The sequence below is a fragment of the Nicotiana tabacum genome, chromosome 17 (assembly GCF_000715075.1).
Source record: "Nicotiana tabacum cultivar K326 chromosome 17, ASM71507v2, whole genome shotgun sequence".
NCBI lineage: Eukaryota > Viridiplantae > Streptophyta > Magnoliopsida > Solanales > Solanaceae > Nicotiana > Nicotiana tabacum.
In genome coordinates this window covers 14,437,728-14,509,816 of record NC_134096.1, presented here as the reverse complement: position 1 = coordinate 14,509,816, position 72,089 = coordinate 14,437,728, and the positions used below count along the sequence as shown (strand labels likewise).

The 72,089-nt window shown below is 38.9% G+C and overlaps 1 protein-coding gene across 6 annotated transcripts; it reads left to right on the top strand.

Moving 5' to 3' along the window:
* Positions 1–56,673: 56,673 nt before the first annotated feature.
* Positions 56,674–62,261, top strand: LOC107809816 (telomere repeat-binding protein 5-like). Of its 6 annotated transcripts, none has more exons than XM_075234050.1 (10): positions 56,674–56,854; positions 58,324–58,546; positions 58,644–59,406; positions 59,496–59,678; positions 59,769–59,837; positions 59,938–60,017; positions 60,125–60,366; positions 60,935–61,261; positions 61,411–61,474; positions 61,766–62,261. In XM_075234050.1, exons 2-10 carry the CDS (start codon positions 58,466–58,468, stop codon positions 61,934–61,936), a joined length of 1,980 nt encoding a protein of 659 aa, XP_075090151.1. In that variant the 5' UTR covers positions 56,674–56,854; positions 58,324–58,465; the 3' UTR covers positions 61,937–62,261. The 6 variants fall into 6 exon arrangements, with proteins under 6 accessions (XP_075090151.1, XP_075090153.1, XP_075090152.1 ...); XM_075234052.1 differs by having other exon boundaries at positions 56,680–56,854; positions 59,938–60,002; XM_075234051.1 differs by having other exon boundaries at positions 56,754–56,854; positions 58,448–58,546.
* The last annotated feature ends 9,828 nt before the right edge of the window (positions 62,262–72,089 follow it).

The window sequence follows — 72,089 nt, the reverse complement described above, 5'->3', positions numbered from 1 at the left end:
TCTGTCCTTATATATTTATAAGAAGGTCTGGATCTAAATTTGTTATAATCACTGTGTATGTTGATGATCTAAATATCATTGGAACTCCTGAGAAACTTCCAAAAGCAGTAGACTATTTGAAGAAAGAGTTTGAAATGAAAGATCTTGGAAAGACAAAATTTTGTCTTGGTCTACAAATTGAGCATATGAAAGATGAATTTTTTGTCCATCAATGAACTTATACCGAAAAGATCCTAAAGCGTGTTTATATGGATAAATCACATCCATTGAGTACCCCGATGGTTGTGAGATCACTTTATATAAATAAAGATCCATTTCGACCTCATAAAAATGATGGAGAGCTTCTTGGTGATAAAATTCCATATCTTAGTGTAATTGGGGGAACTAATGTATCTTGCAAATAATACTCGACATAGTAAAAACTATCATAGAAATAAGTGCATTAGAATGACAAGAATTATTATCAATTCAGTGCAATACATAATCGTGTACTAATATCGTGTATACAAGCTTGTAAAAATAAAAAAGTAATTACATGAAATGCAATGTTACTATATCATGCTTGAGTAATATTGAAAAATATAAGAATAACAGAAACTACATTTATGAAATTAAATACTGACAACATAAAAAGTTTTATTCAAATATGAACTTCATAAAATTAAATACATTTATTCTTATAAGTTTTTCCAATTATAAGTCTTCAGTTATGATGCTCAAAGAAGTCTCCAGCTTCTAAATGAGTAATATCTGCAAGACCTTCAAAAATATCATATTTATAGGTAAGGTTTGCTTCAACTTTATCATGATTATTCATAGGGACCGCCTCTGTCACGGCCCAAAATCCCACCACAGGAGTCGTGATGGCACCTAGTCTCTAAGACTAGGTAAGCCGATTTTCATTGCATTTTTGAAGCCAATTCTTTTAAAAATTAAATAAGTAACCAAAACTAACAGCGGGAATAATTACAATATACAACCTCCCAAGACTGGTAGTACTGAGTCACGAACTCTAATTGAATACATAGAATGATCACGAGGACCGAATATATAATACTGTTTGATTAAAAATTAACAGTACAATGAAATGGAAGACTCCAAGGGATTGCGACGACCAAGTAGCTCTACCTTGAATCTTTACGATACCGCTTTAATTCTTCTCAAGTCCAATAACTTCAATACCTGGCTCTGCACAAAAATGTACAGAAGTGTAGAGTGAGCACACCACAGCGGTGCCCAGTAAGTATCAAGACTAACCTCAATGGAGTAGAGACGAGGTACAGTCAAGACACTCACTAGTCTAATAACCTGTGCAATATAATATACAAAATAATAGGAAACAAATAATAATAAAGGTAAGATAAAACAACCAGTGATATGCACAACAGCCAACAAGAATACTATTAATATCACTCAACAATTAATAAACACAATTACACCCAATTAAATCAAGCCCTTCAAATAAATGTCTGTCACATAATTTTTCCATATAACTCTATTTCAAATATAATTTTATCAAATAATTATTTTTCAAATATAATTCTTTCAATAAATCTTTTCAAATACAATTTTCCCAAATAATTATCTTTCAAAATACAATTATTTTATATAATACTTTCTAAGTAAAATTTCTTCCAAATAAATATTTTGAATATAATTCTTTCAATTAAAAAGTCACCATGTGACACCTCATTTCAAAATCATCAAAATACGGGTCTGAGCCCATTTTTCATATTTTTCGTAAATACGGGTCTCAACCCATTTTCATATTTCCACGGCACCTCGTGCCCATAATTAAATCATCATATTTTCCCGACACCTCGTGCCCTCATTTCATATCACAACTGCACAGACAATTCACGTGCCAAATATCATTATCATTTCATCACAGTAACTCGTGCCCACATTTTATATCACAACTGCATGGACAATTCATGTGTCAATATCCCCATATCATATCAAAATTCACGGCACCTCGTGCCCATATTTTATTTTATAAACCGCCTGGCAATATCCACATGCTCATAATTTCAATATAAATCATATTATTATCAATTTACTAACAACAAGACAAGTTGCACAAGGTATAAAAATAAACACAAGAAAATCACAACATCACATGAAAATTGTCAACACCACAACCCCACATCATCTCATATTGTCCCTGACAATAGCCACCATTATCGCTCCTATAACCACCCTTATCGCTCCGCCCAGACAATATCAATAGCCACCCATATTGCTCTTATTACCACCCTTATCGCTCCGCCCAGACAATATCAATAGCCAACAAAAATAACAGTAAAATGCCACCCTTATAACCACATAACATCAACGGTGAAATGCCACTCTTATATTTCCAAATTAACAACTCACACAACACAACAATTTATACGGAAAATTATCACAACCTAACAAAAATCAATTAATATCACAATTTGTCCAATGACCACAACCACATTTCAAAGCTACAACCAAGTCAATTAATTTCACAACAAATAGCCAAATGATCCACATAATATGTACAACACCCAAAAAATAATCAATAGAGATAGAAATTACTCAACATAAAGCAAAGTCTTCATAAAAGATCAAATTTTAAATAATTATATAAACATCTCTTCTTAATATCATTTAATTAATTATTTGCAGAGGGAAAAATCCAAAATGAAATTAAATTCCAATAATTATCAAGCCAGCAAATTCACGAAATTTCATAAAGAATCAAATAACAATCACATCACATTGTCCTATAACAACAGAGTCAACAACAAGGGTTTATGCACGACAAGTAGATGATTAAATATATACCAACCATTATTCAATTTACTACACAATATGTTCAAGACTTTAACTCCATAAAATTGGCTTATATAAACCAAGTACGTACTCGTCACCTCGCGTACATGGTTTTCAATTACCCAAGTTGCACATAAGACTCAATGCCTAAGGGGAATTTCCCCCACTCGAGGTTAAGCAAGACACTTACCTTTTTGAAGTTAGGCCGATATTCCAAAATAGCCTTCTTGCTTGAATTGACATTCGAACAACTCAAATCTATCCAAATTAATTGTATAACTCCATTAAAATACGTCGGAAACAATTCCGGATAATAATATGTCGACTTAAAAATTTATTCCAAAAGATCAACAAAAGTTAACGCGGGACCCGCCTCTCGGAACCCGACATAATTTTCATGAAATCCGAACGCCCATTCCGATACGAGTTCAACCATACCAATTTGATCAAATTCCGATACCATTTCGTCCCTCAAATCGTGATTTTTCATTTTGAAAACTTGTCTTCAAACACCACCCTTTTACTCAACTCAAAACACAATTTAAATGATAAACATAAAGATAGAATCATGAAAATAAATAGATTCTAGGTGAATAACACTTACCCAATCGATTTGCTTGAAAAACCCACAAGGAATCGCTCAAAACCGAACTCTATAAGTCAAAATGTGATAAAAATGGCCTAACCCTCGATTTGGAAATCTTATATTCTGCTCAGGTAATTGTGCATTGCGAACGCGGAGAAAGGATCGCGTTCGCGAAGAAGAAAAATGAACTGCCCAGTTGTGCTTCGCGAACGTGAAGGGTTGTTCGCGAACGCGGAGAGAAAAAATCTAATGGCCACGACTGACTTACGCGAACGCGAGCAAAGGTCCGCGAATGCAAAAAATAAAAACAGGAAACCTTCGCGAACGCGAAGAAGAAACATGAGGCTGCCATGAAGAGCTTCGCGAACGCGAGTGTCTAATCGCAAACGCGGTGGAGGAAAAGACAAACCTTCACGAATGCGATGGGCTGAACGCAAATGCGAAGAAGAAGTATAAGGTGGTCAGCAGTAACACTTTGCGAATGCGAGGTGATCTTCGCGAACGCGAAGAAGAACACCAGAAAACAGAAATAACAATTCAAAAATAGAAGGAAATGGTCTGTAGCCCATCCGAAATATACTCGAGCCCCCCGGGACCCCATCTAAACATACCAACAAGTTCCACAACCTAACACGGACTCGCTCGAGGTCTCAAATCACATCAAATAACGCCGAAAATACAAAACGCACCACAAATCGAACTTAAGAACTTCCAAAACTTCAAACTTCTAAAACTCGTGCTGAAACCTATCAAACCAACCCGGAATGACGTCAAATTTTGCAGACAAGTCCCAAATAACATAACAGAGCTTGTTTAACTCTCGGAATTGTATTCCGAACCCGATATCAAAAAGTCAACCCCCCGTCAAACTTCCCAAAAATTTGACTTTCGCCATTTTAAGCCTAAATTGGCTACAGACCTCAGATTCGTAGTTCGGATACGCTCCTAAGTTCAAAATCACCCAACGGAGCTAACGGAACCGTCGAAACTCCATTCCGGAGTCGTCTTAACACAGTTTCGACTATGGTAAAAATCTTAAAACTTAAGCTTCCGTCTTAGGGACTAAGTATCCCAAATCACTCCGAATCATCCGTAAATCAAACTCGACTAAACACGCGGGTCATAATACATATTGCGAGGCTGCTCGAAACCTTAAGCCACTGAATGTGGCGTAAATTCTTAAAACGACAAGTCGGGTCGTTACAACCTCAACATCATTTTGAAAAGTCAAGTGAGTCTCAACTTTATTTTGTTTCCCTTTTATAGATGCTTGATAAAGTTTGAGAAAATATTCAGGTGTACGGCAAATTCGTGCCCAATGATTTTTCATACCACATCGGTGGCAAACATTACCTTTGCCTTTTGAAGGATTATTCTGAGAACCCTTATTGTTCTCTTGTTTATAACAACCACCACCATGGTGATTATTATTTCGCCTCTTGCCACGCCCACGTATATTTATACGGCCACAATAATTATTTTATCTTTTTTCAGACTTTGGATCTATCGTTCCCAGATTCGCTTCTGGAAATGGAGCTGATCCAGTGGGGCGGGCTTCATGATTTTTCATTAAAAGGGCATTATGTTGTTCAGTCACCAAAAGGCATGAACTTAACTCAACTTAAAGCCCTTTTCACGGTATTGATGTTATAAAACTATATTTGAGGCATGAAAAGTGGAAAGAGTCTTTTTCAGCATGTCCTCATCATTCATAGGTTCCCCACATAATTTTAGTTGGGAAATTATTCTATATACAACAGAATTATATTCACTTATGGTCTTCTAATCTTGTAGCCGTAAGTGCATCCACTCACGACGAGCTCTTGGCAATACCGTGGCCTTTAGGTGGTCATATCGTTCCTTAAAACTAGTCCATAATTGAAATGGATCTTTCAAGGTTAAATATTCACTTTTTAACCTTTCATCAAGATGATGGCGAAGGAAAATTATGGCTTTCGCCTTATCCTGACTTGATGCTTTATTTCTTTCTTTATTAGTGTCACCAAGACCTTTAGCGTCAAGGTGAATTTCAGCATCAAATACCCATGGCAAATAGTTATTCCTAGAGATGCCAAGTGCCATAAATTCAAGCTTTGACAAATTCGACATAGTAAAAACTATCATAGAAATAAGTGAATTAGAATGACAAGAATTATTATCAATTCAGTGCAGTACATAATCATGTATTAATATCGTGTATACAAGCTTGTAAAAATAAAAAGTAATTACATGCAATGCAATGTTACTATATCTTGCTTGACTGTAAAGTAGCACACAATCATTACCCTATGTATACATGAGAAGCCAAATACGTTTACTCAATAGACAATAATCAGAGAGTTACAAAATTAAAGTAAGTATATCATGTTCCGACACTTATTATATCTCTCAATAGTGTAGTTAGGCATAAATCTTAATGATATCACTATTTCTAATTTCCAACAAAACACACGTCAATATCTAATTGATAGTTTTCAAAGTTCATATTTCTAACCAAATAATAGCTCTAATATAGACATGAAGTATTCCCTACTCTATATGATTATCTACCATATTAAATGGAACTCGTTCAAAAGCATAATATCACAAGGTTCTTTTAATATCATGGCAAATAATTGATAGCATAATGTTTTATTTCATAAAAGTAAACTTAGAACTAGACATACCGGCATGACAATGTAAAATTAAAGCTTACTCTTTAGGAAGAAGATAAAATTCGGACGAAGCAGATAACTTCAATTGGTTAGAGACTTATGTTGATAACGTATTATAAAATTATAGTAATATAAGCCAAGAAATATAGATAAAACCTTTCTTCTATCAGGTTGTATTCAAGTCTATCTTATTGATGTCTTTTGTAGAATTAAAAATACTGTATATGTAGTGTACAATTTACTTGAGAGTTACAAGATATTAAATGAATGTAATAAACATATTCATGTATATCTAAAATGGTTCATGGATGAGTTGTTGGACATTCACAAATTCAATGTATTCATAACAAAATCCACAATATAAGATGGTGTATCTGTACATCTCTCCGAGTAACAAAATAGAGATATTGCTATCGAGTATCGAACCATACAATAAAAAATAAAAAGACAAAAAGGGAAAGGAAAAAAGAAATAGAAATGAATGATATTATAGTAAATAAATTATTTAGTAAAGTTTTAAAGAACTAAAGAAAGAAATAGAAGAAAAGAAATAGGGTGGACCACAAATAGTTTAAATTTAGACGGGGTGCATGTTCTTGAATTTTTCAAAATTTTCTTATATCATTCGATTTATCCGGATACTATTACACAGAACAATAGCAAGGCAAAATACCTTTAGTTATCTATAGAATTAGAAAAACACTATGGAAAGTGACTAAAAAAGAAATCAAATAACCTGATTATAGTTTGATTTTCCGTATTGCAGATGGTGAGCGATATGCAAAATTTAAAGAATGATATTTTTAATTGTAATGGCTTGATAGAAAGAACAATAGCTTATAAGTTAGTTGTCCGTTTGTTATGTGTGAGTAGGTATTGGAAAAGGTTAGCATAGGTTTTACAGGTAGATATTACTTCACCTTCTCATTTGTAGTTACTGTTAAAAGTTGAAAAGAACTCCAAAATATTAAATAGGCATTCTAAAGGTTGCAATAAATATTGAAATGTGAAAGCAGTTGCAACGTATTGAATAGACTGTAGCAAGTGAGAGTTGCATCTGGACAAGTATTGATCTATTTATTTAATTTTATTTAAATATAATATTATTATTTTTTGAAAGGTAAATTTACTTTTAAGTACCAAAAATTATAAGAATAATATGAGATTGAAGGGCAAAACAGTCGCTTAACTTTTAATGGATCATATGGTAATTTAACTTTTACTTTCCCACTTATAATATAGTATGATTTATGAAATCTTCCTAAGTAGATGTTGATTAATAATATATTAACTCTGTATTGGAGCTTTTTATTCTCTATTACTGTAATTAACTTATCTACATCTCAATAAATTTGTAACACTAGAAATTCTTGTTCTTTATTCGTATTCAGGACACGTGTGACCCTTAAGAGAGATGGTGTTGTCTTGGATTTGGTTCCCCCTCCCACAAAGGTTAATAATTTACTATTTGGACGAACCTGGGTTTGATTCGCCTGGGGAGTTCATGTATGATGGCATCTTAAAGTGTGATATATATGTTCTTATTTTTTTTCCAGGGATGAAATTCCAAAATTTTGTTTCATAAATAGCTGGTAACAAAAAGCTATTCTATAATTTGATGCACTCTTAACTCGATTATACATTATATCTTTGGGAGATAAGACGTGAGAAGGACCTCTAGTTTAGTCAAAGTCGCCATCTGTCAGTATAAAGAGTTCATTTATGTCCAAAAAAAAAAAAAACGAATAAACTACAACAGATAAATCAGAAAGAGAAAATTTGCAGGCTTTATTCATTTTTTGCTTAGAACCTCACTTTAAGTTATTTGTGGATTCATTTGATGGTATTGAAGCTCCATGTAAAGTGGATCTGACTTTTGTTTAATAACCAAGAATTTTCCTAGGGCCAGTGGCACATGGTTCGAAACTCGGTAGATAATAGGCTCACTGCTCTGTCCTTCTCCGCTTAAATATCAGGCTTTTGTTTGCGTCAGAATTTGAATTCGTGACGTGCACCTAACCCACACCGCTAGACCAAAGTCTGGGGCAAAAGGTGGATCTGGCTTTTAAGTCTCCTTCTTAAGTTTGTGATTATATTTCATGCTTGCATATGCATGAGTTAACTGCTAAGGTCATGTTGTTCGAGTACTTAAACCCTATTGATTATTATTTTGTGAGTTAGTTGCTAAGGTCAATATCTTTCAAGTACTTAAATCCTATCGTTTATTATTTTGCACTTAGTATTATTTGTGTGTTTTCTGGAGTCAAGTCCTACTAAAACTTGTCTAATCGTGAGTAAGAATTTGCAACTATTACCTGCGCCCTCCAAGTCCTACTTAATTAGTTTCCTGTAAAGGCATGTGCATATCGCTACGCATCAGAAAATCCTCTTGCTTTGTTGCAGTTATGTGACAATTAAATATTGCTCGTCAGACCCCACACCGGTGAGATTTCACCGGTTAACTATTAACCTATCAGCAGGTTTGGTGAGTTGCTGCTGCTCCTGAAAATGACAAATTTCAGTACACCTATTTTGCGCATAAAATAAACAGGTTCGATACTGCTCCCAAGAAGTTGTTAGCATCCGATTCTCGGTTGCGGCCCGATAGAGCTGCACTTGAAAAAGGGGACCTATCCAAAGCTGGTGCTGAAAAGAGCAGGTTTCTCTTTTTCCCTTTCCCTTTGTTATGCTCTTATATTTCTCACATAACATGTATACCGATTTATTCTAGGGCCATAGAGTAGAGAAAAGTGAAGTTAGCGTTCTTGAATGCCCTCAGTTACTCCTTGGATCATGCCTCAAACTACCAAATCTCTCTTAGTATCATCTATGTATACTTTTCGAGTATTGAAAGTTGTGAGATAGAGTTGAGATGATAATTGGTTGATAACCTCAATGGTGAACTTAATCCTTTCATTCATTCTGTTTCCTTCTGATTCTAAGATGCTTGCTTTGCCGTTCTGTATCTCTTTAGTTTGGAGGAGAGTCAGAGAGCTGAAAAGAGAAATAGAGAGGCACAAGGACATGAGTTCAAACCAAGATGGTTTGATATGACCGATGAAATTGCACCAACACCATGGGGTGACTTGGAAATCTACCAGTACAATGGCAAGTACACTAAGCAGGCTGATGCTACATTTTTGCATGGACAATTGGATGTTCTGGTTGTGGGCTGACCTTTCTGTGTAAAAGAGAAGCAATTGTTGTTTGTGTAATATGTACATTGTAACACATTTTATAGTCTTGTTTTAGGATTGTCGCTTTTCTCTTTTTATTTTTCCTCTTCCTGCTCGCTAGATCAGAGTGTTGTTTTAGTTGAAAAGTAGCAACCTCAGTTTATGAGACAAGTTTTTTGGGATTTTTAATTATTATATTAATCTATGCGCCGTTTACATTTTCTAAATGTTCATTTTTGTGATGGGGGAATGGCGAATACCTTAATTTTGGACCCTGCTGCATCTATTTGATTCCTAATGGCTGAGAAAAAAAAATTGTAGGGGAAAGAAATGTTTTCATTCTTATGAATTTATGATTGGATTTTAAAAAAGACAAGGAAAAAAATAGAATTAATGAGTGACTATAAAATGTGGTTTGTTCGAGCAAGTACATTTTATGTTAGATTTCTTAAGTCTACTAGTTGTATTGTTTTTTAGGACTCTGCTGATACCTAACGAATACTTTTTTGGGGGGCTTTATGGTGTAATATGACCACTTCTAGGTTTCACTGGGCTACATTTCATGATTGTGTTAAGTTGGTTCATTTGTTTTACATATCATATTTCACAGTGAATTTATACATGTAAATAATAATTTTTTTGACAAAGCGGATTCGGTTTAACCTGCTTGATTTAGGTCCGCCCCTGATTGGTGGGAGTTAATTTTCAACGTAAAACAAAGTACAACCAAGAACCACATGCATCTCTCAAAGATATATATGGATATAAATACATACTTTAAATGGGGCTGACGTAATTATTGTATTAATTGCAATATGATTTGTTGAACTAAATTAAGAGGAGATTGAGTTTTGTTCAATGCCACATGAAAGCTGTTTCCTGTTTGTTAGCGTTAATTCATTGTTGGTTGCCTATTAGGTTGGTTCATAATCATACTGCACGACCACTATATTAAATTAACCCCAATTTTGGTAACCCTTTCTTATCTCCCTCCAACCCCGAAACAGAAAACAAAAGCGAAAACGAAGTAGACGAATCATAATGATTTTTATGTATTCTTTCTTTTTGGACACATCATTAGCATGAGCAATACATAAGTTCTCTTTATCCAAAAGAAATAATAATACATAAGTTCTATTTTTCAGATAACCACAAGCAACCGTGCTCAAATACTTACATAAACAAAAAACTAGGCGATTTGTTTTTTCATATGCCTAATATTGATGGACAAAATTATCGAGTGCTTATATATACTGATGAAAGGTGGCAGTAATGGTAAAATAATCGACGTGTGCCAAGCTAGTCCTGTTACACAAATATCACCATTTAACAAGAAAAATTAATATGTTTTCTAGAACCTGAAACACACAAAATGTAGGTTTTGACTAACATAGTTTACAAAAAATCATTTTCTCGTAAACTAATGCAAACACACATAAGTTTACTTCTGTTTTTCTTTTAAAAATGTAAATACGCAATTTGTTTCCTTTAAGAAGCATCTAAAAACTAAAAATATACTCATCTCTAGAAGTCATTATCGAACACATTGAAAGAAGAGCGATAACTAATTATCTGCCACTATTCATTATTTGGACATCACATGCAGTGTTGATCTGTTACCTATTTATTATTTTCAAGCTCCTATATTTGGTTGTTTAATAGAATCTGTCTCCATTGCTGGGAAAAGGGTCTGCTCGAGGAAGAGCGAGAATCAAGTGGGGAGCCTTAACTAAGGATAAAATTCAAGAGTTAGAGGGGCGATTGTTGGCTATGGAAGTTTGGAGGAACAGTGGTGACGCGAGCATTATGTGGTCAACAACAACAGATTGTATAAGGGAGACTGCGAGAGAGGTGTTAGGGGTCTCGATGGGCATCGCAGGCGGGCACAAAGGAGACTGGTGGTAGAATGAAATGGTCCAAAGTAAAGTGGAAGCGAAGAAGGCGGCGTACCTGAAGTTAATTAGTGGGGAGCATAGGTGAGGAGGAGAGGCGTGCGTGCATGGGGAGGTATAAGGTAGCTAGGAAGGAAGCTAAGCTGGTGGTCACGGAGGCTAAGACTGCAACTTATGGTCGTATGTACGAGGAATTGGGGGAAAAAGGCGGGGAGAAGAAGCTATTCCGGCTGGCCAAGTTGAGAGAGAGGAAGGTTCGGGATTTGGACCAAGTGAGATGCATCAAGGACGACGATGGTAGAGTATTGATGGAAGATTCCCAAATTAAGAAGAGATGGCACACTTACTTTCATAAACTTCTGAATGAAGAAGGGGATCGGGATATCGTGCTAGGTGAATTGGAGTATTCCGAGAATCACCGTGTCTTTAGGTACTGCAAGCGCATCAAGGTTGAGGAGGTCGTGGGATCTATGAGTAAGATGAGTAGGGGCAGAGCGACAGGGCCTGACGAGATTCCAGTAGAATTTTGGAAGTATGTGGGGAGAGCAGGTTTGGAGTGGTTGATTGGGTTGTTCAATGTTATTTTTAAGGCGAAGAGGATGCCGGATGAGCAGAGGTCGAGTACAGTGGTTTCATTGTATAAGTACAAAGGTGATATCCAGAGTTGTAACAATTATATGGGTATCAAATTACTGAGTCATATCATGAAAGTGTGGGAGAGGGTGGTTGAAGCGAGGGTGAGGATGTCAGTGTCTGTATCCGATAATCAGTTCGGGTTCATGCCGGGTCGTTCTACTACAGAAGCTATACACCTTGTTAGGCGGTTGGTGGAACAGTACAGAGATAGGAAGAAGGACCTGCACATGGTATTTATTGGCCTAGAGAAAGTATATGGCAAGATTCCTAAAGCAGTTCTCTGGAGATACTTGGAGGAAAAATGTGTATCGGTTCCTTACATTATGGCGATTAAGGACAAGTATGATGGGTCTAAAACTCGGGTAAGAATAGTAAGAGGCGACTCTGAGCATTTTCTGATTGTTATGGGGTAACACCAAGGCTCTGCGCTCAGTTCGTTCTTATTCGCCCTGGTGATGGACGGGTTAACATACCATATTCAAGGGGAGGTGCCATGGTGCATGCTATTCGCTGATGACATATTTTTGATTAATGAGTCGCGAGCCGGTGTTAATGAAAGGTTGGGGGTTTGGAGACAGGCTCTTGAGTCTAAAGGTTTCAAGTTGAGCAGGACGAAAACGGAATACCTGGAGTGTAAGTTCAGCGCTAAGCCGGGGGAAGTGGGCGTGGATGTGAGGCTTGACTCACAGGTCATCCCAAGTACAGGCAGCTTCAAGTACTTTGGGTCGGTTATTCAGGGGGGAGGAGAGATCGGCGAGTATGTCACACACTGTATTGGGGTAGGATGGATGAAGTGAAGGTTAGCATCTGGAGTCCTGTGTGACAAGAGAATGCCACTGATACTCAAAGGTAAATTCTATAAAGCGGTGGTTAGACCGGCCATGATGTACGGGGCTGAGTGTTGGCCTGTTAAGAACTCACATATCTAGAAGATGAAAGTAGCAGAAACGAGGATGTTGAGGTGGATATGCAGGAACACTAGGATGGATAAGATTAGGAATGATGATATTCGGGAGAAGGTGCGCGTGGCTCCCATTGATGACAAGATGCGGGAATCGAGACTCAGATGGTTCGGACATGTACAGAGGAGGAGTCCAGATGCCCCAATAAGGAGGTGTGAGCGGCTGGTTGTGGAGGGCACGAGAAGAGGTAGAGGGCGGCCGAAGAAGTATTGGGGAGAGGTGATCAGGCAGGACATGGCAAGGCTTCAGATTTCCGAGGATATGACACTTAATAGGAGGATGTGGAGGTCCAGTATTAGGGTTGTAGGTTAGGAGGTAATTGAGTCTTGCCTTACTTCTTACCGTTGTGAGACTAGTCTGGTAGGATTTTTGTCTAAGCTAGCTGGTGGCAATGTCGTGTCTTACTATTTCGCTTTTCAGTGCCGGACCTATTTACTAGCTATCGCTTTTGCTTTGCATCTTTCTTCTGGATTTCATGATGTTCCTATTTTTCCTATAATTTCTGTGGTGATACTGATATTGTCTCCTTTTGTCCTTTTGTCTTTTGTGCTCTTGAGCCGAGGGTCTTTCGGAAACAGCCTCTCTACCTCTTCGGGGTAGGGGTAAAATCTGTGTACACACTATTTTTTCCAGATTTCACTAATAGAATTTCACTGAGTTGTTGTTGTTTTCGTCGTCGTCGTCTCCATTGCTGGAAAAAATAGGCAAGAGCAACCCTCTATTGTTTTTTAAACAAATTAGTAATATTAATCCATTAAAGAAAGAAATGAGTATTTACGACTGTCGAGATACATTTTGCTTAATTAGTTGTGCCGATTCTCAGATTTTTTAACCCAGAGATAGTTTCAGGAATCAAAAATTAAATTTATTTTTAAGAAGTTACTAGCAATTGGTTCGAATCAAAGCTTACTTGAATGGATCGTAGAACTAGGCTAAAAGAACTGTAAATAAAGCAATGAAAATAAATAAACAACAGTAATTAAGAATGATCTCATTGAGCTTCTTTACGAGTCACAATGCTTGCAAAGTAAAGAGATATTGACTGCCCAACTTGATTAGAATACTATAGCTGCGAATAACGAGTGAGTTGAGATTAAACTGAATGATTTACAAGTACAGGAGAGGGAGTATTTATAATCTAACATCCTGTTTGGCGAAACAAAAAAATTAGCTTATTTTAAAAATATTTTTTTTTTCAGAAGTATTTTTCTAAAAAGTACATTTGGAAAGAAGCAATTTGCGTATGGATAATCAAATTGAAAAGTATTTTTGATCGATAATTTATGTTTGGCCAAACTTTTCAAAAAGTATTTTTAAGTATTAAATTACGAATAAGGGCGTAAAATGATTTACTTAATAGTTAATATTATATAAGTAGATAAATAATCACAAATATTTATTATTAAATACAATAATTAGAATTTTTTATACTTTATTTAAGTAAAATATAAAATAAAATTAAAAAGTATTTTATTCTTTCAACATAATTTAAATATAATAAAAAAATCATTCAATAAATATAATCATATGTGCCCAACAAAAGTCACAATATAATATAAAGCTATACTAAAAATAAGTAGGAATACTTATACATTGGGAGAGTTTTCAATAATATCATTTCTAATTCTATTACATTACAACTCCAAAACATTAGAAGACGTTCCTTGCATTTCTGAATGAATGTCTAAATGCTCATCTTCTTCTTCAAGCTCTGGCATATTGTCTTTATTTGCATAATGGTCAAACATAATATCAGTTTTTTTGTATAAAATTATGTATAGCCATAATAGATATAATAAGATGAACTTGAGTGTCAAGCTTGAAAGATGGCACTGAGCGAAAAAAAAAAATTTATTTTTTCAAACTCCAAATGTTCGTTTAATTGTACATCTCAAACTAGAACGGAAAAAATTAAAAACCTTATTCGGAATTCTGAAACTTGAGTTATGTCCAAAAACAAGCCGATGATAGCATTCGCCCTTATATGGTCCTAAGTAGCCCAACATTATTGAATATCCCGAATCAACTAAATAATATTTATCTAGTTCAAGTAAGAAAAATACTATTAATGAATTGATATGAAAATAATACTTACAATATAGGAATTTACAAAACATAATATTACCGTCACTTACACCTGTTGGAGGTTGGGGAAAATTAAGATTTTATCTTCTAAATACTTTATCAAATATTCTAGAATCATGTAGAGTACCTTCCCACTCATGCCATAAAAAAGTGAAGAACATGTCCAATCACATACAACCACTACGTTTTCTCAACTGAAACCTTTCCTACCAATATACTTTTCGTTTTAATTTATGTGAATATTTATTTTTTTAGTTCGTGCCAAAAAAATGACTCCTTTATTTATTTAAAAATAATTTATATTTATGCACTGATTTATAGTACATCAAATATTGTGCCTCATTTTACACCACACGTTCAAAAATTTTCTTTCTTTTCTTAAATTCGGTGCCCAATCAAATGAGTTCACATAAATAGTACATCAAATATTGTGCCTCATTTTACACCACACGTTCAAAAATCTTCTTTCTTTTCTTAAATTCGGCGCCCAATCAAATGAGTTCACATAAATTGAAACGGATAGAGTATTTTATTTGATCCTTACGAGGAACAATACAAGGTACATGCATGCCATCTATAGCTCCAATGTAAAATTTTAAAATATATCCAGTACTTATTATTTTCTCTTAATTTAGTATGAACATTAGAAAGAGCTGGATCTTTTGGCTTAATAATGTAAAACTTGATAAAAATATCTGCTAATTGTCTCCTCAGAGTATTGGAATCATTCTTGAATTATTCGATTTCCTACCCCATGTCCTACCATCATTAAGAACATAGTAACCATCTATGCTACGGTTTTGGTTTAAACCATACTGTTCATTAACGTTTTGCAGAATAGAAAAAATATTGTTCCATTCTAAACATCTCATAACATCACTCAGGGTGTAGAAGAGCGTAAGTAGAAGCAGAGGGCCGATCCTATGCATGATAGGGGTCAGAGTAAGAGAGCAAGATCTTCAGGTCCTTCTGGTGAGTTTCGAGGTGGTAAGAGACAGCAGTACCTGAGGTATCCAGCCCAGCCATCGGCTAGTGCACCCCCTCAGTTTGCTGGTAGGAGATTTGAATCGTTCCACATATTCAGGGCCTCTAGTTCTCAGTAAAGGGGTGAGTCAAGTCAGATGAGGCCGCCCTTTCCATGATATGCTCAGTGTGGTAAGCAGCGTGTCGGGCAGTGCCTTGTGGGGTTGGATGTTTGTTATACTTGTGGTTATCTAGGCCATGTTATGAGAGATTGTCCGATGAGAGGCGGTACAGGTATAGTTCCGCCAGCGGGATCTATAGCTAGTTTACTATCTTTAATACGCCCCCGGGCAAGGTTCACAGGCACCGGCCAGTAGTGGTAGAGGCAGAAGTGGAGCATCTAGCTCGAGCGGTCCTCAGAACCGCATTTATGCATTAGCGGGTAGACATGATCACGAGTCGTCATCTGATGTTGTTACAGGTATATTATCAGTCTCTTCATGTGATGTATATGCATTGATTGATCCAGGTTCCACCTTATCGTACGTCACTCTGTTGGGTTCTAGTAAGTTTGGAATAGAACCTAAGTTGACTGTACCTTTTGAGGTGTCTACACATTGTTACTTATATATATAGATGTGGCCCGTAATGGCCCGTGATAAGTTTGATAATAAATAAAGATAAGCTACGTGGCGCTTGGTTGGGTAGAATTTGATATTATAATGGGTATGGATTGGTTGGTTTCTTGTTATGCTAATATTGATTGTAGATCAAAGATGGTTCGATTCCAGTTTCTAGGGGAGCTAGTTCTGGAGTGGAAAGGTAATACTGCATCGCCGAGAGGTAGGTTTATTTCCTATCTCAAGGTAAGGAAGATGATCAGAAAGGGCTATATTTATCACTTAGTTCGGGTACAGGAAGTGAAAGAAGAGTCACCGACCCTTCAGTCTATCCCGGTGGTTAATGGATTTCCCGATTTTTTTCCGATGAGCTTCCAGGCCTTCCGCCAGAGAGGGAGATTCAGTTTGCTATTGACATATTACCAAATACTCAGCCGATATCTATTCCTCCTTATAGAATGGCACCTGCAAAGTTGAGAGAGTTGAAAGAACAACTGAGGGATTTGCTTGAAAAAGGCTTTATCAGACCTAGTACATCACTGTGGGGAGCACCTGTGTTATTTGTGAGAAAGAAAGATGGTTCCTTGCGGATGTGTATTGATTACAGGCAGTTGAATTAGGCGAATTTCAAGAATAAGTACCCGCTCTCAAGGATTGATGATTTATTTGATCAGTTGCAGGGTGCCAGGTGTTTCTCGAAGATAAACTTGAGGTCTGAGTACCACCAGGTAAGGGTTAAAGAAAAAGACATTCCGAAGACAGCATTCAGGACCAGATACGAGTATTTTGAGTTTCGTGTTATGTCATTCGGGTAGACCAATGCCCCAGCAGTATTCATGGAGTTGATGAACCGTGTGTTCAGATCCTTTCTAGATATGTTCGTGATTGTATTTATAGATGATATTTTGGTTTATTCCCGTTCATAGGCTGAGCATGCAGATCATTTGCGTATTGTGCTCAGAGTTCTACAAAAAAGGAAGTTGTACATAAAATTCTCTAAATGTGAATTCTGGTTGAATTCTGTAGCTTTTCTTGGGCATATTATTTCAGGTGAGGGTATCCGGGTTGATACACAGAAGATTGAGGCAGTGAATACTTGTCCTAGACCCACGACACCGACGGAGGTTCATACCTTCCTGGGTTTGGCAGGTTATTACAGGAGATTTATAGAGGGTTTTTTCATCTCTTTCAGCACCATTGACAAAGTTTACTCAGAAGGCAACTAAATTTTACTGGACTGATGCTTGTGAGCAGAGTTTCCAGGTATTGAAGGACAAATTGACTTTAGCACCGGTTCTGACACTCTCAAAGGGAACCGATGGTTATGCAATTTGAAATATTTTAACTGCGGAAACTCTTTGAAAATCATACACATTTTAAAGTTAAATGATAAAATATTTTTTTCCAATTCAAAATCACACATGACACATTTCATGATATTAATGGGATCAAATGTAACAAATATCTTTTTATATATGTCATGTACCATCCCATTATTACAACTCATCACAACTATCTATGCAGCCTCTATACCAAGAATATAACTCAATATTTGGGCCAATGCCCGAATAACATAAAATAAAAAGACAACATGATAGCTACCACCAAATAGGAGTAGTTCCTCACCATATACTTTGGGAAGAGAGTCATCCTAGCCATGCATGCATGCCACATATCATACCCTTCATCCTGAAATATGTAAAGTAAGTGGAGACTTGAAGAGTAGCCTCTGATGGCTGATTACACCACCATGGTACTCAATAAGTGTCATATACTCTCTCTAACTCAAGTTTATGGGACAAGATTTTACAAAAACTGTGCAACCAATATTTTATATAAAGTGAGAAACAATTATATAAATCATGCTCTTTATCATTTCAAATGAAAAGACAAGTGAATTATAAACCATGATATAAATTCTTAGAACATTTATATCAATTCAAGATTTTTTAGTAAACTCATACAAAACCATTTCAATTTTATTAAGTCATCAAAATCACTTTCGGCTCCTTAGGACTAAACATAATAAAGTATTTTTTATCTTTCATCGGGAGTACTATACCGACACCAACATAATAAACACCTACAAAGTGATCGACCTAACAACAAGTATTTGACCCTACTTGTCTGGGCGGCTTACCGTAGTGTCGTACGGGTCGACTTAATTTCATTACTTTAAGTAATGATTATTTTCCCTCTCAATGGGGGACTTTATCCCACAAACCTCGGCTTAACCTTGGAATATGTCCTTACACCGGTATGTGTAGTTCCATAGTAACGAACTCAACATTCGAACCAATATCGGTAGTCTCCTCTAGTAACTCCCAAAACATTTGACTATCAAAAATAGATTCAAAACCTAATTGCCTCAAAGGATCTATTTTTATCAAATCATGAGTTTGATAGCCAATCCAAACTATTTGAACAAAATCAAATGAATAACCTTTTTCATATTAATACCTTTAGCAATTTAACATCAATCTTTTAATGATACAACTGGTGCTACTCCATTGTTCAAATTTTAAAACACATACTTTTCCATGAAAGTGTATCTTTAGTACTCAAATAGTTTATACTCTTATCAACATATAAGTTTTAATAAAACTTATAACGTTTTCCTTAAGTGTCATCTTGCAAATAAGTTTTGAAAATAAGATTTTTATATAAAATCACATGACACTTCAAAATTAATAAACTTAGAAACACATGGTGACATCCTTCTCGCTTGTCCCCACAAGTACGGATGCACATTTATAAGTAATATCACGTATTAACTCAAATCATGCCTTAAGAGATAATCCCTCAAGAAGAATAAGTCATAATCAACTTGCCTCAACCTTCAAGCTCCAAATAATACTACACCGCTCGAATTGATTAAAATCAAAAATATCGTCAACAATTCAATATCAACCATTAGATATCCCAACTACATCAAACAAATACAAAAAGATTTATAAATATTTATTTACATTTCATAATTCGGCAACAAACCTTTAACCATTCTAAATTATCCAATACGTCCACCAATTAGCTTATTCAATTCCATTCTTATCATTAAATACTCGATTGAAGTCATTAATGATAGTATATTATTTACCCGACATCACCAAGTCACTATTCATTATCTTCTCCAATAAAACTCTAGGTTCAAGAACATTCAATTTATGAACAAGTGTTATTTATTATCCAAATGATGATTCCCCCTTCAGTTCGTCCATCAATTAGGTTATTAGGTCTATTATTACCATTAAAAACTCAAAACAATTTCAGTTATATCAACCTACCACTATTCACCTTCTTCATTCAAAATATTATTTTCAAGACCCATTCTTAGATTTTATATAATACTCCATTATAACTTTAAATAAATTTTGTAAACATGCTACCTATACTCCAATATATCATATATGTGAAGCTCGAGTAAAGAAATTACCTCTTGACGGAAGAATCTCAATTTTTTCTTTTTGATGTTCTTGAAGATTCAACTCATTTCCTATGGATTTTAATCCATAATAATGTTAAAGTTATATCAAATGATGTTATATAATTATTCTTATACCAAATAAACTTACCTTAAAGTGTAATCATGGTGAAAGAGTTCCTCCTTCTCTCTAGTACACAGGCCCTTCTCCAAAATTTCATCTCGTTCTCTCTACCCGTAATAGCTACTTTTATAATTTTTATGGCATGGATATCTACGCACACCTCCAGCGTAGCTATGCTCCCTTCCTCTTCATCTCTCCTTCATTTGACTACCTTGCTAGAATCAGCTACGCACAAGGCAACATAGCTACACATAATTCGCATAGCTAAGTGGTTGTTATGCTACCCTTTAGTAAAAAGATGATAACGTTTTGTTTAAATATCCAAATGAAAAACGGTTTGAAGCATTAAAAATAGATTCATATATCTTTAATTTGATAGGTCTTACACCATCTAAATCTTCATATATTGGGATTTGTGCTCATTTGAATTTAGATCTTGTGAAAACGCATTTGAAACTTTAGCTCATCATATAGTTTCCAACTTGACTTAGCCTTGGGGATGGTCTTAGTCCAACTTGATGTTAGCAAACATATTGTACACATATTACCATGATCAATTGATATTCTTCATATCATTAGTCATTGTTCACATCCGAATTAATATAATTAGCACACGTTAATCTTCTTAATAGCCTTAAAACACTTCGAAATTGTTTGGGGTGTTACAAGAGCACTAGGTTGCTTAGGTCCCACAAGTCATGCGCAATTTTAGCAGAGTTTTGCGGATCGGTATGGAGACTTCTATACTTATCTTCGAGAAGCTACCAAACTGTTAGGAAAAAACTTCATTTTCTTGCATTCTTGTCGTGCAGATCTATTATTTCCAATGCTTGAAACTTGACTCTTCTATTCTCTCACAGATGGTGAGGACTCGTGCTATCGGATTAGGTGGACGACCACTAGTACCACCATTTAGGGTCACGAGAGGCTGGGGTTGTGGTAGAGGCCGAGGTGAGGCTCGTAATACAACCATAACGACACATATGGAGCCTCCAGCTACTCCAGCTAAAGAGAAGGTACTAGATTTTGTTGTTCAGGTGGGACCAGCTCAGGAACCAGCAGTGGCCATTGTTATTCCTAGTCTTCAGGAGAGCCTGGCCTAGATTTTGACTATATGTACGAGCCTGGCTCAGGCGGTTTCGATTACAGCTACACCAGCCACCTCACTGACTGAGGGAGGTGCCCAGACACTCGTTGCCCATACTCCAGAGCAGCTAGCACAAGGACTTCAGACATCGCAGGTGTTACTGATTCAATCAATTACTGCTGCTCGGGCCGAGGTTAGTCCGCCTATGAGTGATGAGGAGCAGAAGACATTGGAGCGATTTGGGAGGCTTAACTCTACAATTTAGTAGAACAGAGTAAGAGGAAGCTCGAGTTTTTCTAGATAGGTGTCAGTGGATTCTTCGCACAACTGGTCTTTTGAACACTAGTGGGGTTGCATTTACTACATTTAAGCTGATAGGGGAAGCCTATGGTAGCAAGCTTATAAGTTGAACATGCCAGCCGATGCAGCACCACTTACGTGGCATGAGTTCTCAATTCTCTTCTTAGAGAAGTTTGTTCCCCAGACTCGCAGAGAGAAGTTGCGTAGGCAGTTTGAGCAGCTACGCCAGGAGGGTATGACAATGGCTCATTATGATATGAGGTTTGTAGATCTGGCTTGTCATGCAGTGTGGTTGGTTCCTACTGAGAGAGAGGATTAGGAGGTTCGTTGATGGCCTCAACTATGGCATATGCTTCAATTTGGCTTGAGAGTCCGAGACAAATATTAGGTTTGACCATGTGGTCGAGATTGCTAGGCGCTCGGAGCGGGTTCGTAGGCTTGAGCACGAGGAGCGGGAGGGAAAAAAGCCCCATGGTTCAGGTGTTTCTAATGGTAACTCGTCTAGAGGTCAGTCACATCACAACAGAGGTCGCTCTTATAGGCTCGCTTAGATGGCTCGTCCGGTTCATCTTGGTGCATCAGTTAGCCATGGTTTATACAGTACTCATCTGATTTAGTCATCTTTCAGTGAACTTCCAGCTCAGCGTTCGTATCATGCTCCATCAATGTAGGGTTCGTCAGTACCGAGTTCTTACAATGGTTATTCTAGTTCTTGAGGTCCGGTTTAGGCCCTACATCCATCCCTAGATCGAGGTTGCTTTGAGTGTGGGGAGTTGGTACATGTGAGGAGGTATTGCCCTCGTCTTATCGAAGGTCCCATTTAGTAGAGAAGTTAGGATATGACTCCCGCACCAGTTACTACAAAACCCGCTCAGCCAACTCGAGGTGGGACTCAAGTAGTTCGACGTCGCCCTAGAGGGAGAGGTCGGTCAGGTGGTGGTCAGGCTCGATGCTATGCTTTTCCTTCCAGGCCAGAGGCAGTTGCTTCTGATGCTGTGATCATAGGTATTGTTTCAGTATGCCACAAGAATGCTTCAGTATTATTTGACCTTGGTTCCACTTATTTATATGTGTCATCATACATTGCTCATTATTTGGATATTCCTCATGATTCTTTAGTTATGTTTATTCATGTATCTACACCGGTAGGTGATTGTATTATTGTGGACCGTGTATACCGATCATGTGTGGTGACTATTGAGGGTTATGAGATGAGAGATGATCTTTTACTACTCAGCATGGTTGATTTTGACGTGATATTGGGCATAAATTGGTTGTCACCATGTCACGCTATTCTGGATTGTCACGTTAAGACTATGACGTTGGCGATTCTAGGGGTACCGAGGTTGGAGTGCAGAGGCTCTCTAGATTATGTTCCTAGAAGAGTGATTTCGCATTTGAAGGCTCAACAGATGGTTGAGAAGGGATGTTTGGCATATTTGGCCTTCGTGAGGGATGTTAGTGTTGATACTCCTACCATTGAGTCAGTTTCGATAGTGAGAGACTTCCCATATATATTTCCAGCAAACCTGATGGGCATGCCACCTGGCAAGGACATTGATTTTGGTATTGACTTAGTACCAGGCACTCAGCCCATCTCTATTTCACCATATCGCATGGCACCTATTGAGTTGAAGGAGCTAAAGGAAGTGTTGTAGGAATTATTTGACAAGGGCTTCATCAGGACTAGTGTGCCACCACCTTAGGGTGCACCGATTTTATTTGTGAAGAAGAAGGATGGTAATATGAGGATGTGCATTGACTATCGTCAGTTGAACAAGGTTACTATCAAGAACAGGTACCTATTACCACGCATTGATGACTTGTTTGATAAGCTTTAGGGTGATAGAGTATTCTTGAAGATAGATTTGAGGTCTGGGTATCATCAGTTAAAGATTCGGGATTCAGATATTCTGACTATGGTATTCAAGACGCGTTATGGTCACTACGAGTTTATGGTGATGTCTTTTGGGCTGACCAATGCCCCAACTGCCTTTATGCACTTGATGAATAGTGTGTTCTGACCATATCTTGATTCTTTCTTCAAAGTATTCATTGATGATATATTGGTATACTCACGTAGTCAGGAGGATCATGAGCAACATTTGAGGATCGTACTCCAGACGTTGAGGGAGAAGAAGATATATGCTAAATTCTCCAAGTGTGAGTTTACACTGGATTCGGTGGTGTTCTTGGGCCATGTGGTGTCTAGTGAAGGGATCAAGGTAGATCCGAAGAAGATTCAGGTAGTGTAGAGTTGGTCTATACGTCTTCAGCTACAGAGATTCGGAGCTTCTTGGGTTTGGCGGGTTCTTATCGCCATTTTGTGGACGATTTTTCATCCATTGCTGCACTTTTGACTGGATTGACCAAGAAGGGTGCTCCTTTCAAATAGTTTGAGAAGTGTGAGGTGAGCTTTTAGAAGATCAAGACTGCATTAACTACAACCCCAGTGTTGTTGTTGCCTACAAGTTCAGGGTCTTACACTTTGTGTTGTGATGTGTCGCGTATTGGGGTGATTGCCTATGTGCCCCAGTAGTTGAAGGTTCATGAGAAGAATTACCCTGTGCATGATTTGGAGTTGGTAGCCATTGTTCACGTGTTAAATATTTGGAGGCATTATCTGTACGACATTCCATGTGAGGTATATTCCTACCATCAGAGTATCCAGCACCTGTTTAAGCAGAAGGACCTTAATTTGTGGCAACGGAGATGGTTTCAGTTTCTAAAAGACTATGATGTCACTATATTATATCATCCGAGGAAGGCCAATGTGGTGATTTATGCATTGAGTAGGAAGGTTGAGAATATGGGCAGTTTGGCATATTTACATGTAGCAGAGAGGCCACTAGCCATGGATGTTCATGCTTTGGCCAATCAGTGTGTGAGATTGGATGTTTGAGAGCCTAGATGGGTTCTTGCTTGCATTGTGGCTCAGTCGTTGTTGTTGGAGCGTATTAAGGATCACTAGTTTGATGACCCTCACTTGTTGGTGTTAAAGCCAACGGTTCAATGGGGTGGTGCTAAGGAGGTTATCATTGGTGGTGATGGTTTTATGATGCTTAAAGGCCAGATATATGTTCCAAATGTTGATGGGTTGAGAGCTTTGATCCTTGGGGAGGCCCACAACTCGCGCTATTCCATTCACCTAGGTGTCACGAAGATGTACCGTGACTTGAAACAACACTATTGGTGGAGGAGAATGAAGAAAAATATTGTTTCTTATGTATCTCGATGTTTGAATTATCAACAAGTAAAGTATGAACATCAGAAACCGGGAGGGTTGACTCAGAGATTGGAAATACCGGAGTGGAAGTGGGAGCGCATCACTATGGATTTTGTGGTAGGCCTACCACGAACCTTGAAAAAATATGATACAGTCTGGGTTATTATGGGCCAGTTGACTAAGTCTGCACACTTCATTCCAGTGGTGACTTCCTATTCTTCAGAGCGGTTGGCTCAGATTTACATCCAGGAGATTATCCGCTTGAATGGCATGCCCATTTTTATAATTTCTGACCGAGGCACGTAGTTCACATCATAGTTTTGGAGAGCAGTGAGTGAAAGTTGGGCACATGGGTTGAGTTGAATGTAGCATTCCATCCTCAGACGGACGGGTAGTCTGAGCGCACTATTTAGATCTTGGAGGATATGTTACGTGCTTGTGTTATGGATTTCGGAGGTTCATGGGATCAGTTTCTACCATTAGCAGAGTTCGCTTACAACAACAGCTATCAGTTGAGTATCCAGATAGCTCCTTATGAGGCCTTATATGGGAGGAGATGTTGTTCTCCAGTTGGTTGGTCTGAGCCTGGGGAGGCTAGGTTATTGGGCACTAATTTGGTTTGTGATGTTATGGAGAAGGTTAAGGTGATTCAAGAGTGGCTCCGCATAGCACAGTCCAAAAAGAAGAGGCCAATAGGAAGATTTTGCATATATGGTGGATGAGAATGTGTTGCTCATAGTTTCGCCCATGAAGGGTGTGATGAGGTTCGGGAAGAAAGGCAAGTTGAGCCCTCGGTATATTGGCCCTTTTGAGGTGCTTGAGAGGATTAGATAGGTGGCCTACAGACTTTCCTTGACACCTGGTCTATCGGGTGTTCACCTAGTGTTTCATGTTTCTATGCTCTAGAAGTATTATGGTGATCCATCACATATTTTTGACTTCAGTACGGTTTAGTTAGATGGGATTTGACTTATGATGTGGAGCCAGGGGCTATTTTGGGCCTACAGGTTCGGAAGTTGAGGTCAAAGAATATAGTCTCAGTAAAGGTGTAATATAGAGGTCAGCCAGTCGTGGATGCTACACGTGAGACCGAAAAGGCGATGCAGAGTAGATATCCACACCTATTTGAAACTACAAGTATGATTCGAGGATGAAAGTTTGTTTAAGAAAGGGGAGAAAGTAAAGAACCGACCAGTCATTTTGTGTATTGTAGCCACATTCCCTATTTATTGCCTCTTCTATGTTCATTTGTGGTTATGTGACTTGTCAGGATTGTTGGATTGGTTTTGGGGAAGTTTCGAAGTGAAATGGGACACTTAGTCCCAAGATTGAAGGCTTAAGTTGAAAGAGTTAATCAGAGTTTGACTTTTGTGTAGACGACTCCGGAATGGAGTTTTGATGGTTCCAATAGCTTCGTATAGTGATTTTGGAATTAGTCATATGTACAGATATTTATTTTGAGGTCCGTAGGTTGGTTTGATGCTTTTTGGCGAAAGTTGAAAACTTGAAGGTTTGGAAGGTTGAGAGGTTTGACCGAGAGTTGACTATATTGATACCCGATTCGGATTTTGGTTCCAGGAGTTGGAATAGGTTCGTTGTGTCATTTGGGACTAGTGTGCAAAATTTGAGGTCATTCAGAGTTGATTTGATATGGTTTGGCATTAGTTTTAGAAGTTGGAAGTTCATTACTTTCATTAGGCTTGAATTAGGGTGCAATTCATGATTTTGATGTTGTTTGATTTGATTTGAGGCTACGAGTAAGTGCGTAATATGTTTTAGGACTTATTGGTATGTTTGGATAGGGTAGGCCTCGGGTGTGATTCGGATTGAAATCGGATTCATGTTTGGACTTGAGCAAAAATGCTGAAGTTTCAGGTACCGGTGTGATCGCACCTGCGAGGATTTGGCCGCAGGTGCGAAGCGACCCTATGATCGTAGAAGCGTATTTGACTGGAGATGGGGAAAGCCGCAGATGCGAAGGGTTTTTCGCATCTACGAGCCTACAAATGCGTATATTGTTCCGCAAAAGCGAAGATAGGCTAGGCAGGCTTGAGCCGGAGATGGAGAAGGTAACCACAGGTGCAGATGCACAGGAGCGAATGCAAAACCGCATAAGCGGTCCCACAGGTACGGAGAAGGGACCGTAGGTGTGCTTAGTCGGGATTTCAATTGACTTCCGTAGATGAGGAATTTTGACCACAAAAGCAGCGTCGCAGGTGCGAGAATTGCTCAGCAGATAAAACGAGGGTTTGAGTCATTTTTCTAATTTTGGACTTGTGGAGCTCGGCTAAGGGAAATATTTGAGAGGGTTTTGCTACAATTGAATAGGTAAGTGATTTGGAGGTTGATTTGTGGATGGAATTAGATGAATTTTGTATGGTTGGACTCGTAATTGAACGGGTGTTCGGAATTTATGAATTTTGTCGAGTTCCGAGATGCGAGCTCGGGGTTGACCTTTTGGGTTGACTTTCTAATTATGAATAAAGACCTAAGCTTTATTGTTTGGTATTGTTTCCTATGACTATTATTGATGGAATTAAGTTGTTTGTGACTAGATTCGAGTCGTTCGGGGGCCGATTCGCGAGGCAAGGGCTTTTTGGAGTATTGAGTTGCGCGTTTTGAGGAAAGTAACATTTATAAACATAGAATTAAGGGTAATTATTCTTGGAAAATATGTTATCTGTGATGTGTTGGGGTGACGCACATGCTAGGTGATGGATGTGTGGGCGTGCACCGGGGTAATCATGATCCTAGTTGACTTTTGGACTATGTTGCTATCATACCCTATTTTATCCATGTTATTCCTACTTCATAGATTAATTGAGCTATGATTCATGTTAGAAATAATATTTAGGCTATGTGGTTATTTGATTGAAGACTTGGTGAGGTTATTTCTGTTATTTTGGGTTATCTGATTTAAATATAATTTTACACTCAGTCATGATTCTTTATTTGCATATCATACCTCAGTCTCTATTCACCATTCGTTGTTACATCACATGTTATCATTGTTTTACCATATGTGGTGATGTTGAGTTGAGTGATATGAGATTGTGAGCCCTTAAGACTTGAGAGGTTGATGACTGAGATGGACCTTAGAGCCGTGTTGAGAGTGTTATTATGGATCGAGCTGCACGTCAGCAGGCCATATTGTCTTTATTATTATTATTATTATTATTATTATTATTATTATTATTATTATTATTATTATTATTATGTGGATCGGGTTGTACGCCACAGCAGGCGTTATTGACTTTTGATTAGCACTTGGGCATGATCCGCCCCTCCGGAGTTTGACATACCAGCAGTGAGTGCAGGCATAGTGATATATATACACGTGCTTTGGTGCATTGATGCCAGGCATCCATATAGTGCTGAGTGATTGGGTGTGTGTGATGAGGTGGCAATTTGAGACCGACAGCTTAAGTATGTTGAGAGTGAGAGCATCTGTGGATATCACCGTGAAATCAATCATTTGACATGCATACCTGACATGTAGGCATAGAGATGTATCATTCCTAATGCTAGTTGTAATTGACATGTTCTTATCAGTGTTGGGCTTTAATTGTTATACTTAAAAGCATGTCTAAATTCATGCAATATGAACAAGCTATTTTTTATAATTTCCTTGAATCACTTATTGCTATTGTCATCATTATATATGTATTGTTGTTTATATTGGATTCTGATTGTCTTCTTCTAAGCTCGTCATTGCTTTTAGCCCAAGGTTAGTTCAGCTACTTATTGAGTACATGAGGTCAGTTGTACTCATACTACACTCTGCACTTCATGTGCAGATCCAGGTACATCTGGACATGGTGATTGCTAGAGTTGTGCTAGTACTAGTACTTGAAGACTTCGAGGTAGCTGATATGATGTCCAAAGACCTTGACTCTCTTTCCTTTAATTTGGTTTGTATTTTGATACTCAGTCGTTCTCATGTTCTAGAGATTATTCAAACAATGTTTAAATTCAATTCATGTAAAGACGATAATTAAAATTTACTATCTTTGACTAGCGAGCATTAATTTCGTATTGTGTTTGTGCTCGTCATTAGTATCAAATAATTATTAATAAAAAATACTTTTTAAACTCATTTTATCTTTTTGTTATTTAAAGTGTAACAAATCATAAATACTATATTGTACTCATATGAGTTGGTAAAGATTTTAAATTCATAATTGAAACTTTTATTAATTATTTATTTGAAAGATAATCAAGATACTGATAACTTTTTTGAATATTAATTACTAATTTATAACTCTTAATTTTATTTTCTTAAAGTACAACAACAACAATAAAAAACCTAGCGGGATCCCACAAGTGGGGTCTGGGGAGGGTAGTGTGTACACAGACCTTACTTCTTACCCTAGGAAGGTAGAGGGGCTATTTCAGATAGACCCTCAACTAAGGATTTTAAAATATAGATTAAATACATGATTATAAGTACATGTATTTATCACACATTAATGAGTTAGTAATAAATCATTATTGTAATTTTAATTAATTTATTTAAGTAATAATTGTTTACCCGTAAAATGGTACGGTTAAATTTATACGTGGTTTATAGATAGGTGAATCGATTTGATCCTAAAATGATGAATGAATTAGACAAAAAATGTAAGATTTAGCGTCAAAATTGAGATAAGACAATAAAGATCTTGAGCCTGGGAACAAAGCTTCTGGAGGCAGTAAGAGCAATGTAAGTAAGCAAGAAAGTAAAATATTATTGAACTTTTAACAGAGTATAGTGTAGGCTTGCCCGAAAATTCATGTCCTATAAAATGATGGTAGAGCTCGCTATTTATAGTTGCACCTAGGGAACAAGATCCTAGGATCAAGCCCCTCTTAACTGGCAATTATGAGGGCCATTGAATAATGTGTAACGGTAGGCAGTGAATGTCATATTATCTGTAACAGATCCGTGCACTTAATGCTATAGAATATTCTTCATTAAATGCTATCGGGTGGTAGACATTTATTTTTCCTTTATGAATATCATTCTCTCTGATAACAAGCAAGATCATAGCCTTCGGGCCAGACTGTCTTCTGTCTTCGGCTCCACGTGTCGCTTTCTCATGTGATCCTTAAATATGACCATATTTTCCCTATACAGATACTCCCCTTGCTTTCCGATGGCATAACTTTGTGTCATCGGGAAGTTGGTAAAGATACCTTTTTGGCGGGAAGTTCTCTGACCCCCCTGAAAAGTTTCTGATGGTTGATTAGATGCACGTCTCTCCGTATTTAATGTCCCGAACACGCATCATCCCGATTCAGCATCACTTTGTCAGTTATCGAGGTAATTATGGCCACGATTTTAGCCGCCTATCCCTTTACTTATACGTATCGAACTCCTTCATTTACACTTCATAATTTTCCAAACTTTCTCAAACTCTCTTTACTCAACTCGTGTTTGTCATCAACTTTCTCTAACCTTCTTCTTCAGATAAAACCTCTTCCTCCCTTATAAGAAAAATAGCTTCTTCAAAAAAAAACCTAGTTCCTCAAAGAACAAAGGTAAAGTCGATGATGTTGCTCCTCCCACGGTGAGCACCATCATTCCAAGGAGCCTTGTCACATTTGAGGACTTCGAAGAGAAGTACCCTTCCGCTAATTCCCGTACGTGGGATGTTGGCGTGTATCCTTCTTTTATCCGTCCTTCCAACATTCCTGCTCTAAAAGAAGGCTGCCATTTCCATGACTTAGTCATCATTTCTACCGACCTGGCAGAGCAGATAACCTTACCCAAGAAGGGTTTCACGTATTTTTATGCGTATCCCTTCACTTTGGGGTCATTTTATTTGAGCGGGGAGCTTGACTCTGTTATCGTGGAGTTTTGCATCCATTACCAGGTATGCTTGGCATAAGTAAGTCCTTTTGTGTGAAGGATTGTTGCTTGTCTTTGACGGCTATGCCAGGAGACGGGAGAGGATCTAACCCTGGCTCGATTAATGAACCTTTATTCCCCCAAGGGTTTCCGTGGGGGAATGATAAATTTTAGCAAACGTGGCCACCATGCTCTGCTAACAAGCATGGATGATGAAAACGACCGTGGGTGGATGGAATGGTTTGTTGAAGTTTACACCAAGGATATCATTCCGCCAATGGCTCCATCCTTTCTGGAGTTGTGGAACCATACTAGTAAGTGCATCGTTTGTCTCTTCTTCTAATTAAATATCACCCATGTTGTTACTAATTCCTCTTCTTTTACTTATTTCAGCAACTTGATGGACTCCACCGAGGGTTGAAGACTTGGACCAGTGGGTCCAAAAGATTTTGGATGTCACTACGCCCGAGACTCACACGTGGAAAGAACTAGAACTTAAATATGGGTAGAAGGCCAAAATATCATGGTAGGATGAACTCATCTTGTTTTTCCATTTCGTATAACAAAGTTGATTAACCTTTTGCTCTCATCGAATTCAGGTCTACCCTAGGGCTCAGTTGTCATCCCCGAGGAGGACATTTTGGTTGATCCTGTTGACGCGACGAGGCTACTACAAGAGGCTTTCACCCGAACAGGTGTCTTCGGGCATGTTTCTGTGCAAGTACTTCTTTCCGGAGTCCCCGGTCGGAGAACAAGCAACCAAAAAGGAGACGTTCCTCCACGACTGGGGGAAACAATAAAAATACAAGGAGTGTTGCACCTGAGTCGTCTTCAGATGCTGTGGTATTGAGCGATGTGCCTGAGCTGGCCATAGATACCGTGGTGATTGATGATGATGGAGAAGCCAGTGATGAAGGAGCTTCTCTACATAGAAGACGACGACACTAATCATCTCAACAAAAAGTTCAATTTGTTGAGTTAGTTACACCAACCGAGGACGATGCCTCGGTACTCTGGGGGGAGTATGATATGGTGGAAAATGCTAACTCCCGCTTCCGTGTCCCAATTGCCATGCCCAGTACCGTGAGGCTGAATACCGTGTCCCTTCCATTTTCAGTTGATGAGCAACCAACAACCAGCACTGCGTTTGCCACAGTCGCTTCTCAACCTACAGCGCCATCAGCTTCATCTACTTCTTCACCAACTCTGACTTTTCCACCAGTAACTGCTACATCATCTCCACCGGTTGCAGTTGCCCAAGAGGGTGATATACCTCCCCCCAGTCCCCAGTTCAAGGGAATTCGGGGCATAACTATTCTGCCCCCTCTGAAGATCCCCAAAGGAAGAATAGTATCACCCTTTCGATTTCTACCGGATGCCATCTATTATCTCGGCCGGTGGAACTTGCTAATTATCTTAAGCCTTTGGCTTCGGGAAAATATAGGATAAAATACAAAATCTCTCAGGAGAGTGTTTGTTGAACAATTCTATGCACAACGCAGCGACGCTATGGCCTTTGTTCCCTCTGTTGTTTCTTCTTTCTTTGTTATGGAAGGGTTTTGAGTTTGCATTTTTGTTTTGCATACCAACCTCCTTACTTCTGAGGGCCTTCAAAGGCTAATTAGTGATAAGGGGGAACTTACCTCCAAGCGGAATCAACTTTTAGCCGAGCGAGATCAGAATGTTGCTCGCCTTTCAGAATTGGAAGCACGAGCTGCTGAGGCCGTTGAGCTGGAGGCTCGATTGCAGCAAAGCGAGCAAGAAGTAATAACCCTTATCTAAGAAGCGACCAAGTGGGTTGAAGTCCATGATGTCATTCTTGATGCATCCAATCGTGAGGCTGTCTCTGCAGAAAGATTGAATAATTTGGAGGCAACCTTAAACTCCAAACTGAAGAAGTTACTGTTGTCGAGGTGAAGTATGCCCGGTTGGAGGAGAGGCATAAGAGGACCATCGAGCACAATAGAGTTTTTAGCTCTACTGTCCACGGCCTTGATGTCAGCCTCCAGGCCACCAGATGCGCACGGGATAACCTTTATGTTGAGGCTGACCGACTTAAAGAAGAACTCCAGCGCCGAGCGGCTTCACTTGTTGTCGAAAAATATATGCTATGTCTAACATGAGTAGAAAACCCTTGGAAGAAGCCAAAGCGGGTATCATTGACTTTGATGCCAAAATCACTAAGGCCCGTGAGCTGGAATCAACTGCCAAAAGGGGTCTTCCGGTCTTGTCCGGCCCGATGCTACCGACTCTTCTGGTTCCGGTTCCGAGTTCTCAGGATTGAAGAAGAAGCGGAAGGTGATGATGTTGAAGAACAAAATAATGAAGGCCAAGGTATTGAGCTGGTTGCGGATCCACCCACTTCTCTTGGGGGCACAGATGCTTCTCTTCCTCCAGGTTCCGGAGATGCAGTAGCTTAGTTTTTACTTTCTTTTCTTTCTCATATTTTTGTACTTGTGTTGTTTGGCACGTTTATTGCGAATAGAAGCATCTTATCATGCAAGTTTTTCTCTTTGTGTATTTTCTGTTTAAGTACTACGCAAGTTTTCCCTTTTGTGTCCTTTTTGTTTAAGTATCGCTCAAGTTTTTCCTTTTGCGTCATTTTTGTTTAAGTATTCTAACAAATTTTCCACACCAAGATATGCGAGCTTCAGATGTATGTTTTCCCGGTATTATTTGGATTTCAGGAATAAGTTCTTCCGAAATCAACCTTTTAACGTGAGGGTTTCATAAGAGAGTGCCCTCTTATTTTTACGGTACTCTTGAAGACGACGTCTCATGTTCATTATGGAACTAGCATTTGAAGTACCTGTTTAACTTTCAAATGATAAAATCAATTCATCGTTCAGACAAGAAACAAGATAGAAATAAAAGGACTTTACTTTATTCCTTCCATTTTCGAAAGTACATAAACATTCATTGTGCTTAAAAGAAATTGCAATTTCTTATGCCTAACTTGTACAACTTGTTTATATGGGGCTGGCTGCATAGTCCCTGATCCCGATGATACAATTATGTTTCTGAGTTTCGTATTCCAGTCAATGCGGAACTCAATACGAAGAATGCGAATTTGAATACTGGAAGTTTTTGCACCTTTGAGGATTCCACTAGTGAATTGCTAGATAATCTTCAATTCGATAACAAACTTCACTTCCCCTTAGGAATTTATGCTATCGAACCAAAGATTATTTAACAATCCACTAGTGGCTTGCACTTGTGAACGGTCGGGTGATGTGCCGTAGAAATGCGGTACTTTTGATACTAATTACATAGACTTTAGCTCATCTTTTAAAGTATTATAAGTCATTTCTTATGTAGTTTTGGTGTTTTGCAGGAAACCAGACTTGAAGAACCACGAACATGAAAAATATGACAAAAGCCCATGGAAAGGCAGAAATATGGTAGGTCTGCGACTGCAAAAGTGATGTGCGGACCGCACCCATCGCAGAGTTAAACAGGCCATCCCAGTATCTGAGAATCAAATCTACGGTTCATTTTGCGGTCATACAACTCTTATGTGGACCGCATAGTGATAGCACAAATGCAAAAGGTTTTCTAGTGAAGATTATTTTGCGGTATGATATGTGGCCGCGAAACCAATATGTGGATCGCATAAACAAAATGTGATGAAGAAACAAAAAACTGTGTGATGAGATCTGCGGTAAAAAGGAAGATTTGCGGACCACAAATGCTTTCTGCGGCCCATTCTAGGGTCGTAGACTTTATCTGCAGGGTCATTTTTGTCACTTTTTGTCCACGAATTTTGGGCCATTATAAATAGAATGACAAGAGTTTTTGTGGATCATCTTGTCTGTAAAAGAGGCTACACTTAGAGCATTGAATACACCATTATTTTGGAAGCTTTTGAAGAGAGAATCCACTTTGTCCTCTTTGCAAGCTATATGACTTTATTTATTACTTTGTTCTTGTATTTTAGTATGAGTAGCTAACTTTAAATACTAATGTTGTGGACCCTAAGTTGGTGTAATGTTAATGGATGTTTACTATTGAATATATATAATGGTTAGTTGATTTCTATTCATTTCTCATGCTTCATTTATGGTTGATGGTTGCAAACATTTACTAGTGCCATTTTACTCTATCTTTACTTGGAAAAGTGGGTTAGGGTTTGGTAGAATTGAATAGCAAGAACTCAAGGTTTTAAACCTTATTATTGAAAAATATTGGGTAGTCATTTAGGAACCATTTGCATATCATAGGACCTTCCATTAGAAATATATCATATTAACACCGATAGCATTACATTCCATTGATGGGGACACAAACTTGGTTTCTTAATCAAATTAATCAAATTATCTTAACACAACAGTGTTTCTCAACAATTCACAATTAAAAAACTCTTTTTAAACTAATAGAGTAGAACTACGGCTTAAGTCAAGTTACACACAACTCGAGTAACCTTTTCACACCTATTCCCTGTGGGATTCGACCCCAACCTAGTTGGATTATTATATTTGAAATTGACCGCCTTACACAATTCATATAGGTGTAATTTGAGCGTATCATCGGGTAATCTTTACTCGACAGCAAACTTTACTTCCCGGTAGGAACTTTGCTACCGAGCAAAAGACTATCTAACCGCTCTGTAGTGGTTCTTTGCATGTGTGCCTTGTCATTTAAAGGTCCTATTTATGCTGTTGAAGCTCTCTTCGTAGTATGTTTCCATTACTGCCTTGTAAAAAACCTTGCTAGAAAAACCTAATTGGGACAAAAACTAGACGAAGGGAAAAAGAGTACAGCGAGGCTCATCGGCAATAGTATCTCTTGAGGTGTGCCACATTCTAGTTGCTTGGCAATTTTTCTCCATCTTGATTTCTAACTCGTATGACCCTTTCACGGTGATAGCTGACACCTGGTAGGGGCCTTCCCATGTTGGACCTAGCTTCCCTGTATTGAGCTACCGGGTGTTCCGAGTTACTTTACTTAAAACCAAGTTTCGTACTTTGAAATAACTGAGGTTGGCTCTTCTATTTTAATATCTTTCTATTATCTACTTTTGGGTTGCCATCCTTATATGCGCCAAGTCCTTTCATTCATCGAACAACTCCAAATTGACCAGCATTGCTTCATTATTTGTTTCTTCGTTTGCCCAAAAATATCTCAGGGTAGGCTCCCATACTTCCACCGGGATTAGGGCTTCTGCTCCGTACACAAGAGAGAAAGGAATCTCCCCCGTGCTCGATTTGGCTGTTGCCTGGTACGCCCATAGTAATCCTGACAGCTCTTCGGGCCATTTACCTTTAGCTGCTTCCAATCTCTTTTTGAGATTTTGTATAATCACCTTGTTTGTTGATTCTGCTTGACCGTTTGTGCTCGGATGATAAGTTAATGATGTGATCCTTTTGATTCTTAAGTCTTCAAGGAACTTTGTTACCTTAGCGCCTATAAATTGTGGCTTGTTATCGCAGGCTATCTCTTTTGGTATCCCAAATATGCAAATTGTATTCTCCCACAAGAAATTGACTACTTCGCGTTCGCCGATCTTCTGATAAGAACCTGCTTCAACCAACTTAGAAAAATAGTCAGTTAAAATAAAAAGAAACCTTACCTTACCAGGGGCTGGTGGTAGTGGACCGACTACTATATCCATTTTCCACTTCATGAATGACCATGGAGACAAAACTAAGTGTAGTGGATCTGTCGGTTGATGCACCAATAGTGCGTAACATTGACACTTATCACATTTTTGAGCATAAGCCTTAGCATCTTATTCCATCTGGGGCCAGTAGTATCCCGCCCTAATTAATTTTAAAACCAGGGAATCGGCACCTGAGTGATTTCTGCAGATCCCTTCATGGACTTCTCGCGTAACGTAATTAGCTTCAAAGGCTCCCAAACATCGGGCCAGTGGACCTTGAAAAGATCTTCTGTATAATTGACCTCCCTTGAAATTATATCGAGCTGCTTTAGTGTGCAGCGCTCGAGAGGCTTTAGGATCTTTAGGCAATTTTCCGTGTTCGAGGTATTCAATGATCTCATTTCTCCAGTCCCAGACCAAATTCGTCGTGTTTATCTCGTAGTAGCTATCCACATCCAATAAAGAATGCATAAACTACACGACCGTGCCGGAGTCCGATCCCTTTATTTTTGCGGATGATCCAAGATTGGCTAGTGCATCTGCTTCCGCATTCTCTTTCCTCGGGATGTGGGTAATTTATCATTTCCTGAACTGAGCGAGAATAGCCTGGACATTTATTATGTATTGTTGCATGCGTTCCTCTTTGTCTTCAAAATCTCGTAGACCTGATTTACTACCAATTAGGAATCGCATAAGATTTCTATGACCTCGGAGTCCAGTCCTCGGACCAGCTCAAACCCTGCAATTAAAGCTTCATACCATGCTTCATTTACTACCAATTAGGAGTCGCATATGATTTCTATGACCTCAGAGTCCAGTCCCCCAGCAAACCCAAGTCCTGCAATCAGAGCTTCATACTCTGCTTCATTGTTAGTCAGAGGAACAATTCTTAATGCCTGCCTTGGGTTTCTCCTGAGAGCGTGGTTAGCACTATGCCGAGCCCGAACCCCTTCACATTGGAAGCTCCGTCCGAGAACAAGGTCCAAACTCCTTATGTCGATTCTGACACTATCACGACCCAAAATCTACTAAAGGCCATGATGGCTCCTAACATCGCTGTCAGGCAAGCCAACGGTGATTGATCAACTTAATTGCTCATTTTAGTATTTTAAAATCATAGTTTTCCTTAACTAAATCGTATGAAATAGAATTTACACAAGTACAATAATGAATAACTCGTAGGAACCCCCAAAATCCGGCGTCACAAGTGCATGAGTATTTTTTAAGGAATACAACAATAATACAACATCTGTGTAGAATGTAAATAAGACAGGATAAATTAAATAGTACAATGGAGAATCGGTGGACCACGATGTGTTGCCTGAATTGCAGCTCACATATAGTCTACGCAACAGATGCGCCTACACGCCAAGATGATCACAAATTTGAACCTATCAGATCCTGCACATTTAGTGCAGAAGTACAGCATGAGTACGTAAATCAACGCGTACTCAGTAAGTATCTAGCCTAAACCCGGAGACGTAGTGACGAGGGGTCAACATCGACACTTACTAGATGTCCAAATAAATAATATGATAATTCATAACAGATATGAAGTGCACATCAATAGAGGAGTAAATATGTAATTTCATAATTTTCCAATTTTATTTTTCTTAAAGTATAAATTTATCGATCTTGTATTCTACCTTAATAGCTTAGAAAATGTCAAGTGTCAATACCAAATAAATAAGGAATAACATAAAAATTCGGGCATCAGTGGAAGGTTTATCTCGTGATTATTCGGACTACTAGCGATATAACGCATGATTCTGCCAAGGTCGTTCGGCCAGATCCAGAATAACGTGTACATTACCGAGGGTCGTGCGGCACTAACCATAGATACATCTATTATTCTATCAAGGCGTTCGGCCCGCTGCACAATAAAGGTAGGAAGTTACTGAATTACGATACACGTGTTTACAATACAGTACATGAGCACATAATGAATATAATCTTTACCATTTCCCAAATACTCGCCCACAACTCAAAGTGTTAAGGCTTGGCCTATTATACGTATATTTATTTCTAAATCAAATTCAGTTATAACTTTAATTAATTAAGCCAGCAGAACGAGTTCAAATAATTCAATTATTACATGATAAAATCCTAAGTCTACCCGGACATAAACATGCTTTAGCTACTGTCACGACCCAAAACCTAACCCATCGTGATGGCGCCTATCGTGATACTAGGCAAGCCGAACTTTCCAAAACACTTTCAAAATTTAATAGAAATGAATTAAGACATTTAAAATAACCGGAGTTATTCATAAAAACTAGGGTAAAACCCAAATAAAACATAAGTGCGGAAAAATAGCCCGACATCGGGGTGTCACTGAGTCATGAGCATCTGACAACCAATATAGAAACAGAGTCTGCTATAGTCTATGCCAAATGCCAATACAAGAGATAAAAGATAATACGAAAGGAGAAACAAGGGCTACGGACGCCGGCAGCTACCTCGTAAGTCTCCGATAATCAGCTCGCGCAAGAACTCAGCGACCGCCAGATCCGTACACACCTGGATCTGTACATGAGATGCAGGGTGTAGCATGAGTAAAACCAACTCAGCAAGTAACAGGATTAAATAAGGAACTAAGAAGCAGTGACGAGCTATAAAAATACAGTTCATTTCAAAGGTTTTCAGTAAAGAGTGAACAGGCTTTCAAATCTGGTGGTGTAAGTCAAATCAATTCGAGCTCAAGTAAAACAGATATGAATCTTCCAGATATTTCACAACAACAACAGATAACAACAAAGTGCAACAATAAATAAAAGCAAGTACAGCCTCTCAAGGCAGCAGTCACTCAACTCATCTCAATAGCTCTTACTCTCGGCTCTCAGCCCTCAATACACACTCTCAATAGGTATCTGTGCTCACTGGGGTGGACAGACTCCGGAGGGGATCCTTCAGCCCAAGTGCTATATTAATGCAGCGCGCAGCCCGATCCAATATTATTGCGGCGTGCAACCCGATCCAATATTGTTGCGGCGTGCAACCCGATCCAATATTGTTGTTGCGTGTAACTCGATCCAATAATATATATATATAGACCGAAAGCTTGTTGTGGCGTGCAACCTGATCCAATATACCTCACAACTCGCAGCTCGGCACTCAGGCCCTATCTCAATCACTAACCTCTCCAGCCCCTCGGGCTCACAGAATATCATAATAATTAGCCCAAACAGAGAATACAACAAGTATCAACAAGAAATGAGAGGGAACGGAGAAATAACAAACAAGTAAGATTGTGACTGAGTACAAGACATCAATTAGCAGTCAATTCAACAAGTATTCGACCGTTGCGAGTCCCAACAATGATATCATATGGCCTAAGCATGGTTTCTAACATGAAAGGCAGTCAATTACTCAAAGACAAGGAAAAACAAGTAATAACAATGGCTATTCGACTTTACAGTCTCACGGGACGGACCAAGTCATAATCCCTCATGGTGCACGCTCACACACTCGTCACCTAGGATGTTCGTCACCTACAATTATTCACATCATACAAATTCTCGGGGTTTCATACCCTCAAAACCAGATTTAAGACTGTTACTTACCTCAACAGCGTAGAAATCCTACTCTGAAATGCCCTTGCCTCTCGAATCGGCCTCCAAATTCCCTGAATCTAGTCACAAACAGTACGAGATAATCAATATTGGCTAAGAGGATCAATTCCACGAGAAAACTACTAAAACATCTAGTCCAAAATCTGAAATCGGCTAAACCGGCCCCCCGGGCCCACATCTCGAAACCCAACGAAAGTCACAAAACCCAAAATCTCATTCACTCACGAGTCTAACCATACCAAATTTATAAAAATCCGACCTCAATTGCCCCTCCAAAACCCCAAAGTTCACTCTCCAATTTCCAAGCCCTAATTAAGTGATGAAGAAAGCCATAGATTCACGAAATTTAGACCAATACGAGTTAGAGTTAATTACCCCAATGTTTTCCTTGAAAATCCTTGAAAAATCACCTCTCTCCCTAGATTCTCAAGTTCAAAAATCGAAAATGAAAGTCCAACCCTCGAACTGGTGTTTTTCTGCCCAGAAATACCGCACATGCGGTCCTCTTGTCGCTTCTGCGATGCCGCACCTGCGAAAATTCCATCGCAGGTGCGGATTTCACTTAAAAATCCTGACCTCGCTCTTGCGGCCCCAAGACGGCATCTGCGCCTATCACAGGAATGGGAATCCATTACACTTGCGGCCATCCTTCGCACCTAGTCCAGCTGCCCGCATCTGCGACCCTCGCAGGTGTGGGATAAATCTTCGCACATGCGACTCCTGCCCAGCTCCTTCTTGGCCGCATCTGCGGCTCCTTCTTCTCTTCTGCGAACTCGCACCTGCGGTTCCCACTCTGCAGGTGCAGTTACACCAGTAGCAGCAGCTTCAGCTGCATTTCCTTAAAACCCTTCAGGTCGTTAACCACCCGAAATCACCCCGAGGCACTTGGGACCTCAACCAAACATGCCAACTGGTCCTATAACCCGATACGAACTTAGTCGAACATTCAAATCACTCCAATCAACATCAAAACACCAAATTACACACGGATTCAAGCCTAAAGAACTTCTAAACTTTCGAATTCTACAAACGATGCCGAAACCAACCAAATCACGTTTGATTGACTTCAAGTTTTACACACAAGTCAAAAATGACACCATGAACCTACTCCAACTTTCGGAAATCCATTCCGACCCCGATATCAAAATTTTCACGGCCGGCCAAAGTCGCCAAAATTCTAACTTTTGCCAATTCAAGGCTAATTCTACTACGAACCTCCAAATCACATTCCGGACGCGCTCCTAAGTCCAAAATTACCTAACGGAGCTAACGGAAAAATCAAAATTCAAATCTGAGGTCGTTTACACACAAGTCGACATTCTGTCAACTTTTTCCAACTTAAGCTTCCAATTAAGAGACTAAGTGTCTCAATTCACTCTGAAACTACTCTGTACCCGAACCAACTAGACCGATAAAACATAATACAACTGTAAAACACAAAAGAAGCAGAAATATGGGAAACGGGGCTATAACTCTCGAAACGACCGGCCGAGTCATTACAGCTACGTACGGACTCTCGTCACCTCGTGCATACGTAGCACCCACAACTAGTTTCACATAACAATAAATATCACCTATCAGGTAGTTTCCCCCTCACAAGGTTATACATGAGACTTACCTCGCTCCGAAGTTCCATAACCGGCTCCAACACCACTCAAACACCTCTACCTGATGCCCGTCTCTTCAACACTAGCCAAACAACGTGCAAACCAATCAAAATATACCCCAATACGTATAATTTAACAATTTATAATGATTCCCAGCTTCGCTCAAAAGCCAACAAAGTCAACCATCGGGCCCACGCGCCCGAATTTTAGAAATTTTCGAAGATAAACTTTACCTATAATACCACGAACTCAAATATATAATTTATTCCTAATTTCATGTCCAATTTCATGGTCAAAATCCAAAAATACCAAATTCTATGCTTTCTACCAAAATTCCAAATTTCTACTAACTTCCATGTTTAAATCCATATATAAAACATGTATATAACTTGTAATAGGTGGGAATCACTTACCTTGTGTTTCTTGCTGAAAATTTCCTCAAAATGGCTCTCCACATTTGGCCAACCCAAGTGAAAAATGAAAGAAGAAGGGCCAAATCTAGTTCTTAAAACAACTTTGCCTAGCGACATTTTCGCATCTACGGTACACTTGGCTGCTTCTGTGGTACAAAGTCCGCTTTTGCTGCTCCCTTCAGGCCCCTCAACCTTTGCATCTGCGGCCCCTCCAGCGCTTCTTCGCCTTCACTTTTTCGATGCTTCATCCGCAGGTATGGTTCCGCTTCTACGGAATTAGACCGCATCTGCTGTCCCAGCCCCCCCCCAGCAAGGTCCGCATATGCGCTCCAGTGGTCGCATCTACGATCACGCAGATGTGGGATTTTCTTCACACCTGCGACCGCTTCTACGGCACGATCCTTGCTTCTGCGATGTCGCTTCTATGATCCAGCTTCCGCAAAAGTGATCGCACCAGCAACCAGAAAAATCCCAGCATTCCCTTAGTCCAAAAATCGATCTGTTAACCATCCGGAATCCACCCTATGACCTCAGACCTTAATCAATTATTCCCACGCGTCCCAAAACACATTACGAACTTAGTTGAGGCCTCAAATCACGCCAAACAACCTCGAAACTACGAATTGACGATCGAAATCCTTCTTTAACTTTCGAACTTTCAAACTTTGATGAAGGCGTCCGATTCATATCAAAACATTCTGGAATGACGGAAAATTTTGCGATCAAGTCATAAATCACAATATAAACCTGCTCCAAGGATCGGAATCCCAAACGAGCATCGATAACACCAAAGCCCACTCCAAACCAAACTTAGGAAATTCTTAAAGTTTCAAAATATTAACTTTCCATAATAAGCGTTGAAATGCTCCTGGGCCACCCGATGTATAACCCGAACATACGCCCAAGTCCGAAATCATCATACAAACCTATTGGAACCTTCAAATCCCGATTCCGAAGTCGTTTACTCAAAATTCAAACCTTAGGAAATTCTTCCAACTTAAGCTTCCGAAATTAGAATTTTCTTTCCAAATCAACTCAGAACTTCCCGAAATTAAATTCCGACCATGCGTACAAGTCATAAAATATGGAGTCAAGCTACTCAAGGCCTCAAACCATCGAACAACGCACTAGATCTCAAAACAACCGGTCGGGTCATTACATTCTCCCCTACTTATACATACGTTCCTCCTCGAACATGCTAAGAACTGCTCTGTAGTTGTCCAAAATCACTGTTCAACACCTTCGTGCACCTACCTGTGCTACCACAACCCAGTTGAACCCATTAGCTCGAATCTGACTGACGATCCCCTATTTTATTTAGTCAATAAGCCTTAGAACGGAATTCTAACCTCCAAATTTCTATACAAGACCCGATTCTGACATACGAACACCGTATCAATCACCATATACTGTACCAAAACATGACCATGCACCTATGCTAAAATCACACCATGCACCACATAATTCGGTTGCCCATAATAACATTCTCCAACCACAATAGCTGAAACTTCACGAATCTGATGCCCGCAATATGCCTCATGACGCATATAAGTCCTGTTGCAACTCTCAAAATACTTCCACGATGGCAGAGATGTGTAGAAACTAATAACCCCCTGTCGAATCAACAAATCATGGAGTCTCTCCTCCTGACAGGGACTATTACCTCATTTTGAACTGAATAACGATATTTGCTCTTTAACATACCCTTCATAACTCTGATCGCACTGATCTCAGCTCCAATAACCTCGTTTCACCCAGTGCAAGCTGCTCGGGCAATAAGCCACCTCAAACACCGTCTAGAATCTCATATGACACCATCAAATCGCCAACAAGCTACAAACTTGAATGTGATACACAAGGAAAAATGAACTCTGGAAAAAAGAACTACCCGGCTTGCGTAATGAATAAAACGTCCAAAGAGATGCTATGAACCTACCTAAGGGATGAGAAACAAGGCACACAAAAATAAGTGTAAGGAATTATGCTCAACATCTCACTGTTTCGGCGTGCAACCCGATCCAAATATGACAATGTTGCGGCGTGCAACCCAATCCAAACAATATACCCGTGGCGGCGTGCCACCCGATCTGCACATAACAATCAAGAAGAAACACATCAAATTGTAACGCTTATACTTACAAAATGCTTGAATATCGACCACAAGCACGCCAAGTTCACAATACAAATCCTGGGGAGACGGATAGCGCCATATGCTACGAAACCCAAGAACAACTCAGGTGTGATATATGATATGCATCTCAAGAGCCATCCTACTCATATAATACCACAAGCTACACGGGACCTCAACACATGTGCGAATAATCAAACCGTCTCACAACCCACATGGCATAGTAGAGATTTACATGGAATGGCTGACGACAGGAATAACATCTAATGCCCGACGACTCCTCCGAAGAAATTCTATGATGAATGAACACATCCGACCTGACGTAGAGCACACATTCACATTAGAACCACCAACGGACCTCAAACCGATTCTGATCCTACCATACTAGGCCAATAACCTTCCAAGGATACAAAATGGCCCTATTCATGACACACACGAGCAACCGTCCACTCCGGACCAAACTCCCATAGTTTACAACCAAAGGAATAGAGCGCCTTCCATGCATAAACTCACACATTAACGATAGTACCAAAAATCTTTGTACTTTGTTTCAATCTTTAACAATCACGTGACTAATATGTCACACTTATACAAATCTCCACGTGGGGTACGCTCCCATGAACTTCCGCACCAGGTAGAAAAGTCGGCACCTCCATACCACCAACCGTACTAATCCTATAAAGCAATTCAAGAACCCGCAAATCAATACACAATGCTCCTTCCACAGAATACCATTCCCATGCGACACTAGGATAATGTCAGCTTACTCTGAATATCTAAATTCTTCTCGGATCATCCGAGCTCGTGACATTCTTGTCAACACCGAGCATCAACCTTGATCCTCAACTTCCAAATTCCCATGCCGCTCATTGCATCTATCATGCCGCTACGCGAGAATACAAGAATTCGTCATAACCCCTGAACATCTGGTAGAATAAACACTTCATAGGCTAGAAACCTTTCACTTAGCTCATTTCAGAAGAATCAATGCAATACGCAACTAAATTCCCAAACCGCAGAAAATACAAACCTCAAGTCATGATCTAATTTGTCATGCCTCTTCCGAAATCCATTTACACAACAAGGCCATTTGAATCAAATACCTCCTAAATCAATCAAGTTATGGTGGTTGTCAAGCCCGCACGTACAACCATAAACCACATGTATAACTTCACATGTTTAAGGAACTGATCATTGCCATAATCATGTTAATTCAACCATTACTAACTGACCCAACTTCCTCTAGTTTACTCTCGACTTGACTTAGAAATGATAATAGCTCCATTCAAAAATGTAACGAACCAAATCTGCACTCATCTCGAGTGACTCGCATCACGAGACCACGTCATATCAATACTCATTCACCATCTCATACCCTCTTTATGCGCACAATAGTATCTCCAACTGGTACACCCATTCTGTAAGACCTTTTGCGAATCCGAAGCTATTTCTTCATTTCCTTCAATACTGCATCACATACCAGATGATAACATAGAACATTCCAAGTCTCATTCGTGATCCACTTTGAAAACTTAATCCTTAACCACACAACGGACCCGAAATCCTCAGGCACTGCACTTTAATTCTTGAACCCACTAGGACCGTTGTTGAGAGTCACCCACTTTGACCTGATCCCGAATATAACCAAACTTCAACGCTCTGCTAGCACATAAACACCCTCTCAAAGAAGCAACTGTTTGAATTCTTTTCCTTGTACATTACATCCACAAGAAGCATAAACTCGGAGTCTTCCTAAAACCTGCACCTCAATCGATAAGGCAAATTATAGCACACATTCATCAAAATCCTTGCTCGAATTATTCCTGATATTTTCTTTTCTTAGTCATAAATAATCCACCAACGTATCGATAACCAGAAACCGCAAAAGCAAACAACCACGTGATCCAATCGTAGACAGTAGGCTCCCCCACTTAGCTTTAAGCTACCATCACATAATATAGAGCCCACAATGATCCTTCCTTCTCAAATACCATGCTCTCTCACCATTAACCCACCAAATTTCTCGAAGTCTTTTGTCAAGCCTTTCATGGACATTCTGAATCATCCTTCACAATCACATATTTGACCTCTTACTGGGTAGCAAGTAGTATTCTTCGCAGAAGCTTCATCAACATCACGCAACCACTAACTGCTCACTGAAGATAACCCACCTGTGGAATTTCATGTTGACATCTTCCAACGGCGCTGCATTGGGTACAACTACTACAAAATCTGTAAACCCTCCTGAGCCCAGGCTCGTCCACCAGCTGTACAAGTCTATTCATTCCCCATTGACATCGACTGAAAGTCCAACAATACACTCCAAACTCGAAGTCATGTTGCATCCCAAAACGATAGTCAAGTTTTCACACCCCTCTTCATTTCAAGCAAACTCCTTCCTGCCATATCCAATATTCCTCGATACAGTAGCCATCATCCCAAATAAAATCCGTAGACCAAATCACCTTCCATCACGATTCCCAAACAGTTCTACACTTTCTCAAGGAAGGCGGCTATTCTACCACAGAATCCATGTGCTAATCTATCACTCTTACTTATATTAAACCATCTTCTTTAAGCAACTTCTCAACCTCTGCTATTCATACTTGACCTGCTAGTAATCCAACCGCCGCAAGACACTTCCCGCCATATCCTCCCTCATACTTTGCTGCCTAATTGTTGCCTCAATCAAATCCATATATGTAGCACCTGAACTAATGAATTTCTACCCACTCTAAACCTCCTGGAAGATCATATTTCTCAAGCCATTAACCTTAGAATCACCAATTCGATTCGGAACCGCTACACACTGATATCTCTAACAACCGCGTCTTAGGAACCATTACACAACACCCTACCCCCAAAGGCAAAAATCAAAGAAGGCCATAACACCGTCGAACCTTAATGCGTTCCAACAAGGACGACGATACCACATCACAAATGAGCATTCCACCACGCTCTAAAATATCAAGTCTTGTTACTTCATCAACCAAACCTGGACATCCATAGTCTGATTGCCTTTCCTTTGCTGGAGTTGAATGCTGAACCTCTGAATCATCCACTGAGAAATCCTCTTTTCAAGTCATTCACTTCCTTGGCACATAAACAAGCACCCTACCATCACACCAACATTATGCGATAACAATGCATAGACATCATCACAATTCGTGCACAGTCTTGAAACCATAGAAAATACAGACACTAAGCTGGAACAAAAGAACATCTTTTCGCAAGGCGACGATAATAGCCTTCCCAAACACGCAAGGAAAAACATCCTGCACCATGTCTGCAGTACCACTACAACTCCTCGATGCCCAATTGATAACAAGCGCCCCACGTAGCGTGAGATTGAGTAAGAAGGAAATAAAGGCATAAGCCTCAAAGGAATCAAATCGCACGATGAGGAATCAAGAAAGGGAAGTGCTCCTAACATTCTTGTAGCCTCTTGAAGATAAGTACATATATCTCTGTACTGATCCGCAAGACTCTACTAAACTTGCTCATGATCGTGAGACCTAAGTAAACCTAATGCTCTGATACCAAGCTGTCACGACCCAAAATCCACTAAAGGTCGTGATGGCGCCTAGCACCACCGTCTGGCAAGCCAACGGTGATTGGTCAACTTAATTACCCATTTTAGTATTTTGAAATCATAGTTTTCCTTAATTAAATCATATGAAATAGAATTTACAGGGTAAATGATAATATTTACACAACTACAATAACGAACAACCCGTAGGAACCCCTAAAACCCGGTGTCACAAGTGCATGAGCATTTTCTAAAGAGTACAAGAATAATAGAACATTTGTCCAGAATGTAAATACGACAGGATAATAAATAGTACAATAGAGACTCGGTGGACTACGATGTGTATACTGAATTGTAGCTCACATAAAGTCTCATCAACAGATACGCCTACGCGCCAAGATGATCACCAAATGAACCTGTCAGATCCTGCAAATTTAGTGCAGAAGTGCAACATGCGTACGTAAATCAATGCTTACCCAGTAAGTATCTAGCCTAACCCCGGAGACGTAGTGACGAGGGGTCGACATCGACACTTACTAGAGGTCCAAATAAATAATATGATAATTAATAACAGATATGAAGTGCATAGCAATAGTGGAGTAAATCTGTAATTTCATAATTTTCCAAAAAAAATATTCTTAAAGTATAAATTTCTCGATCTTGTATTCTACCTTGATACCTCAGAAAATGTCAAGTATCAATACCAAATAAATAAGGAATACCATAAAATGTCGGGAATCAGTGGAAGGTTTATCTCGTGATTATTCGAATTACTAGCGATATAACGCACAATTCTGCCGAGGTCGTTCGGTCCGATCCAGAATAACGTGTACACTGCTGAGGGTCATGCGGCACAAACCATAGATACATCTATTATACTGTCGAGGCATTCGGCCCGCTCCACAAGAAAGGAAAAAAGTTACTGAATTACGAGATACGTGTTTACAATACAATACATGAGCACATAACGAATATAATCTTTATCGTTTCCCAAATACTCGCCCACAACTCAAAGTGTTAAGGCTCAGACTATTATACGTATATTTATTTCTAAATCAAATTCAGCTATAACTTTAATTAATTAAGCCAGCAGAACGAGTTCAAATAATTCAATTATTACATGATAAAGTCCTAAGTCTACCCGGACATAAACATGCTTTAGCTACGTACGGACTCTCGTGACCTCGTGCGTACGTAGCACCCACAACTAGTTGCACATAATAATAAATATCACCTAAGGGTAGTTTCCCCATCATAAGGTTAGACAGGTGACTTACCTCGCTCCGAAGTTCCATAACCGGCTCCAACGCCACTCAACGCCCTCAGGACCTCAACCAAACATGTCAACTGGTCCTATAACCCGATACGAACTTAGTCGAACATTCAAATCACTCCAATCAACATCAAAACACCAAATTACACCCGGATTCAAGCCTAAAGAACTTCTAAACTTTCGAATTCCACAAATGATGCCGAAACCAACCAAATCACGTTTGATTGACTTCAAGTTTTACACACAAGTCAAAAATGACACCATGAACCTACTCCAACTTTCGGAAATCCATTCCGACCCCGATATCAAAATTTCCACTGTTGGCCAAAGTCGCCAAAATTCTAACTTTTGCCAATTCAAGGCTAATTCTACTACGGACCTCCAAATCATATTCCGGACGCGCTCCTAAGTCCAAAATTACCTAACGGAGCTAACGGAAAACTCAAAATTCAAATCTGAGGTCGTTTACACACAAGTCGATATCCGGTCAACTTTTTCCAACTTAAGCTTCCAATTAAGAGACTAAGTGTCTCAATTCACTCTGAAATTACTCTGTACCCGAACCAACCAGACCGGTAAGACATAATACAACTGTAAAACACAAAAGAAGCAGAAATATGGGAAACGGGGCTACAACTCTCGAAACGACCGGCCGAGTCATTACAGCTACGTACGGACTCTCGTCACCTCGTGCATACGTAGCACCCACAACTAGTTTCACATAACAATAAATATCACATATTAGGTAGTTTCCCCCTCACAAGGTTAGACATGAGACTTACCTTGCTCCGAAGTTCCATAACCGGCTCCAACACCACTCAAACACCTCTACCTGATGACCGTCTCTTCAAAACTAGCCAAACAACATGCAAACCAATCAAAATATACCCCAATACGTATAATTTAACAATTTATAATGATTCCCAGCTTCGCTCAAAAGCCAACAAAGTCAACCATCGGGCCCACGCGCCCGAATTTTAGAAATTTTCGAAGATAAACTTTACCTATAATACCACGAACTCAAATATATAATTTATTCCTAATTTCATGTCCAATTTCGTGGTCAAAATCCAAAAATACCAAATTCTATGCTTTCTACCAAAATTCCAAATTTCTACTAATTTCCATGTTTAAATCCATATATAAACCATGAATATAACTTGTAATGGGTGGGAATTACTTACCTTATGTTGCTTGCTGAAAATACCCTCAAAATGGCTCTCCAAATTTGACCAAACTAAGTGAAAAATGAAAGAAGAAGGGCCAAATCCAATTCTTCATACAACTCTGCCCAGCGACATTTTTGCATCTGCGGTACACTTGGCCACTTTTGCGGCGTTGCTTCTGCGGCACAAAGTCTTCTTCTGCGGCTCCCTTCAGGCCCCTCAACCTCTGTATCTGCAACCCCTACAGCGCTTCTGCACCTTCGTTCTACGATGCTTCATCCGCATGTGCGGTTCCGCTTCTGCGAAATTTGACCGCATCTGCAGTCTCAGCCTCCCCCAGCAAGGTCCGCATCTGCGCTCCAGTGGTCGTATCTGCGATCACGCAGGTGCGGGAATTTCTTTGCACCTGCGCCCTCTGCCAGTTTACACCCAGCCGCTTCTACGGTGCGATCCTCGCTTTTGTGATGTTGCTTTTGCGGCCCAGCTTCCGCAGAAGCGATCGCACCAGCAACCAGAAAAATCCCAGCATTCCCATTGTCCAAAAATTGATATGTTAACCCTTCGAAATCCACTCGAGGCCCTCGGGGGACCTTATCTAATTATACCAACGCGTCCCAAAACACATTACGAACTTAGTCGAGGCCTCAAATCACGGTAAATAACCTCGAAACTACGAATCGACGATCGAAATCCTTTTTAAACTTTAAAACTTTCAAACTTCGACGAACGTGTCTGATTCATATTAAAACATTCTAGAATGAAGCCAAATTTTGCACACAAGTCATAAATTATAATACGAACGTACTCCAAGGCTCGGAATCCCAAACGGACATCGGTAACACCAAAGCCCACTCAAAATCAAACTTAGGAAATTCTTAAACTTTCAAAATGTTAACTTTCCATAATAAGCGCTGAAATGATCCCGGGCCACCCGATACTTAACCCGATTATACGCCTAATTCGAAATCATCATACGAACCTATTGAAACCTTCAAATCCCAATTTTGAAGTCGTTTACTCAAAAGTCAAACCTTAGTCAATTCTTCCAACTTAAGCTTCCGAAATTAGAATTTTCTTTCCAAATCAACTCCGAACTTCCCGAAATTAAATTCCGACCACGCGTACAAGTCATAAAATATGGAGTGAAGCTACTCAAGGCCTCAAACCGCTGAAAATGTGCTATATCGCAAAACCACTAGTCGAGTCGTTACAGACACCATCACTACTTCTTTGGTAGCCAAAGGCAATAGTCCCGTACTGAAATCGACCACAAAGTCGGCCAAAACTTGTGTCTTAATCGTCTCCTGGGTTTATATTCTATGTCAAATTTACTCATTTCAACGGCTGACTTGGCCAGCCTACCTGAGAGTTCATGTTTATAAAGAATATTTCACATGCAAAAAGTGGTCACCACAACTATCGGGTGACATTGGAAATAAGGCCTTAGTTTTTGAGCGATGACTACGAGGGCTAAGGCTAATTTTTCCAGATGTGGATAGCAAGTTTCTGCTCCCGTTAAAATTTTACTAATGTAATAAATGGGAGATTGCGTACCTTCGTCCTCACGGACTAAAAAGGCACTCACCGCTACCTCCGAGACCGCTAAGTAGATCAATAGTTGTTCACCTTCCTCCAATTTCGACAACAAATGAGGACTTGACAAATACCTTTTCAAATCCCTCAAAGCCTGCTGACATTCTGGAGTCCATTTGAAGTTGTTATTCTTTTTGAGTAGCGAAAAGAAATGATGGCATTTCTTTGAAGACCTGGAAATGAATCTGCTCAAAGCGGCCAGTCTCCATGTCAGCCTTTAAACCTCTTTCACGCGTGATAGCTGGTCTGGGATGTCTTTGATTTCTTTAATCTTGTCGGGGTTAACCTCGATCCCTTTTTGGGACACAAGGAATCTCAGGAACTTACCAGAGCTGACCCTGAATGCACACTTCTAGGGATTAAGCTTCATGTTATTCTTCCTTAAGATGTCAAAGGTTTCTTGCAGGTGTTTAAGATGATCAACTGTGTTCAAAGACTTAACCAGCATATCATCTATGTAAAACTACATAGTCTTCCCTATCTGTTTCTCAAATATTTTGTTTACAAGCTGTTGGTAAGTGGCTCCGGCATATTTTAGTCCGAAAGGCATCACATTATAACAATATGTGCCAAAATTCATTATGAAAGAAGTTTTCTCCTGATCTTCTGGGTTCATTTTGATTTGGTTGTACCCGGAGTAAGCATCGAGGAAGCTCATTAGCTCGTTCCCGGCCGTCGCATCAATTATTTGATCAATGTTTGGCACTGGAAATGAGTCTTTTGGGCACGCCTTATTTAAATCCTTATAGTCTACGCATATGCAGAATTTATTCTTCTTCTTTGGAACTACTACTACGTTAGATAGCCAATCGGGATACTTTACCTCTCAAATTAAACCAATATCAAGTAAGCGAGTTACCTCTTCTTTGAAAAATTTGTTCCTAACCTCGGCAATAGGACATTTTTTTTGTCTTACCAGAGGGATGTTGAGATCCAGGCTTAGTCTGAGTACGGCCACTTCTGGCAGGATACATTTCATATCCGCATGTGACCATGCAAAATAATCAACATTGATTTTAAGAAATTCGATAAATCGATACCTGATCTCGGGGTGTAGTCCTGTCCCCAAGTGGAACTTCCTCTCCAAGACCTTTTCTAACAATGCGAGTTGTTCAAGTTTTTCTGTTATGGATTTTGTTGCGTTTATCTCTTCTGGTACCTGGAAATATCTTGATACTTGATAGGATTCCGACGACTCCTCCCTCTGGTTGACTTCGTTCGACTCGGGAGCAAGCGTCGGTTCCTATAATTGCTATGCCGCGTGCTCCTTCCCTTTGTTACTGCAAACTGATATTGCATTTATCTCCCTTGATGCTGGTTGGTCACCTATTATTTGTTTAATTCTCTCGGGAGTTGGGAATTTCAGCAACTGATGATATGTTGATGGCACAGCCTTCATCTCATACAACCACAGCCTCCCCGGGATAATATTATAGCCCATATGTCCACCACCTCAAAAAGGGTCGTCTTCATCACCCCCTCAGCATTTGTGGGAAGAAAGATCTCTCCTCGAATTTTCACACTTGCTAGGTTGAACCCGGCGATGAGTTTTGTGGCCGCGATCAGTTCTCCTATCGATAGAGAATCTATCCATCGACCAAAAACTTCTACCGCATCCTTCGGCCTGCTCATAAGGCAAAAACGGTCCCCTTGAAGACCGCTAATCTGTGTCAAAATCATCCTTTAATTTCTCTTTATTAATTTCCCGGTCTCGGCCTTTAGTTGATGCCGGAAAGCCGAGCTGGTTATCTTCAATTCTTACCTTTGACTTGTACCGGTTGTGGATATCCGCCCATGTTGTTACTTGGAACTCGAGCAGACTTTCTTTTAATTTTCAGGAAGCATCAGAACTTCTCAGATTCAACCCTTTAGTAAATGCTTCAGTTGCCCATTCGTCTCGTACGGCCGGGAGCATCATCTTTTCTTTCTGGAATCGGGTTACAAACTCCCGCAACAATTCAAACTCTCCTTGTGCAATCCTGAATATGTCGGCCTTTCGAGCTTGTACCTTTCTGGGGCCGGCATGGGCCTTAATGAAAGAATTCGTGAGTATCTCAAAGGAATCTATGGAATGCTCGGGCAAGAGTGAATACCACGCCAGGGCCCCCTTATGAGGGTCTCTCCGAATTTCTTTATTAAGACCGACTCAATCTCGTGGGGAGCCAAATTATTTCCCTTCACCGCTATTGTATAGGTGATGACATGATCCTGAGGATCTGAAGTCTCATCATACTTCGGCACGTCTGGCATTTTGAACCTCTTCGAGATCAACTCTGGTGTCGCGCTTGGTTTGAAAGGCAGTTGGGTGTACTTCTTTGAATCCGGTCCTTTCAATACTGGTGGTGCGCCTGGAATTTGATCCATTCGGGCATTTATTTCCCTCATGAACCGCTTGAGTTTAGTTTTAAAATGATCAATCTCATTGTTGTTACCGAATCCGCTACCGTTCCCCCCGGCCCTGTCAAAGCCGACTTCACCTCTCAAGATGTTATTATCGACCCTCTGCGTTGTTTGATTTGCGGGAGCACCGGGAGGAACTGACCTTATCTATTTGCGTTGTTGGAAGCACCCGACAACGCCGGCCTTAATTCCGCCATGACCTGATCCTGTCACGAGAGATGGCCCATAATGGCCCTTTGTTGTTCCCTCAGGATCCTTACTGTTTCAACAACATGCTCGTCTTCAGCATCATCAGGAGTTGTCTCTAGAACATGTCATGGATATTGCCCGCCGTGAACCGGCGTGGCCTCACCCCCTTTGTTGCGGGTATCGCTGATGGAATCTTCATGCCGAGGCTGATTTCCTTGGGCCTCATTGTTGTGTGCGATGTTGACATCATTATCTGCCATTTTTGATGATTTTTGCTAAGAACAAAAAATCAAACAAGTTAGTAATAGAAGCACGGGTCAATTCAATTACATAACTGTCTATGCCCCATGTTGGGCGCCAAACTGTTTACCCGTAAAACGGTACAGTTGAATTTATACGTAGTTTATAGACAAGTGAAGCGATTTGATCCTAAAATGATGAATGAATTGGACAAAAAATGTAAGACTTAGCGCCAAAATCGAGATAAGACAATAAAGATCTTGAGCCTAGGAATAAAGCTTCCGGAGGCGGTAAGAGCAATATAAGTAAGCAAGAAAGTAAAATATTATTGAACTTTTAACAAAGTATAGTGTAGGCTTGCTAGAAAATTCGTGTCCTTTACAATGATGGTAGAGCTCACTATTTATAATTGCGCCTAGGGAACAAGGTCGTAGGATCAAGCCCTTCTTAAATGATAATTATGAGGGCCATTGAAGAATATGTAACGGTATGCAGTGGATGTCATATTATCTGTAACAGACCGTTCACTTAATGCATAGAATATTCTTCATTAAATGCTACCGGGTGGTAGACATTTATTTTGTCTTTATGAATATCATTCTCTCAGATAACAAGCGAAATTATTACCTTCGGGCTCGACTGTCTTCTGTTTTCGGCTCCACGTGTCGCTTTCTCATGTGATCCTTAAATATGACCATATTTTACCCTATAAAATAATATTATTTATTTAAAAGATACTTACTACTTTTAAGATATTATTTATTAATTTATAATTATTTAATATATTTCGATAGGTAAATCTAAAAAATATTTATTTAACTATGTAATTATACTTGTCTAATTAAACATGATACTGAAAATTACATTGTAATTATATTATAGCAAAGAAACAAATTACTGTAATTACTATATTATGTAATTATTAGGGTATAAAGTTACTAGTTACTAGATAGTAATTACACAACCAAGTTATTACGCATGGCTTTCTGAACACCCTTTGTCTGCTATAAGTGCCTTTAGAATTGTCTTTTTATTTTTAATTTTAATAACCCACGTGTCAATCAGACAATTACATACACGACAATGAACAGACGTGTAATTTGACGTTGTAACTGTCACTTTATTAACGTTTGTTTTGTAGTTTTGTAAGGTTAAGAACTCTTCCCGATTTTAACGCCGTTATTTATCTTCGGTTCTCCGTTAGCCACTGAACTTATATTAACATTATACTACTCCTTGTTTCTAAAGGACAAAAAAAATTGAGGTAGTGATGGTAGAACAAAAAGTGCCCAAATAAAGGAATATGTTGATGCCGCGTAGGACGAACATGGTATCTTGCGTGGCATGTGATGCAAACCATTGCCACTTATTTTTGTAAGGGCCCGTAATTTTCACTTTTCCTCGAAATTTGGCCATGAAAATTTTAAATTTCACTTAAAGTTGAATTTTAAAATTTTTCGAAAATAAAAACTCGAAGAAATTATTTTTTTAAATTTTCACTTCAAATCACTTGCAAAAATTAAAAAATAGTTCCAAATTGTATTCATATCCAAAACGCAAATCTAATTTTCAAATACCATTTTTAATTTTTTAAAAAAATCATTTTTTTTCGAAATTTCACAATTCTTATATCCAAACGCCCACTTAATAACTTGAAAACATATACTCCGTATTATAGTCCGATTTTAATTCATAGAAATAACTATTCGTGAAATGATTAATTGCATGTGTTTCTCTTGAATTTTATCTGTAATAATTTTTATTTCTCTTGAATTTTAGTGTAATTAATTTTTCACCTTGTTATGCTTGTCTGCTCTTTTATTAACTATGAAAAAGAAAAGTAAAACTAGCTAAGATCTGTAGGTACGTACTCAAAATATGTTATAGCTTCAAGCATTAATTCACTTTCATTTAAATAAACATTGGACTTACCCTTTTTTAGATTTAATATTCTTTATTACTTTGGTATCTAGATAGTTTGATGCTTGATTAATTAGGAAATTATTTAACTATGATGACAATCAAAGTTACCCAGAAGATAACCCATTACTTACAAAATTACAATTTAAATCGTAATTACGCAGTATCATCACTTCATTTATATTTACTATTTTTTGGGTACCACATAATCATACTAATATTATTAAAATATGTGTTGGGATAGATATAATCTCTTTACTTTTAAATAAAGATATGAATTCAGAAAAAAATCATTATACGGAACACTTTCCTCTTAAATGAATTATAGCGGTGATTAATTGGAGCAGTAGGTTCTGAATACACCACATATATATATATATATATATATATATATATATAAAATTTGAAAAATTAACCCGGCAATTTATACGAAAATAAAATGAAAAGTTTCTCTGTTCCAATTTTATCGGACACTTGAAGGGACAATTTAAAAGACACATAAAAAGCTTTAAAAAGAAAATTCGCTCACCCAACATTTTATTTGATCGTGTATAAACCAACCAAAACCAACCGATCCGTCTATCCGTCCACGTGGCATCATCTTCCAAACTAGCAGAATTCATATGGGCCCACCATTTGGCAAAGAACCGGTCTTTTGGTAGTTTTTTCACCAGTGACCTGCTATTGCCAGTGTACTTACCGGTATTTACCGATAGTTCCGGTCACCGGTGTCAAAGTGTATAAAAAACTGGGGTTTTAGGCAATGTTTAGGTGGTTTTCAGAGGGTTTTTGGGCCATGAAAGAATTAATTGGTTGAAGATATTTTTTTGTTTTGTTTTGCTTTTCACAATATTTGGTTACCAAGTAAGTGGGAAAAAAAATCATAATTATGTGATATTTTTGAATTCTTGTTTTTCTTTTTTAGTTTTGGCTGTTGAATTTTCCTGCCATTTTCATTTCTTGCATTTTGTTTTTTGCATTTAAATATTGTAAGAATAACTATTTCATGGGAAATTGTGGGATTATGAAGGGAATTATTGTGGATTTTCTGTAATATGACATATTACAGAGTTTTTCTTAATATTTGGAAATCAAGATTTTTTTTTCTGTTTGGCTGTTGAATTTTTCTGCCATTTTCATTTGTTGCATTTAAATTTTGTAAGAACATGTATTACATGGTGAATTCTTGATGAAAAATATGGCTGTTTTAAGGTGATGTGATTCATTTGTTTCATTGCACAATTTTCATAAAGTTCCAATCTTTGTTCAACACTCTTTTTTGGTAAGAATGCTTATTTTATGGGTTTTGAGGGGGAATTATGATGAAAATTTGGTTGGTTTAAGGTGATGTGATCTATTTCTTTGTTCTTTGATTGCATAATTTGCATAAAGTTCCAATCGTTGGTTCATAGCCTTTGTTGGGTTTGAGAGTGCACTGGGTAAAATTTCAAGAATACTTCACCTTAAAGCTTTTCCCTTCTTCTAACTTCTTTTCAGAATTTGGTCCCCCAAAAAGCTTTTCTGTTTCTTCTGTGAAAATCAGGGTGTGTCTTAGATTATATCTATTGATCTTTGTCAAATGAATTCTGGATTTCCTAGGTTGGGTATATCATATTTCTAAATTCTTTTTCCTTAATTTTCCCTCCAATATTTGATTTTGGGGTTTTGGTGTGTTGGGATTCATGGATTTCCTTTGAGGTGCTATCTGTGCGGATATTCTTTATGAGGGGTTTTGGCCCCCTTTTTTTATCTATTTCATTTAAATTTGCATAATTTACTTTCCCCTCATGAGAAAATGGCTTCTTTCCTCCTCTATTCTTTTTCCTTTTCTTCTATTTAAAAACCAACAGGCTTCTTTTCCTCCTCTACCAGAAGTGGTTTAAGAGTTTAATCATTACTTCTAAGACTTCTCATCAAACATGTCATGTTGGAAGTACATAAACGCCTTTTTTCTTTCAATCGAAACATATTTCTTTTTTCTTTCAATCTAAACATATTTCTTTCTGTCATAATGAAGGTGAAACTTACTTTGTGTATTTAATGCGTGGAAAAGCTTGAACCCGAAATTGGAGGGAATAGCTTTTTTTTGAATTATGAAATCAAGATCAGAACTTTTCTTGTATGTTTTCAGCCCTCATAGTTAAAATTTTACGCTTTCACTTGAAATTTACCTTTAGTTGAAAGGATATTGTGACAGTTGTAGTTATGATTAAAAATCTAAGATTGATCGATTTTCTTTGTGCTTTGATGCATTCTGTTGTGTTTCCTTTTTTGTTCCCTGATTTTCTTTATACCATTGTGCTTAACTTCCAATACTTTTACTTCATGATTAGTGATCTGGCAGGTTTCTTCTTTAGATTAGTTGGAATACTTGGCACGCTTGACCGATGATGTATAGATATAAGGTTTTTATACTGTAAAGTTGATCAAAGGCTGCTGTGTTATTTGAATGTTTAGTCCTATGGTTTCTGAGATATGGTGTTGCATAAGAGGTTAGATCATGGATTTAATGGCTATCAGGTCCCTCCTATTCCTCGAGCTACCAGATCAGCTAGGGTAACATAACCTCACTTTTCAAATGAAATTATTTTGCCTTACGCTTTTTCGGCTTGATGGACTCATTCTAATCTTATTTCACTGTCAATCTTTTTAGGGAAGGGGCAATATTAGGAAGAAATCTGATGGCAATGAAATGTGTGCTTTTGACTTGTTGACTACTGTAGCCGGGAAGTTACTGCTGGAAGGAGAAAGCACTCCAAATTCTACTAAGACCGTTAAAGAGGATGAAGATACATCTTTAAAGGAAAATTTTTATAATGAAGGTATTCGAGAGCGGGGGTTCTTCATTTCTCCGATTGTCTCAGAAGCTCCTGTTGTAAATCATTGTTTAAGCAAGTCTAAGGATACGTTATCTGGACCAGCATCTGTAATTACAAGTTCTGATTGCTCGGAGAAGTTGGATTCTGCAGAGCAATTCATAAATTGTGAAAGCAAAAATGAAACCGGGAACTGTTCTACTAGGGCGGAGCATGAGGCATCTGGTTCTGGAGATTTTTCTAGTTGTACATTAGGCGCTGAAAGTAAAAAACATATCAAAATTGATGTGTCAAATAATGCAAAGATTTTCAGCTCAGAGTTTCTTGATCTTTGGGATAGGAAACCTACAAATCTTGTTGCTTCGGACAACACTGTAAAATTATCTCTTTCTACTGCCCCTGATCCTTTTGGGTCATTTCCGGTGATCCGGAATGATGTAAAGTTAGCTACCAAAGATGATGGCAAAAATTCTTGTGGGTGCGCTCAACCTAGCACCAGAAATAAGGCCTTCAGACCAACACCACGTGTCGGAGATTTTAGGATGAGGAAGTTAAGGGACGTAAATCCTAAATTTGAATATAAGGGACATGTCAATGTTGGTGAGTGTTTTTTCTTTTTAAATTGTTTTTTTAAGTTCTGATCTTCAGTTTTAACTTGCTGGAATTTGACATATCGAGAATCTCTGCAGATAGTGAAACACGGCATGCATACCAGAACAGGTCTCAGAGGGATTTTCCTTTCAAGAAAAGAAAGCTCTATTATTGTAACTCGTTTTCTAATTCTGATGGAGGGAGTAGTGATAGAATATGTAGTTCTCCAACAAAAGACATAAATAGAGATGCCGCCGGTTATAGTCTAGCATCTTCAGGAGGTATGTTGTTCTCTTTTGAAATCTTTGCCTACATTAATAGACATGCACATAAATCATATTCATTAATTGCACATGTCGACTTTCTGACAGCCTGTGCAGTCGCTGGGACATCAATCTCCAGAGGAGCTCGTTCATCATTCAGGTCTAGCGATTCCCATGGTGAGAAGGCATTCTTTGGAATAATCAATGATTCTTTTGTATTCCTTGGTGTTTTTCTTATTGTAGAATTTCTGATTATACAAAGATGTTTTTTCCTCAGTGAAGCTCAAGATCAAGTCTTTCAGAGTTCCTGAGCTTTTTGTTGAGATTCCGGAAAATGCAACGGTTGGTTCTTTAAAGGCATGTACAAGCATTAATTCACCTAAATAAGGTTTTATTTCAGTACTGCAGCAGTCTTGTTTTTTCCAGATTTCCAACATAGAAATTCACTCTTTCATATTCTGCAGAGGACCGTAATGGAAGCAGTGACTGCAATACTTGGCGGTGGGCTGCACATTGGTGTAATTTTTCAGGGTAAGAAGGTTAGAGATGACAACAAAACCTTATTGCAGGCTGGAATTTCACATGATGACAAACTTGATGCTTTGGGTTTTACCCTGGAGCCTAAGCACTCTCGAGCTTCCTCAACTCTAGGTCCAGAAAGCCATTCTCATGTACTTCCTTGTGACACACCTCAACCACTAACAAGGTATTTCATATGCTCAATGAGCTCCTATTGGCGTTAGTTACATTGTGGTCTTAAGTTTCGGTCTTTCACTAGTTTAATTTGGTATTCAATTAGTTGTAGGATTGTGATTCTATGAGGCTGGTGCCGGTTTCAGTTTACCAATGAGTTATATTTGCAAATGTATACATGCCGTAATTATGTAGTTAAAATCTCCAACTGCTTTCTATATCTGCTGTCGTTTTTTTGTGGAAACTGCCAGGTAGTTATTGTGGAGTCTTTAGTTTTTTAATCCAAGTTGGAAACACGGTTAAATTTGTTAGAGAACTTTTAATACTATTACTATTATTTATTTATTCATTATTATTACTATTATCTATATATATTTTAACTTATTTTCACCACTACTATTTTTTTTATTTTTTTTTGGCATGATGATGTTATGAGTGAGCTTAAAGAAAGAAGTGAGGATTCATATCGCGGACCTCAACTCTGTTTGGGACTGAGGCGTAGTTGTTGATTTTGGAAACATAGTCACTAAAACTTTCTAGAATCAAAAGTGTTGATTATTTTGTCCAATACTTCGTAACAGGGGCCCGCCTACTCCTGCTGTAATTTGTAATGGCATACGACAGGGAACATATAATGCCTTCTCAGATCATCCGGAAACAAATCTGAGTAACTTCATTGAAAGCGATCATGATTCAGCTCCATCCCCTCCTGATGCCTCACTGGAGAAAGATGCTGCAGATTCAAGAGCATTGGTTCCAGTTGCTGCAGTGAATGCAGAAGCTTTGGATGTAGTTCCAATGCGAAAGCCCAAGCGATCTGAAACCGCACAACGTCGCATCCGCAGACCGTTTTCTGTTTATGAAGTGGAAGCACTTGTTCAAGCTGTTGAGAAGCTTGGAACTGGAAGGTATACTTATTAAAACCACATCTCTGAACTGTGTAGAGCACACAGCAGCATAAATGAGTTATACTCACTTAAGTTGTTATCATCTGAACAGTTGTATGGAAATGCTGACTTTAATAATCCTATGTCCCCTTTCTGTAATAACTTTATAGGTGGCGTGATGTCAAAATGCGAGCTTTTGATAATGCCAAACACAGAACCTATGTTGATTTAAAGGTACAAAACTGCAGTTCTCTTGCATCTCGACTACTCTTAATATTTTCCCACCAGTTTCTATCTCAGGCTTCTTTTCTCACTTAGCTAGTTATTTTTTCCACATTTAAAAATGTGAATTGTGAGGAGTCTTGGGGCTCGGTCTGCTTGGTTTCAATTAAACCTCAACGTGACTCGGCTTTGCTTAGTCAAAGCTCAGGCTCGGTCGAGCTGGCTTGATTAGTCGTGCAATTTTGTTTTGAAAATTAAGTTTGTTCCTTATGTTTAGTATAGTTCGTGTTCATGATTCTTTAGGACAAATGGAAAACACTGGTGCACACAGCAAGAATATCTCCTCAACAAAGGAGAGGTGAGCCTGTGCCTCAGGAACTTCTTGATAGGGTCCTCATTGCTCATGCTTACTGGTCCCAAAAACAAGCTAAGCAACATATGAAACATCAATCCGAGACGCGTCTTTTGCTTTAAAGAAGGTTGTAAAGGATAAATTGGCTGCAGAAACTGGAGAAAGATAAGTAGATGGGGTTTGGAGAATTTTTTTGATTTGTTAATAATAATATTTTGTAAGTGTAAAGGTTATAACCAGGGGAAGTAAATTAGTTAAATTACATTTAGCAAGGAAGTTGGGGTTGGTACTTGTACATGTTTGAAAATAAAGTGCTCGCTAACACAAATTTTTGTATGGGGGTTTTGTAATTTTGCTTAAATTGTTGGGTTTTTTTACAAGAAATTCTTATCTTGGAAATTGTAGTTTATTGTTCAATTTGTGTAATAGAAAGGGAGAAAATTGATGTAGTTGTTTTGTAGTGGCCTATTTGATTGTATAAACTTGGTTTCAGTTTCTTGTAGTGAATCTCCACTTCTTTTACATAAAAAAATTTCAATTCAAGACTACATTTTTATTTTTTAGACAGATGAATCTTCTTTAGGTTCATTTTCTGTACTTTTAATACTACTGTTTCTGAGGTGCTATTATAGTGCAAGTAATATGACTGCAATTGTTATACATTTGGTAGGTTGATTCTCCCTCCTTTCCCCCCAAGAAAAAAGAAGGTACCAAGTTATATATATTGACATTGCAAAGTTTTTTTAAAGAACTATTCCGAGTGAGTAACTATCGACACAACATAGGTTCTTAGTAATGGACCTGGAGATTAAGAGAAAGAGGAAGAAAAGAGCGGCGTATGGTCAACCCAAGATCAAGTGGGAGCTTTGACTAAGGACAAAGCTCATGAGTTGTGGGAGAAGTTGGTGGCTATGGGGACTTGGAGGAGTAGTGGGAACACGAGTAATATGTGGACCACGGCAGTGAACTGTATTAAGGAAGCTGCTAGAGAGGTGTTACCGTGTTAGGGGTCACGAATGGATACGCGGGAGGCCACAAAGGGGACGGGTGATGGAATAAAGAAATCCAAGAAAAAGTGAAAGCCAAGAAAACAACATATCTGAAGCTAGTGGAGAGCGTAGTGGAGGAGGAGAGGGGGACGAGTAGGGAGTGCTATAAGAAGGGTAAGAAAGAGGCAAAATTAGCGGTCACGGCGACTAAGACTGCAGCGTTTGGGCGCCTATATGAGGATCTGGGGAGTAAAGGCAGTGACAAGAGATTGTACAGGTTAACTAAGGTTAGAGAGAGGAAGGCTCGGATCCTGGATAAGTGAAGTGCATTAAAGAAGGCTAGATTCGCACGTGTAGAAAGCATTTTGATAAGAGGCAGGGCATGGGGTGGGGCACTGTGGTGGGCCACTGTTTAAAGAAAAAAAAATTGTAAATAGACATTTAATTATGTTATCTTGAATTATTTTTCTACAAAAACAGATAGAAAATGTCTTAAAGGTTACTGAATATAATTACAAGATATAAAGTGCCCAGAATAATGTTTTATGAGAATTTTTGCATTGTAGGTATGTAGAGTCTGTGAAATTTCATTAAGTATATTCAAGATTTAATATGTATGTATACGTAAATAATATAATATTTCAATGAAATGCGACGAAAGATGCAAGTAACTATTATAGCTTCGCCTTGTGTGGAGTCCCTTCTATCATGACGAATCCAAAGTTCCAAACTCTTTTTTTTTTAAAACGTGTTTGTATATAACAATGAAAATTGACAGCTCTTATTTGAGAAATATTGGTTAGGTTCTTATGGAATATGCTTTATAGATCATAAAAATTTGAATAGCATATAATATATAGATGCCAAGATATGCAAAGTAGGCCCTTCAAATTCAAAATGGTGGTGGCCTTGATGGGCATCCTATTGACCCATGTGAAAACAGAAAATGATTGCTCCTATTTTCATCTTTTTTTATTAATATCGACTAATTCGGATTCGTGCCCTTAAAGGTAAAATATTTTTTATTGAAGGTAACATTTTATTCGAGACTCGAACCCGAGACTTCTGATTAATGATAAAGAAACACTATTTTCATAAAAAAGTATTTTTGTCTTATCTTTGCTTTTATGATAGTTGACTAAAATTTCTGATATTGAAGGTGCCAATTATTAGGTTATTATATTTTCCTATAATCCGATATCTTTTGTTTTTATTTTCAGAGCATATTTATGTCTTTTAAAATTGATCAATTAATTCTTGAGAAACCGACTACCGTAAGATTTTAGTAGTTAAATGGGCAGAAAGCACGAATGAAGTTACGCACTCCCCCCCCCTCTCTCTAATTTTTTATCCCAAAAAATGAAAAAAATGAAAAAATGGAAGCAAAAAGCAAAAAGAAAAGGAAATCCACAAGACAGCGAAAGGATAGAGATGGGATATATGTCATTTTCTATCATAAAATAGGATTAAAGAAAACATCTATCTTCAACCTTTAATTTTCGTCCACAAATAAAGATAATTCCTTGAATTTAATAATACACCATGTAGGCATATAAATTTTATTAAAATTAAATTCATAAAATAATTTGAATTATATTTTAAAATTCAAGATATATTGGTCCAAATAAATAGTATGGGCTAATATAATTGAATTAATTATATAAGTCAAATATATATAAATTAAATAAATAAGTCTTAATCCATTCGGCTAGTCCATTTAATTGGGCTAAAGTAATGAGCCCACTTCATTAAGCCCAAGATGTCATCTTCCTAGAGGCCCAGTTCGGTGCCACGTGTCATATGACGTGGCACGCCAAGTCAAGCGGAAGAACTAATAGGATCATGCCACGTGTCAAAATGACAAAGCATGCCAAGTCACATTAAAAGGCCAATGAAATCGCGCCACATGTGCAAGTGACATGTTATGGCCAATCAAATGCGGTCATGTCACACTTCAATTTGATTGGTCGGAAAGAGTTTGTTCTTACCATAACTCTTCCCTCCCACAACTATAAATAGGGGTCTTCATAACCCAGAAAAGACACCAGAAGTTATAACAAGAAGTAAGAAAGATCTCGTGGATCAAACGCTGCAAATTCCTCCACAAGTTTCAAGCTTCAAGCAATCAAGTTCAAGTTCAAGCTCAAGAACGAAGAACAAATCAAGTTCAAGTTCAAGCAATCAAGCTCAAGCTCAAGAACGAAGAACAAATCAAGATTCAAGGAGTACGAGTTCAAATCAAAGTTCGTGCTAGTTGAATTCAAGATCATCGTTAGTGACAACAAATATAGGTTCAAGATCAAGCTCAAAGGCCCTTGAATTTATTTACTATTGAAAAGAAGAATCAGAAGATTCATAGAAATTGTACACTCAAATTATTTGAAATCAAATACTACGATTGTTGCAATATTTTTCAGTCTCGATTATTTTCTTGACGTAAATTTATTGTGTACAAATTCTAGCACACACAGTGGGACAATCTCTACCTCTCATCTCAACTTTTCAATCATCAAAGTTCAAGAACATTGAAATGGCTTCAAAGAAAATCAACTCCAATGCAACTTCCAGCTAATTTCAGGTTCTATGCTGATGTGGAAAGCATCCTCGATGTTACCTTTGGAAGCTTTGGACCAGTTACGACGAGCAAAGCAAGCTCGTTAGGACAACAAGCACCCCAAGTGTCGTCCGCATCAACCCCTATTTTCGAATCTTCATCCTCAAAAGGAGCAAGATCTTCCACAAATGTACCCGAAAGAGGAAGCGATATTGCTGAAAAGATCAAGAAAACTCTTGCTCTGCTTGACCTCTCTGGATCCAAGAACTCGGTTGTGAAGGAAGATGATGATGCTTCAAATGATAGATCTTCCCCACTTACATCGCATAGTGTGAGCCATTCGAGAATCAATCTGTGTGACAATCCATGTTACTCCCCATCATCTACAACAATTATGCAAGCCATTGTGACAAACACTTCATCTGTGGAAGAGCAGCTGGCAAACTTGATGAAAGCAATCGATGGCTTGACCAAGTGCATGCAAAATCAAGATGCTAGAATCGACAAGCTAACAGATAAGGTGGGAATCTTGATGGAAGAAGAATCCACCCATGCACCTGGCAAGCTCCCAAAAGTTCCATAGATTGATTCTCCCCCGATACGAGTAACATCCGCTAAGGCTATCCATGTCTCATCTGAAGGGATGATTCCCATCGATCAACTGAAGGAGTTCATTAAAGGAACTATTAAGAATAAATATGAAGTTGTTGCCAAGTCCTCCCTTACATACTCAAAGGCGTACACTGCAAGGATCGATATGTTGAAGATGCCTGATGGTTATCAACCTCCAAAGTTTCAACATTTTGATGGTAAAGGAAATCTAAAGCAACATGTGGCGCACTTTGTTGAGACATGCAACAATGTAGGGACTTATGGAGATTACCTTGTCAAACAGTTTGTCCGCTCTCTAAAAGGAAATGCTTTTGATTGGTATACAGACCTCGAGGCGGGATCTATTGATAGTTGGGATCAACTAGAGCAAGAGTTCCTCAATCGCATTTATAGCACAAGGCGCACTGTGAGCATGGTGGAACTCACAAATACTCGTCAACGGAAGGGTGAACCAGTTATCGACTTTATCAATCGTTGGAGGAACGCAAGCCTCAACTGTAAAGACAGGCTTAGTGAAGCTTTTGGCATAGAGATGTGCATCCAAGGCATGCAGTGGGGATTGCACTATATCTTGCAAGGTATCAAGCCTAGGACATTTGAAGAACTTACAACTCGTGCCCATGACATGGAATTGAGCATGGCCTCTGTTGGAAATGAAAGGCTGCCCATCTATGAACCTCGCAAAGGGAACGACAAGAAAGAAGTCAGAAAATGGAGCAAGTTTGTACCAAGATCTAAAAACAAAGAAGTTATGAATGTCAACACATCACCTGTGAAGTTCACGACGAAGGTGAGCAAGAAGCAAAGTATGAAATCCACTTCATTTCAAGATAAGCCAAGTGGAAAGTTGACTCTAAAAGAAATGCAAGAGAAAGAGTACCCATTTCTGGATTCTGATGTGCCAGCCATTTTCGAAGAACTCCTCGAGTTAAATCTCATTGAGCTTCCGGAGATGAAACGGCCAAATCAAGCTGGGAAAACTGATGACCCAAATTACTGCAAATATCATCAACTTGTGAGCCACCCTTTGGAGAAGTGTTTTGTCTTCAAGGACAAAGTTATGGACTTGTCTCGTTAAAAGAAGATCATGCTTGAAGATGAGAAAGCAAGCGCAAACCAAGTCTCTATCACATTTGGCTCATTCAGTCCAGACGAATTATGTAGTTTTAAAGAAAGTAAAGATGAAGAATTACTGGACAACAACAAAGATGAAGACGATCAACCTGAGGATGACGAAGGTTGGATGTTGGTGGCTCATCGTAGGCACCACAGAAGAAGCCCACAAAAAGAATCAGTAGAACAACCAACAAGGAAAATGATGGTAAAAAGACCAAGGAGATAGAATCCAGTTAAGCACTTAAAGAAAGCAAAAGTGAAGGTGCACCACCCTCAAAAGCCACGATATCCAGTAACCTTGGAGGAGTTTTTACCAAGTTGGTTCCGCACGAAAATTTCCCATGGGGGTATTGATGCCTCATGTTGCCATGCTGATGAAGGGGAAGAAAAGAGTGATGACCTACCGTTGGCACCATCTTCAGAAAAGCCCATCGAGTCCACTCCTCAAGAAATTAATACTTGTGAGAAAAAAGTCACGCTCACAAATGACGATCTTCTGCTAGGTGACACTCTTCATAACCGCCCATTGTACCTGGTTGGCTATATGTGTGATGAAAAGGTAAATCGAATTTTGGTTGATGGAGGATCCTCAGTGAACATTTTAACAATTCGCACTATGAAAGAGCTTGGTATTCCCATGAACGAACTCTCAGAAAGTCGTGTGATGATCCAAGGATTCAACCAAGGGGGGCAAAGAGCCATAGGTGCGATCAGGTTGGGAATCACCATTGAAGATATGCAATCAAGTGCATGGATGCATGTGATCGATGCAAAGACTTCATACAACGTCTTGCTCGGAAGGCCTTAGATATATGAGAATAAAGTGGTTCCATCTACCTACCATCAATGTTTGAAGTACTATGAGGGTGAAGTCGAGAAGAAGATAGTTGCTAATGATGAGCCATTCACCGAGGCTGAATCACACTTCGTCGATGCAAAGTTTTACTTGAAGAACCGTATTGTGAAGGAGTTAAAAGCTGATGATGGCATGAAAAGCAAGAATGACGAGCCCACAACTAAAAGAGATGAGATGATTGCTGGTAGAGCCAAAGCTGTTACTGAGGAGGTACAACCCAACGCGAATAAATTTCATAGAGGGGATATTGTGTCTTATGGAAAGAAAGTAAGTCATGCACTCCAATATGTCCCTAAAAGAAAGAAAGATGAAGGCGAATTATCTAATCTCCAAACTAACATTCTAAAGGAGTTAACTCTTCCGGTAAAACGAATTGAGGCAGTAAAGTTGTCCTCAAAGCCACTTGCAGGGTTTGTAGCCCAAAATCGTTTGCAGAATATGGCACTCCCTACAAAGAGAACAAATGAAGGTTTTGATCCTAATGCTTACATGCTATTTGCAAAATCTGGATACAATCCCAATAAAACATCAAAGTTAGGGAAGCTCCCATCATAAGATGCGACGAGGCAACCACGTGAAGGTTTGGGATACAAGCAACCATCACCAGTGCGCATCTCCATAAGAAGGGCGAGTAGCAATTATATCACTGGAGAAGATGAATCTGTCGCTTCTAATAGGCATTTTGTCTTTGATCGACTTGGAAAATCAACTGTGAGAACTTCTGTATTTGAGAGATTGGGTCCATTAAAGAAGGGGAATAATATCCAGAGAAATTATCGAAATGCAAAAATAGTCGCTTTGCCCAAAATTCAGAAGATCTCTAAAGATTTCCAAAGTTTGGTTCCTTCTAGAATGAAGCGAGAAACAAAAGTCATGGTTTCGTGTGATGAGGTACTGAAGGTGAATTCATACACTGTGGTCTACACTAAAGAACGTGATGAAGACGAAGAAAGTGTGGGTTTTTCGTATCATGTTACTGCACAAGGCGAGCATGGTGTTTTATCTCTAATGGAGGATGACGAGAAATTTGACGATGTTTCACCATGTTATCACATATCCTTCAATGATGGGGACCCTCAAGAAGATGAAGATGCGAAAGATGCTCCACCTGAACTTGAAGAAAGGAGAGAAGACTATAGTTGATGCCTTAAAAGAAGTTAACCTTGGCACTGATGAAGAACCAAGACCCACCTACCTAAGTGCTTTACTAGAAGTGGATGAAGAAAGCACTTATATTGAGTTACTCAAGGAGTTCAGGGATGTCTTTGCTTGGAGCTACAAAGAGATGCCTGGCTTGGACCCGAAAGTAGCAGTCCATCACCTTGCGGTCAAGAACGGCGCTCGTCCTATTAAGCAAGCTCAAAGGCGCTTTAGGCCGGACTTGGTTCCCCTGATTGAAATCGAAGTTAACAAACTCATTGAAGCTGAATTTATTCGGGAAGTTAAATACCCAACATGGGTTTCAAGTATTGTCCCTATAAGGAAGAAGAATGGCCAGATTCGAGTGTGCGTCGACTTCAGGGATCTCAACAATGCGTGTCCCAAAGATGAATTCCCGCTTCCTATTCCAGAGCTGATGATCGATGCTACTACTGGGTATGAGGCAATGTCGTTTATGGATGGTTCGTTAGGCTATAACCAAATTCGCATGGCACCAAAAGCTGAAGAGTTTACTGCATTCTGCACCCCCAAGGGTATTTATTGCTACAGGGTAATGCCTTTTGGCTTGAAGAGCGCTGGTGCTACTTATCAAAGGGCTATGCAGAATATTTTTGACGACCTTATCCACAAAAATGTCGAATGCTATGTGGATGACTTGGTGGTAAAATCAAAAAAGAGGGGTGGCCATTTGAAAGACTTGAGAATGGTGTTTGAGTTGCTCCGGAGGTACCAACTTAGAATGAATCCTTGAAATGCGCCTTTGGAGTTACTTCCGGAAAGTTCCTTGGTTTCATTGTCCGACATCGAGGGACAGAAATTGATCAAGCCAAAGTAGATACAATCTGGAAAATGCATGAACCTTTGGATATTCATGAATTGAAAAGTCTGCAAGGAAAGTTAGCATACCTTAGGAGATTTATCTCAAACCTAGCTGGGAGGTGCCAACCATTCAGTCGCCTTATGAAGAAAGGTGTCCCTTTCAAATAGAACCAAGCGTGTAGCAATGCCTTTGAGAGCATTAAATCCTACTTGATGAAGCCTCCGATTTTAGCAGCCCCTATATTTGTAAAGTCGTTGATACTATATATTTCAGCACAAGAAAGGTATGTTGGAGCGCTATTGGCCCAAGAAAATAGTGAGGGGAAAGAAAACTCTCTTTATTACTTGAGCAGGATGATGACACCAAACGAGTTGAATTATTCGCCAATTGAAAAGTTGTGTTTGGCTCTAGTCTTCTCAATTCAAAAGTTGAAGCACTACTTTCAAGCTCATGTTGTTCGACTTGTTTCTAAAGCAAATCCCATCAAGTTCGTGATGTCAAAACATGTTCTTAGTGATCAAGTAGCGAGATGGTATCTCCAATTTCAATAATTCGAGTTTTTGTACATCCCTCAAAAGGTTGTAAAAGGACAAGCATTGGCAGAATTCTTGGCAGATCACCTTATACCTGATGATTAGGAGCTAACTGACGAACTACCTGATGAGGACGCAATGGTCATTGAAGTTAAACCTCCATGGAAGATGTACTTTGATGGAGTTGTACATCGCGGAAGAGCTGGTACCGGTGTAGTATTTTTCACTTCTCAAGGTGAAGTTCTGCCCTAATCTTTTACATTGACTCAACTTTGCTCTAACAACGTTGTTGAGTATCAAGCACTAATACTTGGGCTTGAAATGGTTGTCGAAATGAAGCGGTTGCAATTGCAAGTCTTTGGTGACTTTCGGTTGGTGATCAACCAGCTTTTAGGTAGTTACGAGGTCAAGAAACCTAAACTACGCCCATATTATGATTATGCTAAAAAATTAATGGGATGGGTCGGTGACGTGACTATTCAACATGTGCCAAGGAAAGAAAACAAGAAGGCTGATGCTTTAGCTGCCCTAGATTCATTGTTAACCCTGCCTGATCAAGCGCAAGTTACTGTTTGCCAAAAATAGATAGTACCGCCGCCAAATGAGGTTGAAGGTGAAGGAAATAAACTCAAGCATCTTGTCGTTGTTTCTGAAGCTGAGAAATAAGAATGGCGACAACCCATTATCGACTACTTAAGCTATGGGATACTTCCAGAAAATTTGAGAAGAATGATTGAAATCCGCCGTCGTGCACCTCGCTTCCTTTATACAAAGATACTATATATAGAAGGTCATTCGAGGGAGTACTCTTGCGATTCATAGGGAAAGAAAACGCACTCCAAGCTTTGCAAGAGGCACATTCTAGGTATGTGGGTCACATCAGTCTGGACCAAAGCTCCACTTCTATATAAAAAGGATGGGATATTATTGGCCAACGATGGTAAAAGATTGCTTGGACTACACTCGAAGATGTAAGGCTTGTCAATTCCATGCGAATTTTATTCATCAACCTCCTGAAGTGTTGCACCCGACTGTGGCATCCTGGCCGTTTGACGCTTGGGGATTGGATGTTGTTAGACCACTGCCAAAGTCCTCTGGTGGGCACTTATACATCTTGGCTGCAACTGACTACTTCTCAAAATGGGCTGAAGCAGTTGCTCTTAAGGAGGTAAAGAAGGAAAATGTTGCAAGTTTTATCTGAGTAAACATAATCTATCGCTTTGGCATTCCTCGTTACATAATAACGGATAATGTAAAGCCATTCGATAATAGGTTGATGAACAAGATTTGTGATCTCTTTGGCTTCAAGCAACGTATCTCTTCGATGTACAATGTTGTCGCCAATGGTCTAGCTGAGGCATTTAACAAAACTCTATGCAACTTGTTAAAGAAAGTCATCTCCAAATCCAAACGAGAATGGAATGACTGTATGGAAGAAGCTTTATGGGCATATAGGACGACTCACCGCACACCAACACAAGCGACCCCTTATGTACTCGTTTATGGAGTCGAAACTATCTTTCCACTCGAGCGTCAAATACCTTCATTACGATTAGCTATTCAAGAAGGGATCATTGATGAAGAAAATGCTCGACTTTGATTAGCAGAGTTGGAGGCTCTTGATGAGAAGAGGT

What these genes read in the sequence shown, in the direction of transcription:
- LOC107809816 (XM_075234050.1), top strand. Translation starts at nt 58,466, where the DNA reads ATGGTGTTGCATAAGAGGTTAGATCATGGATTTAATGGCTATCAGGTC. An exon ending in CAGGTCTAGCGATTCCCATG is followed by an intron (nt 59,838 to 59,937) that starts GTGAGAAGGCAT and finishes TTTTTTCCTCAG; the next exon opens with TGAAGCTCAAGATCAAGTCT. An exon ending in CAACGGTTGGTTCTTTAAAG is followed by an intron (nt 60,018 to 60,124) that starts GCATGTACAAGC and finishes CATATTCTGCAG; the next exon opens with AGGACCGTAATGGAAGCAGT.